Consider the following 71,854-nt stretch of genomic DNA (forward strand, 5'->3'; position numbering starts at 1 on the left):
TCTATTCAGAAATAAATAATGGCCAGCAATAAACGAACGCAGCAGCTAGCACACAGAGCCAGGTCTCCCAAAGGAAAGAGAAATGAGAGAAAATGCATAGAATCAAAAGGTAGATGAGGGACTTACTTTACACAAGAAATTGCCCAAGAATCAGAACAAAAGTTCAGAGAAGCTAGCATGAAAACTGAACACAAAACAAAACAAAAAACTCAGAGCCAAAGGGCTCAAAAAAGAGTTATTGATGAAAATTACAAAGAGAGAGATGAAAACGGAGTGGCATATCTTAAGAAAGAAATGAAAGGAACTATAATGAAAATATTACAGAGGTGAATGCCATAAAATCAGTAACAGTGAGTAAGCATGAATGGAAATTCCATCAGCGAAGCAGAAGAAAATCAGCTTCAGAAAATCATTCAGCTCCAAACAAAAAAGAGCAAAGCCAGAGAAATGAATACGAAAGCTCCTGACCGGGCGCAGTGGCTCATGCCCCCGTAATCCCAGCACTTTGGGAGGCCGAGGCAGAGGGATCACTTGAGGTCAGGAGTTCGAGACCAGCCTGGAGAGACGGCAAAACTCCATCTCTACTAAAAATACAAAAATTATCCGGGCATGGTGGCGCGTGCCTGTAATCCCAGTTATTCAGGAGGTGAGGCAGGAGAATCACTTGAACCCAGGAAGTGGAGGTTGCAGTGGGCCGAGATCGTGCCACTGCCCTCCAGCCTGGGTGACAAAGCAAGACTCTGTCTCAAAAAAGAAAGAGAGAGAGAGAGAGAGAGAGAGAGAGAAAGAAAGAAAGAAAGAAAGAAAGAAAGAAAGAAAGAAAGAAAGAAAGAAAGGCAAGAAAGAATGAAAAGAAAGAGAAAGAGAGGAAAGAAAGAAGGAAAGAAAGAAAGAAAGAAAGAAAGAAAGAAAGAAAGAAAGAAAGAAAGAAAGAAAGAAAGAAAGAAAGAAAAGAAAAGAAAAGAAAAGAAAGAGAAAAGAGAGAAAGAAAGATCCTCACCTGCCCTGCCCTGCCCTGCAACCCAGGCACAGCATGGCTTCCAATGGGCCATGCTCAGGACCCCCTCAAGGTGGGCTGCAGCAGTGGCACGAGGGCCACTCTCAGGACCCCTATCTGTGATGACCTGTCCCACTTAGACAATACCAACATGGGTCCACTTACAGAAACTTTGTACTTACAGTACCTCACCCACTGGCCAGAGTATTTCATAGCTATAGAGGTTCTTGGAGAGCTTATGGGTCACATGACGGGTAAAATAAATGTTTCTGTCATAGCTAGGGAAAAATTTCACAGGCATGTCACAGCTTTCCCTGTTGTCCTGGAATTTCCATGCCTTGGTTTGGCCGCTGAACTAATGGAGGAGAATTCCAAAAGAAAGGGAGATTTTGAAATGGGTCTCTTAATAAGAGCATCCAATCATGTTTCAGTCAACATGTACATACAGTTGGGCAAACTTCACGTACAAGGTCATCGCACCATCATCGAGTACTCGGCCTGCAAATGACGATGTTTGTGATACGAGGAAGGCATTTTCACAGATATCTGTGATACCATTACCTCATCCTGGGAGGCCTGAGGATACTGAATAACTATGGGCAGTGGTCCTTAGGCAGGTGCCCCAGATAGTTTATAAATAACCTCATTTTCTTTAGATGACCTTTGGAGCCCTGTTAGGATAAAAAGAATCCTTAGGTCTTAAACACATCGAGAAAATACATGTTCTAAAGTCATTCTCATTTTTTCCATTTAGCAATATTGTATCTACTAAAGTTGTTCAATGTAATGAAATGCAACCAAAAAGGTAGCTATCTAGGTCAAAAGAAGTTATTCCACTATCATGGTTCATAGTGTTAACTACATGCTAGGGAGAAAGCTGTGTGTGTGTGTGTGTGTGTGTGTGTGTACTTTTTTCATTAAATGGGCTAGGCTCGGTGGCTCACACCTGTAATCTCAGCATTTTGGGAGGCCGAGGAAGGCAGAACACCTGAGGTCAGGAGTTTGAGACCAGCATGGCTGACGTGGTGAAACCCCATCTCTACTAAAAATACAAAAAATTAGCCTGGCTTGGTGGAGCATGCCTGTGGTCTGAGCTACTCAGGAGGCTGAGGCAGGAGAATCGCTTGAACCTTGGAGGCAGAGATTGCAGTGAGCCGAGATCGTGCCACTGCACTCCCTCCTGGCCAACAGAGTGAGACTCAGCCTCAAAAAAAAAGAAAAAAAAAGAATCAAAAATGAAATGTGTAAATCTAAGATATATAATAAAACATGTTGTTGACTCTAAGTAAAATAATGAATACAGAGAGAATGATAGACACAGAAGACAGATTAGGAAAATCTGACACATACATAGAGCTACTGAAGAACAGAACATGACGACTGGAGCAAAGGAGGATTCAAAGGACGCCATTGTGTTCCACTAAATCAAGCTGCATTCATTAGGCGCCTACTGCATAACAGGCACTGGCTCCATGCCAAGAGTACAAGTAAGATGTGGTTCCTGTCCTCAAGGAACTCTGGAGCCCATGAGGACTGCAGGAAAATACACCGATGATTAAAATACAACTGCAGAAATACTAGGAGAGAGGTTAGGACCGTGGACCATGATTCATTGTGTCAGGTGACAGACATTGTGCTCAGCCTCTCCGTCACCCTGTCAGGTCATTGCTATGGGGACATGTGTGACCGAGGGTAGAGCGCTGCTGGTTCAAGGTCGCATGATCAGCACATGATGGAACCAGATTTTGAAACCAGATGCGTCTGCTTCCAAGTTCATCCTCTTTATCTTTGAACATGCTACCTCCAGTCTTACATCAGCTTGAAAACATCCATCACCTCTGTAAGTGAAAGCACCAGTGACTATAAATCCCGGATATTTTTCAGAAGGGTTAATTATGAGGGACTTGGTTGTTACTAGGGGGACATGACTGTGTACCTGTGGGATGCGCACAGGCTTTGAAGGTTTCGTTTTGGGTGATTTCCTACCCAGCCAGAAGGGGCTTTTATAGGAAAAACAGCCAGCACATTCATCAAGCAAAGCCATGCTCCAAGGCAAAGGCTGTTTGCAAGATGAAAAATGGAGCATGCTTCAAGGTACAGGCTGGTGTCCAAGATGTGCTAAGAATTTAGAACCACAGGACAATGGGAGTGACCAGGAGAGGGGACAAGTGGCTCGGAAAAAGGAGGAAAATAAGTTTACTAAAGAAAGAGCATTTTGAACACCATTCTCTGTTGAAAAAAAGGGAAATGCCAGTTGCTTGCCTTTGCTTTAAGCTGGCCTAAGGGGGTTGGCCACCCCTTGCTCAGGCCATCTATTGCAGCCGTAAGGCCTGAATGTAGAATGACATGAGGATGCTTGTGCTGGAGCTGCCAAGTGGCTGTGCAAATATAATATCCAATAGTGCTCCAAGCCCAGCACCGAGCCCCTGGGAGTTTGCCTAGGATATTTCTCTAAGGCTTTGTATTATTTTTTAAAAACAGCAAAAAGAATAGCATTTATCTTTTAGCAACATCAGAGTCTTGCCTGCTTCTAGTGTTCTCTGCCTGTTGCCTCTAATGCTAAACGGCAGGTTCCTAAGTCTCCTGAACAAAGTTTGGGGGTGTCTTCGGAGAGGAAGCAGTGAAGGAGACGAAGGAGCAAAAACAGAGTGAACTGAAGTGAGAGCTGGGGAACCAGGGTCACAGATGAACAAGAAGAGGGCTGGGGTGGGAAGCTGTCAGGAGCTGAGGGCCAAGGCAGGGATTTACTGGTGAGGAGTTGTCATGGAGACATAGCAATGTGGGTCAGGAGCCTATCTGTAAAGGGCTGGGGAGTAGTTTACTGGGCGGATGAAGAAGTGCAGATTTGGGAGTTCAAGACCAGCTTGGCCAAGATGGTGAAACCCCATCTCTACTAAAAATACAAAAAGATAAGCCGGGCATGGTGTGGCACACCTGTAATCCCAGCTACTCGGGAGGCTGAAGCAGGAGGATCACTTGAACCAAGGAAGTGGAGGTTGCAGTGAGCCGAGATCCTGCCATTGCGCTCTAGCTTGGGCAATAAGAGTGAAACTCCATCTCAAAGAGAAACAAAAAAAAAAAAGGAAGTGCAGATTCCTAGAGAGTGCAGGTGCCAGAGCTCTTTCATCAGCCCCCAAATCCTCCCATGAGTATCTCAGAGCCCAGCCTGTCCCCACTTCTTCCCCACCCAGCCTTCTTTCTGCCTCAGAGGGAGCTGGCTTTTCTCCTGGAATACTCTCCTCCCCTCCTGCCACTGAACGCTGGTCTGGTTTTATTTTTCAAGACATCAAGGAGGTTTACATATGAGCTCCCTGAAAATGCCCCACCCTCAGCATCCACTGGATATTACGTAGCTCTCACGTTTTCTATTTTTTTTATTTTTACTCCTAAAATGTCAAGTTGCTCTTCTTTTAGAAGTATCACATGGAGATGAAGGGGATTCGAGTGTGAGTTTGTCCTGTTTAAAGGTAACCAGGAGCGAATGGGAGTAAACAGACCCAGATGGAATCTGTGGCTCATCTCCCTTCCCTTTCCTGGCCCCGCCCACATGTTCTTCCTTCCACCCCCTCAAAGGCAGCCCTGGGAGCCCCTAAGTAGGGGGAGGATTAATCAGCTAGAGCCCTTGCTGGTGCCTGCCTTCCAGAAATCCTGCAGGCTGGTGAGTCTAGCACAGCAGGGGAAGTGGCCTCATCCCGTGGGCAGGATGACAGAGAGAAGAATTCACGTCTCTCCTGCCAGAGCCAGGGCTAGAAGGGCCTGAGGGATCATCTCACGCCACCTGTGCACTGTCTAGGTGGAACCCTGAGGCCAAAAAGGAGAGGGACTTTCCTGGGGTCACTCGGCCAGTTGGTAGCAGAGTAAACTCTGTTCTTCTCTCCTGGACAACACTTCTTCCATTCTCACGCTTTGAGGGCTCGTGGGAGGGTTCCAGGAATCTGAGATCTAAAAAGAGCCCTCTGTTGTCAATATTGTATTTCTTCAATTCTGGGACATATATTTTAAACGTTCTAAAATGAGACACATCCTTCAATGGGCAGACATTTCATTTCCTGTTTCTTTTTTGTTTTCTTCCCTCTAAAAGCTGTTACTAAATTGATGGTGTATCTTCTGATAGATATCATCTTAGAGTAAAGCAAACAGGTTAACATCGAAAAATATTCCTAGTATTAATAACTATTATTTTAGTTGATTTCTGTCTTTCTAGCACCGTGTTAAATACTCAGCGTGCTTTTACTCAGCTAACCCTCCCAATAACCCTATGAGGTGGGTACGAGCATAACTCCATTTCACAGCTGAGGAAACTGAGTCTCGGAGAGGTCCAGTTACTTGCTTGTTGTCACATAGTAAGTGGTGGAGTTGTGATTGTACTTAAACTTGCCGTGTGGCCTCAGAATAAGTCACCTTTCCCACTATGTATGTAGGGCCATTATGCTCAAGAGAAGCTTTTGCTATTTAAGGGTGGTGTTTTCATTCTCTGGACCCAGGCCCTCCTCTGATGCCTCCTTAGCCACTTACACTGGGCAGCGTGCCCACGGACAGGGGCGCTGAATCTCCCCCATGCAAGTAAACGTGTTGGTAGTGCCAACTCACCGCCAGAGACCGGGCCCCCCTAACAGGGAGCTTGCCCACAACTGGGAATCTCTTTAACACCTATTGACAGCTTTCCCCCATCGCTCTGTGCCAAAGTTGAAACAGTAAAAGGCATCAATTTCCCAGGACTGCGCTGGGAGGCCAAGGTGAAAGCAGGGAAGAGGTGGGTTGCGGGGGACCATGTAAGACGTCCGGTTTTACATGAAATTATGGTTCTCACTCTCCCGGTGGCCTCTCTTCTGTGCCACCACGACAGACGGCTCGCTGAGAAACGACAGATTTGTATTTCATGAGGACACTTTAGTCAAAAGATCGATGATGCTTCTTGGAATCTCTCTGCTCATCCATGGGGGCGGGTGAGCCTGGTGAGAAGCCTGCAAAGACCCAGCTAAAATTAGGCAGCTGCCGACAGACACCCGGTTCACAGCCACAGAGCATCGATTACAAAAGTGATGCCAGGCTGACGGGCTTTAATCGGCCTCTGTGTTCTGTCTTTGTGGAGAGGGACCTTTGTGATGAAGTGGCTCCCTCTCCGGGGAAATGAAGCTATTTGGGGGCAGGCTCGGGATTTGCCGGAGTGAGGGCTGGGGAAAGCCTGCTCTGTCAGTCACTGGCTGCATGGCCTTTGGCATATTATGCAGTTTCCAAGTTCCTGTGAGCAACTTGGAGCAATGACAGCTAGAGTTCTTCCAAGATATTTATATACATGATTTATCTATATGCATATATATACAAGTTTAAATGATATAAGCCTTTAGGTATCTGGCATATAGTAAGCAATCAATATGTTTCTGAGTTATTCTTATTCATAAGCCACGGAACCCTGAAGTGAAAAGGAACACAATGCCAGCTCTTCTTTTTGCAGAGAAGAAAACCGAAGCCCAGGGAGGTTAAATGACTTGACCATGCTCAGCAAATTATTGGCTAACTTGGGCCTAGAACTGAACTGTCCTAAAGCCCAGCCAAGTTCTTGTCCTGCCACGGGCTTTTTTTTTTTTTTAGACAGTCTTGCTCTGTTGCTCAAGCTGGAGTGCAGTGGCACAGTCTCAGCTCACTGCAACCTCTGCCTCCCACGTTCAAGCGATTCTCCTGCCTCAGCCTCCCGCGTAGCTGGGATTACAGGCACACGCCACCACACCTGGCTAAGTTTTATTTTATTTTTTAAATTTTTTTAGTAGAGATGGGGTTTCACCATGTTGGCTAGGCTGGTCTCGAACTCCTGGCCTCAGGTGGTCCACCCGCCTCAGCCTCCCAAAGTTCTGGGATTACAGGCGTGAGCCACTGCGCCTGGCCATGCCACATGGCATCGTTAGATGTGGATCCTGGCCCTGCCCCCCAGACCCTCCTGGCCCGCTAGGCTCTGAGACAGGCTGAGCTGTTGGCGGGTAGAGAGACACCTGTTGGAGTTGTTTCTGCTGGGGCCCTTTAACAAACAGTCACTGTGCATAAGGCCTACTTGTCCCCCAGTTGCCAGACCTGCTGGTGAGCAAGGATGGAAAGCTTTCGGGGAGTCATCTCAGAGACCAAAGCCTCTCTGCTCTGGGGAAGCCCAGGTGGGCAGAGCCCTTGCGAGCTGGCTCTGGGGGTAACTTCTGCTTTCCTCCTCTTCTTTCTTTCCCCCACTTCTTCCTTCCTCTAATCCCTATCCGCCCCATTCTACTCCGTCCCTTTCCTCCACCCTCTATGACAGTTGCTTCTTCCTTGTTTTTGTTTCTTTTCCTTCCCCCCCCCATTTTTCCGCAACCATCTCTGCCCCTGTCCCCCTCCTCTCTCTACTCCCCCTTGCTGTCTCTGCTGTCCCCTCCCGCCCACTCCCCTGCCTCCATAACCCCTTCTTCCACCCCTGCCTTTGCCCTCCCTTCTCCTCTCCACCCTCCTCCTTACTGTACTGTCTTCCTTCCTCTCCCCTCGCCCCTGCTTGTCCTATTTATTTATTTATTTATTTATTTGAGACAAAGCCTTGCTCTGTTGCCCAGGCTGGAGTGCAGTGGCACGATCTCGGCTCACTGTAACCTCCACCTCCAGGGTTGAAGCAGTTCTCCTGCCTCAGCCTCCCGAATAGTTGGGATTACAGGCACGCACCACCACGCCCAGCTAATTTTTATATTTTTTAGTAGAGACAGGGTTTTACCCTGTTGGCTAAGCCGGTCTTGAACTCCTGACCTCAAGTGATCCACCTGCCTCAGCCTCCCAAAGTGCTGGGATTACAGGCGTGAGCCACCGCACCCAGCCCCTGCTTGTCCTTTTATGTCTCTCCTCCTTTGCCCTCCTTACCCCCTCACCCTCCATCTTCTTCATTCATTTCTTCCTCTTCTCTCTTCCCTGTTTCTCCTCTTTCTCTTCTCCTCCTCTTCTTTCCACCACTTCCCATTCTCTTCTCCTATTTCCCCCTTCTTTCCTCTCCAGAGATGTTCTGTCACCACTGTGGGGAGGGCTCACATCCCCAACCACCATGGGCGCTTAACACGAGGCCTGCAAAGTGCTAGGGCGTTGGTCTGCCAGCCTGGCAGGGCCATGCAATGCACGTGGTAGTGGAGAGAGCATCTTCAGTAAATGGTGTATCCATGCACCCACTGGGTCCTGCGGGTTAGGAAGAGCCAGACAAGCTCCCTCTCCAGCCCTGGGTTTCTCCAGCAGGGCATAGGGAGTCTGAGAGTGAGTCACAGGCTATGTGACGAAGAAGAGACATCTGAGCATCCAGAAGAGGTGAGAGTTCATGGTCAGACACAGAACATAAAATGGGGAGTGGTCTTGGCAGAGGCAGATGCAGGGCAGGAGTTAAAAACCACACAGTAGGGTTATTGGGACACGTCTCATAGACAGGAAAATTGGGCATATAGAGGTGAAGTGTCCTGCCCAAGTGTCCAGAGTAATTCACTAGAGCCAGAATGAACTTGATCTCCTGGTCAGCAGGTTTCCCACCATAGCTGCCTCTATGGGTGACAAATATCAAGATGCAGATAGGGGTCACGAGAGCAGAGAGCAGGGCCATCTGCTCACCGTAGGTGCTCAGAGTGCATTAGTAAGTGAAGGCATGAATGAGTGGGAGCTTAGGGCTGTGATGTCCCAGAAATAGATGTGCAGGACGGGTCATGGTTCTGCTCTCAGCAGGGATGCTGCATGGGGAGCAGGTAGGCAGCCAACCACCAGCACCTGGGGAGGCCAGGCAGGGACACACAGGCTGCCAGGAAGCAGCATTCCCAGCCACTGTCACTCAGCCTCAGCCAGCAGAGTTCACAGAGACAATAACCCAGGGACAGCCGGCGTCAGCCTGTGAGGATACAGCTGCTCACAAGCACGCTCACGCTCACGCTCACGCTCACGCTGCTCATCACTGCTCTTTTCAGTTGTCTTGACACGTAGTAGCCGAGAAGCACGTTCTAAGGACAGAGCTCATGTTCTCATCTTTCTGCTGCACCTTAATCATCCCCCGTGTGGTCTATGCCGTTCCCTCCTCTTTACCTTCACAGGTGCCAACCTTGTTGCCTGACACGATGGCCATAGCCCTGTCCAGTGGGTTTGTTACATTATTGAAAAATCTCTTCCTACTGATTGGGCAATTCCCCGCTTAGGAGACAGAGCCTGAAAATGCCAAAGAGGTTCTTTCCCGCTCTCCTTTACAGCTTGAGTGAAGTCACATGATGAGGCTCCTGCCATCAGGTCTCCCCACCTCCCAGTCTAGACTTCGGGCCAGAAGTCCAACAGCAAGGGTTCTCTTTGCTGAGCCTATTCTGGCAATGGTGGTGAGGGTGGCAGCAGAGGCTGGAGGCTCCATGGGAAAAGAGACAGCAGGGCTTCAGCTGTAGCCTGCACTGTCAGGTGGTGATAGTGGAGGCGGGGTAAGCTAGGCTCCAGGACTTGGTGGAGGAGGCTGAGACATGTCATCCATCGGTTGATTTGCAGCACTTGTCCTGATGCCGTAGCCCCTAAGCCTGACTTTCTAACTGTCCCAGTGATTCTTGAAATAACCTCTTGTTGACTTAATGACATCTTCTTTTGCTTTCGTCATCTGCAATCATTTTCTGTGGCTTGCAATAACCACGCTGACTGACATGCCACCACTCTGTTCAAACACTCCCTACCCTAAGGACCAAGTTAACATGACGCCTCCTCCTGGGAGTCTTCTCTGATTCCCACAGCTAGAGGTATTGGTCCACTTCACTCAGTTTGCCCGTGGTTCCGTCTGTGGCACTGGAGCTCCTGAGGGCAGCAGCACAATGGAGTCATCTCCTACAGCCCAGGCAGGATCACAGGTAAGAGCATGGACTCGGGGGCCACTTCCTGGGTTCAAGCCCCAGATTTGCTGCTAATTAGCGTGTGACCTTAGGCAAGTTGCTAAACCTCTCTGTGTCTCCGTTTGCTCATCTGTAAATTAGGGGTGACAGCAGCACCTACCTCCCAGGATTGCCAGGAGCATTATTACGTGTGTCCATATAATAATGTCCTGTCCCAAACCCACATTGCGTGACTTAATTCCCTGCAGGATGGCCCTCCAGGTGTGTCTGTCATTCCTGCTGGTGGCCCACAGAACATCCAGTGTTACCCACTCTTCCACTGCACCCAAGCCCTCTGACCATAATCCACGCTGTGCCTCTCACTGTCCCGAGTCCTCTGTCTCCCTGAGGCTGCTCCCATGCCCTCGCTTATTGCTGTCCCCATGTAGCTGCCTTTCCCTTTTCTGTCACCTGCACCATCACTGGCCTCTTAGCTGATCTCTTTGCTGCCAGAGCCTCTGTCACTGTTCACCTGCACCCAAGTTCCTTCCTCACACATGGCAGCCCTGAGCACATTCTCCTGCTGAAATGGAACGGGCTGATGAGTCCCTGCGACCCACAGGTTAAATGCAAACCCTACAACCAGCATTCAAGGCCCCTCCTGCTCTGATTCCTGTGACTCCTGGCCTCCTGTACAGCTTCCTCCTCCCCGCTGCCACACAGCTGTCCTGAATGCCTCCAGCTCCATGACCACGCAGCTCTCCCTCCTCAGCACCTGGGCCTCTGCAGGACCCCTCAGCCCCCAGTGTCCTCCCCATTCTCTGCCTGGTGAGTTGCACTTATCCTTTAGGACTCAGCTCAGAGGTGACCTTGAGAGCTGACCTTGACCCCTGCCCCACACCCCCATCAGGGTAGGAGTGTCCCCTCTCCTCAGCAACAACCTTTACCTGTGATGGTTCGTGGGTCCCCCCCATGTATGAGCCCCTGAGAGCAGTGCTGGACTGTTCTCTGGATCCCCTCAGGGCCTCTCCGCCAGGGGTCTGCAAAGTAAGATCCAGCCCCCAACTATGCATCAGGTGCAGAGTCTCAAAAGCATTGCAAACCCAACATGTACAAGCCCAAGATCATAAACTCTCTGCACCCCCCAAACCCAGCTCTTCTCCAGTCTCCTCACCCCATGAATAACCCCTCCATCTGTCTGTCAGTGGCCCCAGCCAGAAGCCTGGGTGCTGTCCTGGGCACCTCCTCTTTTCCCTCACTGAACCTGGCAGCCAGGCCTGTCCATTGACCCCTAATGCCTGTGAGCCCATCCTCTCCTCTCCATCTTTGCAGTAGGATCATTTGCTACAGACACTCCTAGGACCCCACTCTCCCCTTCAGAGCTGATTGTGAGTGATTCACACTCAGTCCTTTGATCCAGATTCTAAGATGTCTGAGGACAAAGGATCCAGCTTTTCTTCACCACCAAGTTCTCACTCTCCTGAGCAGGGTCTGGCACGCAGCAGGTGCTCACTAAATATTTGCTTACTGACTGCATAAATAACAGCTACTGTTCAGTAAGCCCCTACTATGTGCCAGACACTGTGCTGAACACTTAATTGCATCAACTGGTTTGTTCCTCCCAAATCCTAACATAATCTTCAATACATAGATTAGAAAACTGATCAGATCACTTGAACCACTTGAACTGAGGCTCAGATCACTTGGGAGGTGGAAGTTGCAGTGAGCCAAGATCACACCACTGCACTCCAGCCTGGGTGACAGAGCAAAACTCCATCTCGAAAAAAAAAGAAAGAAACAAACAAACAAAAGAAAACAAAAGAAAAGAAAACTGAGGCTCAGCACGATAAGTCACTTACCCAGAGTCCCATAGACAGTCAGTGGCACAGCCGGGTCTCAGAGCCTAAGAGCCTCTGACATTTAACTGCATCACTTCAATGCTGCCGAAATACAAACCCACGCTAACCCCCACCATAGAGCACAATGGCCTGCATCATGCTTGTCCTTCCCCATCGGGCTGGAGCCCCTGAGGGTAGGCACCCTGATTTGTAAGCCCATATTCCCCCAGTTTTGGGCCTCAGGGCTTCCTACCCATCCTTTGTTAATAAGGGGGGAGAGAAGGGGGATGTGCCTGGAGTCCCAGCTCGTCCGTGCTTGGCTGGTCCAGGATCCCGATGGTGTCTAGGCTATTGCTGCAGGAAGGACCCCGGGAGATGTCAGGAAGACAGGGAGCTCCTCTCTGCCCTCAGCTTTTGTCAATGGGCCAATGTTGTCACAGGGTAAGCTGGACTCGGGGGGGCATCTACAGCAGCAAAGCTACACAGCCAGGAGTCCTCAGACCCTGATGCTCAGTGGCACCAGCATTCTCACGACTAGACACCCCTAAAGACTCAGCAACAGACAGAAGAGCCACACTGACTGCACTGTCTTCAGACCCTCCAAACCCAACCTATTCGCTCTTTAATGAGGAGCCCAGGGAATGCACACACAGGACTCAGCAGGGGACCCAAATCACACTGGTTATGAATTTCTAATCCCCTTCCAAGGCTCCAGTGTCCTCAGCAAACACAGAGCCACAGATCAAAGCCTCCTGCATCCCCCATGGGCTCCTTTCTAAATCAATAGACGAGAAATCAGGGGAGCCAACCAGGGTGGGCCAGAGGGCTGGGCGGGCCTGCAAGAGGCAGATGGTGGGGGGATGGTGTCAGGCATGAGGCTGCTCGCTGTGGCACTCAGGTCAATAAGTGCTCTTTGCTGGGCAAATTTTACCACCATGAGCACCATGTGGCCATGGGTGACTCAGATATGGGGAAGAAGCATCTTTGCCAGCTGTTAAGAGGCCCACTGGGTGGGCACCCATTGCCAGGGCTGGCCAAGCCCCAGGAATGGATCCCGACAGGCCTGGGTTTGAGACTGGTTCTGCCATCCCCAGATGGAGTGGACTCGGGCGAACCTCATCACCTCTGAGTCTCAGTCTCCACACCGGGATTGGTGTGCGTGGGGTGGGAGGGAGCAGGGCAGGGGCTGGGCCTTGCAGGTCTCGGTCTTTGCTTTAAGAGCAGGGGGAGCCTCTGAAGGGCTTTAAATAGCGGGAGGACAGGAGGGGTTTGCATCTCAAACAGATCACCCAGGACCTTTATCTCGACCCCACTGTGGGTTGTAGGGACAAAATAGTAAAATGCTGCTGAAAAGCTTAGACCAGTGATGGCTCCAAGCAGCTTCCAGAAAATGGCAGCAAATGTTTTCTGGGTGGAGGTGGGTGGAGTAAGAAGTGGACCAGAGGCTCCAGACAGATGCCCTGCAGCCCCTCTCATCATAGCAGTGGACCCGCCCTCCATGGCAGCAGTCCTGCCCATCATAGCATCAGCCCCACCCACATAACAGCAGCCCCTCATCATAGCAGCAGCCCTGCACATCACAGCAGTAGCCCCATCCACATAACAACAGCCCCACCTACATAGTAGCAGCCCCTTACATCACAGCAGCAGCCCTGCCCATCATAGCAGTAGTGCCTCTTGAGTGCAGGCACTGAGCTGGGCATATCACATTTATCTCTGTACTGTCTCCCCACAGCCCCCGTTGAGGTGGGTGTTGGGTGTTATTACCACCCCACTTTATAGGAAAAGAAACAGATCAAGAAAAGAGCAGAAACTTACCCACAGTGAACTGTCCATTAATGAAACACTTCATGAGCGCCAAGCCATCATCAGAGACGGGGGACACAGAAATGAATCAGACACAACCCCTAGCCTAAAGCAGCTCCCAGTCTAATGGGGGGAGAAGGGTTCTAATATAAATCATTCTTCGATATCTACCATGAAATGAACAAGAAGGGAAGTGTGCAGAAGGTGCAGACACAATGCAGAGGAGGAAAGGATGAAGTCTCTCTAGGTGGGGATGACCAAGGGAGGCTTCTGGGAGGAGGAGGCAGTGTCAGGAAAGAGGTCACATCTCCTGCCTGCTCTTCCAGGGTTCTTTCTGCCAGTAGTATTGGTTTAAGTCCCTGGTGCTTTTTCCTGAGTGAAGAGATAGGGTTTGTCCATCGGGGCTGAAGAGGGTAGCAATCACCCCATCCTTGTCCGTGTCCTCGGCCAGCTCCACTTTTGTCACCACTCTGCCATTCCCTTCTTCCCCCTTGGTGCTGACCTAGGCATTGCTGCATGTGTGTTGCGGTGTTGTAGGGACATTATTCATTCATTCAGTCAGTTATTCATTCCATGTGTAGGTGTTGGCCAGGCACCATGCTCAGCACAGGGATGGGGCAGTGAGGAAAGTCAGCTCCTGCATTCATGTTGCCTACAGCTAAGCAAAGGAAACAAGCCTTACAGAGTTGCACTACCCTTTGTGCAGTTTCAATACAACATGTAATACTCAGGAGAGTTCTGTGAAGCCGTAAGACACCTCCCTCCGCAGACGTGGGAAGATGAGATAGACGAAAAGCCAGGAAGAGCTCCCCGAGGGATGAGATGATGGGATGAAGACCTGCAGGAGGTGTGGGTTCTGACTAACAGAGGACTGAGAAGGAGCATCTGGGGCCAAGAGGGGGCACGTGCAAAGGTTCTGGGGAAGCAGATCAGGGCAAGGACACAGATAGAAACCAGCCAGATGGGCTGGAGCACAGAGTCAGGGGAAGCATGGTGAGGGTGGGAAGGGCCAGGGCTTGCAGCCACAGCCAGTCTGGCTGCATTTATCCCCAGAGCAATCAGGAATGTGAAGGTTTTCAGTAGAACATGGTGTGGTCAAATCTGCCCTTCAACTAGATCCTGTAAGAAGTGGACATCCCAAATCTGTCACCTGCCTCCATACCAGGGAACAAGGCTAACTGAGCCCTGGTGAATGCACATTTTGGGGTGTCTGTAGGGGTGACAAACAATATCCAAATAAAAAATAGGAACTATGTCAAGTGGTAAGTGGCATGAAGGGGAACGGGACAGGGTAAGAGGGACAGCCAGGTTAGATGCAGGGGTTGGGAAAAGGTCCCACTGGCAGGGCGGCATTTGAGCAGAAACCTGGAGGAGTGAGGAATAAGCCAGGCCATTTAGAGTTGGTTGAATGAACTTAGAAACATTTAGAGAAGAGAAGACTGAAGATAGAGAGCAGGAAACCCAGAGAGAACTTCAAGGAACAGTCATTAGTGGGCCCAGGGCCTGACCAAAGCTGCAAGAAGGATCTGGATTGGAGACCTACAGTTTTGCAGTGTTTGTGACCCACGCGGGCAGCGTCTGCAGGCCTGTGTGCTCACAGCATTGAGTTTTGATGAGAGATTTGAAGATGATTCCTCATCCCCACACACTGCTCAGTGGCACCAGAGTCCCCTAATCAGGGGCACCTCCCTCAAGAATGATCAGGGGTTGCCTGAACCCCCTGCACAAGATCCCCTGAAAAGGTACGTTGCAGAACATCCCTGACCCTGCTCTCACACCCTCTGCCTTTCCCCACAGCCCTCCACCTCCACACCCTCCTCTCTCTCCTTCACTCCTTCCTTTTGGTGCAAATGCCTAGTGTTTGTTTTCAGAACCCCGACTCCTTCCCAAGCCCCTGACGTTTACTCTTTGGAATTAGAATATTTCCTACATCTCCTTCCCAGAGTGAGGTTCCTGGGTAAGAATTCCCTGGGCTTCCTCTTACCCCTCTGGAAATGAAGTGCCAGGGGTAAAACCAGGGTATGTCAGCCCAGCCCTGACTGTGTCAACCAGCAGTTATTAGGCACCCACTGTGCACCAGGCACTTCGGAAAGCTGGGTCCTGTGTAAGCTCTCAGAAGTTCAAGGATGTGGGCTGCCCTTTCCACCTCTAGGAGCCACAGGTCCACGTGTAAGTGAAAGGGTGGAAGTCTGAGGTGGCCATTCAGTGGGCAGGAGACTTGCGGTTCTGGAGGAACGATTTTGTGCCAGGCTGTGTGCCAGATCCCTCACATAGGACACTCACTTTTCCCTCTAAGCAAACTCACAGAGAGGTTTTATTACCCAAGAGAAGGAGCGACTCGCCCAAGATGATACAGTTGTAAAGTGGCTCTAGGCTCAGCCAGTTACCTCCTCCTCACCCTGGGCCATGGTATCTCCATCTCGGCCATGGGTGAGACATTCCTGGGCCAAAGCACCTACCACGGCTGAGAGCTGAGCAGCTCTTCCGTTTCCACAGTCCCTGTGGGTCCCAGCTCTGAGCTCGGCAGCCTCACAGGAGGAGTGGAATCACTACCTAAGAGCCTTCAGGTAACACCAACCCCGGTAACAACACTGGCTTGCCTCACGTGGAGACTCCAAGGGAAAGCCGTGCTGGTGGTGCAGGGCAGGCACGCTCTAAAGTGGGGCTTAGCCCGCTGGGTTCTTGGCTTTGCCCAGGAAAGAATTCAAGAGGAAGCCAGAGGTAGAGGGAAACAGCTTTGTTAAGGAGGCAGTGTCACAGCTCCGTGACTGCTGCTGCAGAGCAGGGCTACCCCGTAGGCAGAGAATAGCAGCTCAGGGCAGTTTTGCAGTCACATTTATACCCACTTTTAATGACGTGCAGATTAAGGGGAGGTTTATGCAGATAAAGATCTAGGGAAGGGGTAGTAACTTTTGGGTCATTGTGTCATTAACATGGAAAGGGGTGGTAACTCCCGGGTGCTACCATGGCAATGGTAAACTGACATGGCACACAGGTGGGCGTGTCTGATTGAAAGCTGCTTCCGCCCTGGCTCTGCTTTAGCTAGTCCTCAAATTGGTTTGGTGTCCGAGCCCTGCCTCTGGAGTTGAGTCCCATCCCCTGCCTCATTCCCCTCTCTCCTCCTCCTTAATCTTAAGGGGGCTGCAGAAGGGTGGAAGTCCATTTTCTGTACCTGTTCCCCACTGAGTTTATGGGCATAGGCCCTGCCTAGCACTGGGGGAGTAAAAATCACTGGATACCTGATCTAAGGCGTCTAGAGGCCGGATGCTTCCATTCTCTGGGTTAGTAGGTGAGATGAGTTGGAAGCCTGGTGCCAGCTTTGCCTTTACCTGAAACTTTTGTAACCTAGAAGACTCAAACTTTATTAAGAGGTTAAACAATCAAGGGCCAAAGATTAGCAGCAAGACATCCATCAAAGGTCCTGGGAGAGGTAAAAACCAGGTGAGACTTCAGAAGGCACTTTTGATAGTTGACCAGATATAGCCGGGGTCTGTGCCCTGATTATATCTATGTCACAAGGTAGCTTGGCTCTTAGATCTTTTGAATGTTAATCCCAGCTTGTCTAAAGTTGTTAATATGTGTGCAGCAGGTTTTATTAATAACTTCACAGACTCCACCTTGTTCATCTAATAAACAATCCAACAATAGTCTGTTATGGAAAACTACATTTGCCAGAGAGTTTAAGACTCTTAAATTCCCTTTAATGCCTGACCTGTGTTGGCGGCTGAGGGTTTGATCAAGTTCCTTAGGGTTGACTCATGGTAAGCAAAGCCACCCCAGGGTGCTGCTAGTCCCATCACTATCCCGATTCCTGCCAGAATTAATTCTGTTACTCACTTACTCCTGGTATCCTTGGTTCTTATGGGATTAGAGACAGTGGACCCTGGAGGGTCAAGAATGGCCAACGTACATTCACCTCTGTTCCAAGTTTTGGATATAGAAGGGAAAACTGCCCCTAAAAAAACAAGTGACTCCCTAGGGAGTTGGAAGCAGTTATGGGGTGTGATTTTTTCCTGTTTATGGCCACAAACAAAAATGAGCCCAGTTGGGGCACAAATAGAGGCCCTACAGGGTGTGATATTTTATACTTTGCTGCCAAGTTGGGTCTACAGAGATATTCTCTCCCCTTGCCACACCCTGGTTCCAATGAGGGTGGTCAGACAATCCTTGGTTTCCAGCGGGGGCAGGGGGGAGTACTCCCACCTTCCCAGGCTAGGCAGCTGTTTTTCTCTTGTATGTTCTGATCTGTGAGAAGGCACTGTATATGCCCTCCTTGCTTACACGTGGAATCCCATTTACCTCACTGTGGCCTTGGGAACTTGGCAACTAGAGTTGGATCAGAGCATCACAGGGAAGCTTCTGCTTTAGTGTCACTAACACAACTGTGGGTGCAAAAGACAGAATCCTAAGTGCACTGAAGATGGAGAGACCCAAATTCCCAGGTCCAGGTAATAGCGGTGGGGAGTTCAGTGGGAAGCCATGAAGTGGGGATAGAGTTCCACTTAACTAGTAGGGGTTGGAGTATTTCAGGAGCACTGTGGTTATTTAGGAGGTCTGGGGGAATAGTGGTGAGATTTCCCAGATAAGCCAGAAGATAGAACTCTCTATCCCGGGGATGTTGATGACAAATCCAGCAATCATGAAGATGATTCCTCGATGCTATAATTGTTGAAATATTTACTATAGAGTTATACTTCCACCCACACTGGATCAGTGTAATTGGGAGAGCAAACAGGATTGACAGCGAAAGCACGCGGTCTGGTCGGGCCTTAGAGTGGCCTCTACACCCAACAAAGACAAAAGAGGTGCTTCCCGAGAGGTCCCATTGCTGCTTTTTGTAACTTTCTCCTAATGTCAGGAGCAGACTGAGTAATAAAATGAGCACTGAGGAGAACTTTCCCTTCTGGGAGGTCCAGGTCTGTATTAGATTACTTCCTGAGTGCCTCAGCTAAACAACCCTGAATTAGAATGGGATTTCCATCTTCCTCCTGAGCGACTGTTCTCACTTTAACTGGCTTAATCACATACTGTTTCATGCTGTCTGTGAAACAAGTTAGCATATGATTTCTGCATTCAAGATCTTGAGATCCTCTCTGGTCATTAAGACTGAGGGTCTAGAACTGCATCTCCTCCCACACGATAAATGGCATGGCCTGGCTTACATGCAGCCACGCCATCTGCATGTTCCCGAACAGTACCTAGGATTTATGTTTTGCCTCGCTAGTACAAGTGGATAATAATATCTGCATGTTGTGCCAAAGGAAATCAAAAGACGTGGTCAACTTAACAAACTCCTCTACCAACTTCCTTGGATCCTCTGAAAATGGACCAAATTTCTCCTTGCATAAAGCCAAATCAGACATGGAAGAGGCACATATGCTCTGACTGTTCCTCCATGCCTGTCAGCTACCTCCCCCTATGGACACAGTTTTGATTTGGGGAGCTGATATGGGGCCTGACTCCTGGTGGCACTGGTTGGGCTTACTTCCTCAGGCAGTGGGGGATGTGGGCCAGGGCTTGTTGGATAAGGAGGAGGGGTGCCCGATGACCTTGGGGTGAAATCCTGCACTGGAGAACTGGTGGGGCCCACCTCAGAACAAGGGGACTGAGAAGACTCCAAAGGAGTGGACACAGGCCTCCTGGGGGGGCCTCTGAGCCTCCTAAGGGGGGAGAGCTAGGAGGGGGTCATCCAGGATATCAGGTGTGGCTTCTGGGTGCCTGGGAGTATCACGAGCTAGACTCTACAGCTGGCCCTTAAGTTAGGACCCTGGTAGAGGGCCACAAAAGCCTGCACGTAGAGAACTTCTTCGTATTTTCTTTCCTTCTTACAAAACGAGTCTAATTGCACCATATCACTATAACATAAAGAATCATGTTTAGGCCGAATCTGGTGGTCTGCCAATTTGTATTGAACTCAAACATCATTGAAATAGTAAATGAGCTTCTTTTTCTTTTTCAACTTGTCTAGTAATTTGAACTTACTCCAAGTATCTAAAAGTCACCCCCACGGTGAGTCTTTTGGGATGCTTGCTGTGGTCCTCATTTCTAATAAGGATCTCTACAGGGGATTTCACTTAGCCTAAGCTTAGCTGACTAAGCTGACCAAATGCCTAGTCACTTTTCCCTTTTAATTTCCCACTTTCTACAAAATATAGAGAGCAAGGTGTTACCAAAGCATATCACGAGCTACAAATGGGCAGTTGGATGTTGAGCCTAAATTTCACAGAAAGTGAGGGTTGGACAGAGATGGACTAAACAAATGCTGACTGTGGAAGGGAGGAAGAGAAGGGTTGAAGAGCGTTGCCCAAAGGGAGACTTCAGAGGCCCTGACCTGTTGGCGTACCTCCCCAGTAGTGGAAACATCGAAAAAAATATTTGGGTGGCCACTTGTCTACTGCCATGGGGGGCTGTCCATCAGGCTGGGGGCCTGGGAACTCCAAGTTATTTTAGCCAAGAGGGGCTTGAGAAAGGCAGTTGTAAGACAGCACACAGGAAGGGGCTAACAACTGGCTACTATGAAAATATAGGTTAGTACAAAAATAATTGCAGTTTTTGCCATTGAAAGTAACGGCAAAACCCGCAATTACTTTTGCACCAACCTAATACTATTTCTAACCTTAGGGCAGAAAAAGGAAAGACCCTAAAGGGAGGGTCTCACCCACAATCCTACAGGGATTGTCAATGCTAAAGACCCCAGAGCATCCGGGGGTGGCCAGAATACCAATGCTGAAAATTTGGATTGTTCGAGTTTCAGCCAACGAGGGTCCCTTCACCAAGGCTGAAAATCGTGGGGCACCCAGGAGGCAGCTAGCAGTGAACCCGAGACCAAGTTGGGGTCACATAACAACATGACTGGTGTCCCAGAGTCAACACAACAGGGGACCTCTCACAACCATGTGGCCTGCCTTAAACAACTGCCCACACACAATTAGCAGAAAATTAAAAGCAAACATAATATTGCACATGTTTTAGGACTGAAAATAAAGTAACTGATGGAACAGTACAATGGAGTGAGGAGAGAAGAGGGCTGGGGAAAGGGGCGACAGGAGTGTGCTTTGAGACTCTGAAACAATGAGGGACTTCTAACCACTCACCTAGCCAAAGGCTGTTACATTATTCCCTAGTTCTCCCGATACGATGGGAGTGGGGGCAGAAGGGACATTCACGCAGCCACCAGAGCAGAAATGTTGCCAACTGATCTTCCATGTGCGACCCGGGTGAAAATCTCTCCAGAATCCCTCAGCATGGGTGGATTCAGCTGCTGCCGGTGGGAGGGGCCTGCACAGCGATGGTAACCCACCAGCCAGCTGGGCAGAGGGACGGGTGTCAAGCAAGGCCTTGGCACTATGGCCGCTTACCCATCTGCTCGGCTCTGCTGCCTACCAGTGAAAATGATGGCTATGAAAAGAGCTTTGGTTAGTGTTAGAGCTCAGGTGCTACAGCTCTGCTTCGCCACCTCTCGGTTCATCATCCTGCTGGCTGCTGCCTCACCGACCGCCTTGCCATCTCTCACGCTATCTTCTCTCTTTGCCCCACACCGGGCACCAAGCTGATGCAGGGCAGGTGAGCCCCAATGTGGGGCTTAGCCTGCAAGTGTTCTTGGCTCTGCCCAGGAAAGAATTCAAAGGCAAGCCAGAGATAGAAGAAAACAGCTTTATTGAAGAGGCAGTGTCACAACTCCAGTGAGTGCTCCTGCAAAGCAGAGCTACCCTGTAGGCGAAGAGCAGCAGCTCAGGGCAGTTTTGTAGTCATATTCATGCCCACTTTTAATTGCATGCAGATTAAGGGATGGTTTATGCAGAAATTTCTAGGAAAGGGGTAGTAACTTTGGGGTCATTGTATCTTTGCCACGGAAACAGGCGGTAACTCCTGGGAGTTGCCATGGCAAAGGTAAATTGACATGGCACACTGATGGGCGTGTCTGATGGAAAGCTGCTTCCATCATGGCCCTGTTTTAGCTAGTCATCAATTTGCTCCAGTGTCCAAGCCCCTCCTCTGGAATGTAGTTCCGCCTCCTACCTCACTGGGACAGCTAGTGGAGAGGACCTGCGATGCTGGAAGCAGGCTGTTTGCTTCCTGAGCTCCAAGCGGGTGGGGGGTGTAGAGTAGGAGCCCGCTTCTGCTTCCAGGGAAGTATGCGTTAGAATCCTGGCCCTGGGGCTTACTAGCTGTGTGACCTGCAGTAAGTTACTTGACTTCTCTGTGCCTTGCCTATGAGCTGTGGACCTGAACAGGGTTCTTAGAAGTTCCCAGCTGCTCCACCTGGGTCCTCTCCCCTCTTGCTGTTGCTCCATTGGGTCCGTTACTCTGACCCTTAGTTCCGCTGCCAACCCCAGTGGCCTCAGCCACCAGCTCCTGGCTGTTCTGACACCCTGCTCGGCAGATAAAGCCTTTGATCTATAGTGTCCCAGCCTAGGGTCCTGGTCCCTGCCTCTCCAGATCTTTGCAGCCAAGCATGGTGGGTTGCAGTGTTCATCCCACCCCAGACCTATAAACCAGGTCATGGTACAGATGAGGTGGACTGAGGTTACGTGCAGACGCTCAACCAGCTGCAACTTCCCTCTGCCCCACTAAAGAATGTGAGGGAGAAAGTGAGAAGTGCTGAGTGTTTGTTCTGCCCTGGAAGAACCCTTCCCCACAGACTTACCCAGAAGCTGGAAGGGGTGGGGAGCAGCAGATGCCCAATGGAGAAAACACTTCTGACTCTATGTCCTCAAAGAATTGATCTTTCTTATTTTTGAAGTCAAGGTTCAGAGGGCTAAGTTTAATCCAGAGAAGGTTTTACATTTGGTTCTTAGACAAGAGCGAGGTCAGCAAGGGCTAATGGGGACTGTGTTCCATCTCTTGAAAGTATTCAGTAGGTGCCCATAGCAAGCCTTTGACAGCGAAGCCCATAGGTGTTCCAGGTCTCCACGCAGAGGGATAGGTGTGAAATCTCTGATGCAATTCCTGCCCTGCTCTGGTTTCTTCTCCATACCCCACAGGATGCTCTGAATCTGCCACAGCCTCCCTAAAGTCAAGCATTCAGAGAAAAGATGGCCCAGAAGCCAAAGCCACATGGGACACAGGCGTCTCTTCAATGGGGGTCTTGGCTCTGTCTACATTTGGAGGAGAATCCAAGGAGACCTCTCTGACCATGGAAACCAAGCTTCCCTACTCAAATCTCTTAAAATAATCCTGGGCCCTGACTGGAAATGTGGAACCTTCAGCCTGGCCTACAAGGCCCTTTCCATCCTGGTCACAGCCTCTGCCCCAGACTCACCTTATTCCACTGCTTGCCTGTCGTCCTGTCTACCCACAGGTGCCTCCTGATCATGCTGACCTCCCACCCCAGGACCTTCATACACACAGTTCCCTACACCTGGAATGCTCTCGCCTCTCTCTTTTCATCTGGAAAACTGCTGTTTATCTTTCAGTAATCAACTTAGGTATCACCTTTTTGGTGAAGCCTTCTCCAACCTCCCTACCACCTCTGCACTAAGATGCAGTTTCACATATATTTGTATGTTTTTTTGTGGTAGAATGCCTCTCTTCCACTGTAGTCTAGTCTTTGGGAGGAAAGAATCACATCTGTTTTTACTCACTGTTGTATCCCCAGTGCTTGGCACAGTGTCAGCACAGAGTGGGTACCCAGTAAAGATGGGTGAATTCATGAATGCACCATGAGTTTCAACAGTGGTCACTGGAAATGGATAAGGCTGCAGTGAGGGAATGTGTCACCCTCGTTAACATGCTTTCTGGTAGTCTCACCAGCTTGGGGAATCCCAGAGTTGCAATGTGTTTTAGAGGGCAGTTTGGGAAATCCAAATTAAGGCAAGCAAAGAACCACACACGAGTGTCAAGATCAAGGAAGCACAAAGGAGTCTCCGAGGGGGCAGGAAGATGGAGATGTCAGAATAAACCCATCTCCTTCTCCCTCCCACTGCCAGCCCACCCCAGTCCACAGAAGCATTCCTCCAATGCACATTCAGCACTGCGCAGAGTCCACCAGTCACCTCCCAACACATTCTTCCACATTTCTTTTGCTAATAGAACCTTTGGTTCAAGTGTTTATATGACTGCCCAGAACAATTACTAATACTACAATTTCCCAGCATCCCCTGCAACAAGACGTGGTCATGTGGCCGTAAACCAAAAAGTATCTGAGACAGGTCCCAATCAATTTAGACTTTCGTTTTGCTAAGGTTAAAGATGCCTGCCCAAAAGGCAAGTCTGTGCCTTTGTCCAACAATGATTTTGAGGGCTTCAATATTTAAAGGGGAAAGGGTGAGTATTGCAGAAAGAGGAAAATTTTTTAAAAGGTGTTGGTAAGCCGGGCACAGTGGCTCACGCCTGTAATCCCAGCACTTTGGGAGGACAAGGCGGGTGGATCACTTAAGGTCAGGAGTTTGAGACAAGCCTGGCCCACATGATGAAACTCCGTCTCTACTAAAAATACAAAAATTAGCCAGGCGCGGTTGCAGGCACCTGTAATCTTAGCTACTTGGGAGGTTGAGGCAGGAGAATCGCTTGAACCCAGGAAGTGAAGGCTGCAATGAGCTGAGACCATGCCACTGTACTCCAGCCTGGGCAACAGAGCAAGACCCCATCTCAAAAAACTAAAATAAAAAATAAATAAAAGTTATTGGTAGATAAGACACAAATGGTTGTGTTCTTTGAGTCTTTGATCAACCTTTAACTGAACACACAACTTACATGGGAGGTGGGTAGAGGAACAGTCACTTATGCCTTTGTCTGCCCAGTGAACCTGCATTTTTCCATCAGAGGGAGCAATCAGACATGCATTTGTCTCCGGTGAGCAGAGGCATGACTTAGAGTTCTGTTTTTTGTCCTGCACCTGTGAAGTTGAGCTGTCAATTTACACTGTCAGGGTGAAATGCAACAGAAGAAAATGGAAGACAGGTTTGCACCTGCACAGTTCCCAGCTTGATCTTTCCCTCTGGCTTAGTGATTTTGGGGTCCCAAAATTTATTTTCCTTTCACATGGCCCAGTTCTGCCAATGATGCTGGAGCAGAAGTTGTGTGTGTGTCTTTGTGTACCCGGATGCACACATGCACAGCCTCTGGATTGTGCCTTTAAAGTAACAGGCCATGCCTTCCACAGCCTGGGCTTTGCCACTCACTGGCTGAGTGACCCTCCATCAGTTACTTCACCTCTCTGAGCCTCAGTGCCCTTGTTCATAAAAGCTGGAGAACAGTAAGAGCCTCTCTCGTGAATTCAACGTTTCAGGCAACCTCTGAGCTGCCCAGAATAGACAGAAACAGCATCTCACCCCCCACATTCTAGATATCAGCTCTTCATTAATTAAGCCTAAGGGTTTATTGGTGCATAATACTGTTGATTTTTGCTACATTTGCATCCGCCAGAAACTTTTAGGCTCATTCTCTCAATCTCAGCTTAAACATCACTTTTTTGAGAGATCTTTCATAATGTAACCTAATTCTTCTGTTATGTTTCAGAGCTCCTTGGACAGCCCCTCTGCGGACAACTTTACATTTTGCCATCACTGCTTCTTCAGTGTCCTGACTTTCTTTCCGCCTTCATGAAGGCAGAACTCTTGTCTCTCCAGATACTTGCCCGCAGAGCTGGACTTACAACAGGCACTCGAGAGAAGCTTGCGAGTGAATGAATGGACAAATGGAACAGGTGGCCGGCCACACCTTCCCCACCGTGGCCGTAAATAATGGGCTTCGTGCATGGATGCTCAGGAACTTGCTCTCACATATGTGTTCTTCCACTCTCCTGCATGCGTTTTTTAAACTCCTACTATGCACCAGCCCCTCTGCTAGAAGCAGTGGGGAGAGGACGGGGTGTGGTCCCTCATACAGTATGCACACAGGCAGGTGAGGACATGCCCTGCAACACCACCAGCCAGTTAACCAGTCACAGCTGCAGCGAGTCCACGAAGGGTCAGATGACCCTTGTGGGAACTGGAGACCACGGACTGGCATTTGGCAAAGGTGTGTGCAGTCCGCCCTGCCTGAGCTGGAACTCCAGCGAGGCTACTTCCTGTCTGTGACCACTGCCCTGTGCCTCACTCCCTGGACTGCAAAATGGGCTCTCATGAGGAGTGAGTGGGGGGAGGGGTGAAGCGCCCGGCACTGGGCCTGGGAAGAGGGAGAGCCGTCCCTGTCCGTTTTCATTGGTGTCACAAGGACACAGCGCCCACATGTCCTCAGCCAGCCAGGAGTCCTCACCGGGCAGATGGGAAGCTGTCACCCCCTCAGGGGACTGGGGTTTCCTTTGTCTCCTTTGGAGACGCCCCTCCCAGAAACACCCCAAAGACTTCCCCACCTCAGGGGTTCCCAGCTGCCTCAGGTTAGGGCAGGCCCAGTCCACAGAGCAGGGGAAGGGGGAGGGAAGGGACATCTACGAGGCCACTGATGGGGAGGACGGTGGTGGCTATGGGGACCCCGCCCATCACACCCTCTGAGAGAAGCCTCTGGGCAGCGGGCCCAGGGGCCAAGTCCTCCTCACCACAGGACACACCCTGGCCCTTGCCACTAGTGGAGTCATCAGATAAATCCAACATTTAGAAAGGGGCCTGCAGAGGATGCTTTCCTGAAATTCAACAACAATAAAAGAGAAAAATGGACCGGCTGGCTCCAGACAACCACTGCCAGACAGGTAATTACGCCGCCCGTGTCCTGAGCTGGGAGGCTGGTGGCAGAACCACCTGCCCAGGTAATTCATCAGTGTAGATTTATGGACTCCTCGAGAGCCGCGTGCACGTGATCTCCGTCCACGTTACTCTCAGCATACCTCTATTTAGATCTTGTCAAGATCACTGCTCTTCATGGCATCCCTGAGTGGGGAGGCACCACACTGGTAGCACAGCTGAGTATTGATTTGCTGGCAACGACCCAGAGAAGAACAGTCCACTCAATCGGTTCTTTCCAACCGCCTAAGGCCTCCCCACGACCTTGCTCTCCCTTAGGACTTGCTGAGCTGCTGGGTCCCTGCCCGGTTGGTGGGGGACCAAGGTTCTGGAAAAGCACTACCTGCATCACTGGTTTTCTCTGGGCATAAACTAGGCTTGAATTCACACACTTCCCCCAACTTCTTTTTATCATAGCTTCAGAGACCATCTTGTCAACACATAACCTAAAAAATTATTCGTAAGATGCCCCTTTAGTGGAATATGCACAATGGTGGCTGGAAGGGAGGCAGAGGAGCTGCGCCTCCATCCCCAGATACCCCTCTCCCTGCAGTTGCAACTCTCTGGACCCCCCTACTAGGAGTCTGTGAGAGCAGAGTTGCCTTTTTAATCTGAGCTTCTGGGTGGATTTGGAAAATCAGGAGGGTCTTGCTAAATTGCCCCTGGCCACAGCTTTTGAGCAACTCATCTTTAAAAGCCTCATCTGCGAGAGTTGGCATTGCCAGCTCCCTTTGAACACAGACCTTGTCTTCACTTTTGTTCCCCCACAGTGCCAAGCACAGCGCCAGTGTTTAGTGGGAACTTGGGGAGATGCTGGTTGAATTGCACAGACCTTGAAACAGAAATTGAACACGCCCTCAAAGTTTGCATCTGAGCATGGAAGAAAACTGTAAATCAAACTCCTTTTCTGTGGTCTCTGGAGAGCACAGCATTTAAAGAAAGCCTTTGGCAAATCCTTTGGTAAAGTGTAAGATTTATTTCTACTCTCAATAGCCCTTAATCCAAAGCTGGGTCCACCTCGCTCTCTCTCTCTCTGTGTGTGTGTGGGGGGGGGGGCTGTGGGGTGTGAGTGAGTGTGCGTATCAATCTCACTATTCACAGTTTTGTATTTCAAAACTCACCTGATTGCTAAAATTTATCGTAACCCCAAAATCAACATTTGCAGCACTTTTACTGTCATTTCCAACAGGTGTAAAACAGTGAAAAATCTGAGTCATCAGATGCACATGCTCCCAGGTAAGGTCAAACAAGGTGACACTCTGCCTCCTTGTCTCAGCTCTCATGGGTAACCAAACACCTTTCCCAGGTCTATTTAGTGCCATGCATGTTGCATTTTTGTGCTTTTTGCTCGTGATGTTGCTGTTTAAAATGGTCCCAAACAGTGCTGATGCACCGCCTAGCATTCCTGAGCACAAGAAGGCTACGATGTGCCTCACTGAGGAAATACTTGGGTTGAAGAAGCATTGTTCAGGCCTGAGTTGAGATGCTGTTGTTGGTGAGTTCAAGGTTAATAAATCGACAATACTAAGACAGGATAGTCTCCTGACCCTTTCACAGGCCGGAACTGGAGTACAGTGGCTCTGGGTCCAGCAAGCCACTTTGCTGCCAGCAGGGACAAACTTCACTCACTCCAACCCGCTGAGCTCAACCTCTCAGGGGAAGGAGTACAGAGGCGAATGGGTGCCGAGGGCGGGGCCCGCACTTTTGTGCTCTAGCCCCACAGCAGCATCTAGGGGTGTGTTCAAGTTACTACTCTTTTAGCTTTGCCATCCGCAGATGGCTTAAATGTTAAACAGCTCAGTGAAGAGTCAGTGTGACAGCCTTTTTGGGCTCCCGCACCCAGGCTGTCCAGCATCCAGGAAGAATCAGGTTACATGAATAGTCTGAAGGGCGATGGAGGTGAAGAATTTTATTAAGAGGTGGAAGTGGCTCTCAGCAGAAGGGGAGCTGGAAAAGGTATGGTGCAGGAAGAAGGTGATCTTTCCCTGAAGCCCGCCATCTCTGGCCGGGCTCCTCTCTGAAGTCGTGCCAAGCCGTGTCTATTCATAGTCTCCAAAGCTCAGTTGCTTCTTCTCTGCTTGATGTTTAGCTGCTTGTCTCTGCCAGCTGAGGTCTGGGGTTTATATAGGCACAGGATAGGGGGCTGGACAGGCCAAAAAGGTAACATTGGGGCAGGAAAACAGGGATAACAGTCCTCATTTAGGACCTCAGTTTCCACGCTTGAGGGTGGGGCCTTTGCCAAGGAACTGCCCTCTTCTACCCAGTATTTCACCACCTCCTGTCCGTATCAATACTGTATAATATTAAGTAAGTGGTGTTTCAACAGAAATAACCATAAAACAAGGTTATGCATTGATCGGTTTACTTTTGTGAGAAACTGCCAGAGTAACTGTATCATTTTATAGACAGAATAACTGTATCATTTTACAGACAGAGTGACTGTATCATTTTATAGACAGAGTATCATTTTATAGACACAGTGACTGTATCATTTTATAGAGTGTATCATTTTATAGACAGAGTAACTGTATCATTTTATAGACAGAGTGACTATCATTTTATAGACAGAGTGACTATCATTTTATAGACAGAGTGACTATCATTTTATAGACAGAGTGACTGTATCATTTTATAGACAGAGTGGCTGTATCATTTTATAGACAGAGTGACTGTATCATTTTATAGACAGAGTGGCTGTATCATTTTATAGACAGAGTGACTGTATCATTTTATAGACAGAGTGACTGTATCATTTTATAGACAGAGTAGCTGTATCATTTTATAGACAGAGTGACTGTATCATTTTATAGACAGAGTGACTGTATCATTTTATAGACAGAGTGACTGTATCATTTTACAGACAGAGTGACTGTATCATTTTATAGACAGAGTAACTGTATCATTTTACAGACAGAGTGACTGTATCATTTTACAAACTTTTCCAGACTCTCTCACTTTAAATGCAATGAATGAAGTAACCCACTTCTTCACATCCTCACTAACATTTCCTATTGTCACTATTTTTTTTATTTTAGCCATTCTGATAGATGTGGAGTAATATCTCACTGTGGTTTTACTTTGTATTTTCTTAACGGCTGATGATGTTGAACACGTTTTCATGTGCTTATTTTTCATCTGGAGTGCACCAGCTCTGATATCCCCTTCAGTGAAATGTCTCTTCATGTTGTGAAAATAAACAAAGATCAACAAATGAGAAAAGCAAAGGCTATTTGTTCTGAGCTTGCTAGAGCAAGGGAGTCAGCCACCATCACTTGCATTTTGGCAGAGACTCAAAGGCAGGCAGGGGAGTGGAGAGGCTTCTAGTGGAAAATGGGAAGGCTTCAGGTTTGTCCTGATTGGAGGCTCCTGGCATGGGAAAGCTGCAGACAGGCAAACTAGGAACAAGGAATCCTATGTAATTGATTAGAAGAGCACATTTGAGTCACTCTGGTAGGTTCTATGATGACGGAGGCAGGGACGAAAATTAGGGAAGCTGTCAGTTTCTAATCAGGTCCTGGCCTTTTGGGGCCAAATGTTGCAGAAGTGATTGTTTAGCTTCCTGGATTGTCACTAGAGATAGCAATTTGGCTTCCTGCAAGTCTGACTAATTGCTGGCTGGCTTCCTGAGTTGTTTGTTGCAGGCTTCCTGGGCAGGTTGCTGCAGGTTGTGGGCCAAAGTTCTATTTTTACATATGGCCTGGCCATTGTCCATTTGTATATTCAGTCTCTCAATGTCCTTCACCCTTTTTAAAACTAGATTTATTTGGATTGATTTTTTTTTACACTCTTGAGTTTTGAGAATTCTATTTACAGGTTAGATAAAAGCCCTTTGTCAGATGAGTGCTTTGCAAATACTTTCTCCCAGTCAGAGGTTTGTCTTAATCCTTTCCACCAATCTTTTGCAGAGTAAAAGTTTTTAAATTGATGATGTCCAGTTTATTAAATTTTCTTTTTATGGATTGTTCTCTTGATGTCAGATCTAAGGACTTTTCACCTGGTCCTAGGTCCAGAGGATTTTCTTCTATTTTTTTTTCCTAAAACTTTTATAGTTTTATGTTTCACATTGAAGTCTGTGATCCGTTTTGAGTTAATGGATCCATTTGAGGTTTAGGTTGAGGTTTGTTTACCTATTTGGCTTATCAATGTCCAATTTCTCCAGCACCATTTGTTTAAAAAACTTTCTTCCTTCTTTTGAGACAGAGCCTCACTCTGTCGCCCAGGCTGGAGTGCAGTGGTGCAAGCATGGCTGACTCGGAGTAGCTGAGACCACAGGTGCATGCCTCCACACCCAGAAAACTATCTTCCTTGTTGAATTACTTTTGTACTTTTGTCATAAATCAGTTGGGTATATATGCATGGGTCTATATCTGTGTCCTCTATTTCGTTTCACTGATATTTGTGTGTATGTTCACTGACACCATGCTTTCTTGATTACCCTAGGTATAGAGTAAGCCTAATGTCAAGTATAGTGATTTTCCCACTTTATTCTTTTTTTAACATTGTCTTAGCATCTTTACTCATCTTTACTATGACGAGTCTTCCAATGTAAGCATTGTATGTCTTTCCATTTATTTAGGTCTTCCTTGATTTATTTCATCAGCATTTTGTAATTTTCAACAAGAAGATCATATACATGCTTTGTTACATTTATAGCTGAGAATTTAATTTTCTTTTGGGCAGCTGTAAATGACATTGTGTTTTTAATTTTGGTTTCCATGTCTTTGTTATGAATACATAGAACCGTGATTGAGTTTTCTGTGTTGATCTTGTCTTGTGACCTTGCTTAACTCCACTTACTACTTATAGAGGCTTTTTGTTTCGTTTTGTTTTATAGATTCCTTGGGGTTCTGAACGTAGATAATCGTGTCTTCCACAAACAAGGACAGTTTTATTTCTTCCTTTTCAGTCCGTATGCCTTTTGTTTCCTTTTCTCGCCTTACTGCGCTATTTTTTATTATCATTACTATCATTATTATTATCACTATTATTATTTTGAGACAGAGTCTTGCTCTGTCACCCAGGTTGGAGTGCAGTGGCGTGATCTTGGCTCACTGCAACCTTCACCTACCAGTTCAAGCAATTCTCCTGCCTCAGCCTCCCAAGTAGCTGGGATTACAGACACTCGCCACCACATCCAGCTAATTTTTGTATTATTAGTAGAGATGGGGTTTCACCATGTTGGCCAGGCTGGTCTCGAACTCCTGACCTCGGGTGATCCACCCACCTCGGCCTCCCAAAGTGCTGGGATTACAGGCATGAGCCACCGCACCTGAAATATTGCACTGTCTAGAATTTCCAGTACCATGTCAGATAAGAGTGGTGAGAGCACACATCCTTGACTTGTGATGGGAACACATGAAGTCTTTCACCATCAATACAGTGTTAGTTATAATGTAAGGAATTTGTTGTTGTTGTGGTGGTGGTGGTGGTGGTCGTTGATTTTGTTTTTTTGGCAGATGTTCTTATTACCTTAAGGAAATTCCGTTCCATTCCTAGTGTGCTGAGAATTTTTGCCATGCTGACCTTGGCAAATGTTTTCACTCCATTGATTGATATGATTATATAATTTTTCTTCTTTAACATGTTAATATGGTAGACTATATTGTTTGATTTCTGAATATTGAACCAGCCTTGCACGCCTATAATATATCCTACATGGTCAAAGTTTATAATTATTTTTTGTACATTGCTGGATTCGACTTGCAAACACTGTATTGAGGATTTTTGTATCTAAGTTCAAGAGAGACATTGGTCTGTGTAGCTTTCTTTTTGTAGGGTGTTTATGTGTTTTGGTATCAGGGTCATATTAGCTCATAAATGAGTTTGAATGTGCCCTCTCCTCTTCTGTTTTCCGCAAGAGATTGTGTGAAATTGGTGTTAATTCTTTAAACATTTGATAGAATTCTCAAATCAAACCATATAGTACTGGAGATTTCTTTTGGAGAGGGCTTTTAAATTATGAATTAATTTTTTAAATGATCAGTTATAGAACTAGTTATACTTTTTCTGCCCATTTGCTTTCAATCTACCTATATCATTTGGGATGTTTTCAACCATTATTCCTTTAAATATTCTTTTATTCTCTTTTTTTCATCTCTCCTCTGTTTCATCTTGGTTGAATTTTAGTAGTTTGTGGTTTTTGAAGAATTGCTTGATTTCTTCTAAATTGTCCAGTTTATGGCTGTGAAATTGTTCCTGTTATTACCTTACTCTAATTTTAGTGACTGCAAAGTGATGTAATCTCTCTGTTTTATTCTTGAAATTGGTTATTTGTGTCCTCTCTGTTTATCTTTGTCAGTTTTTCTAGCAGTTTGTTTTATTTTTTTCAAAGTACTTGCTTTTGATTTCATTAATTTCCTCTACTTTTTATGTTTTTAAATTCATCAATGTCAGCTCTTTATTTTATTCTTCCTTCTCTCAGTATATTTTTTCCTTTTCTTTTTAGTTTTTTGATATTTAAGAAGTTTATCTTTCCTACTGTGAGCATTTAGTGCTATAAATTTCCCTTTTAACACTATTCTTGCTGCATCCAACACATTTTGATATATTGTATGTTCATTTTTATTTAATTCTAATTATTTTTTCTGTAGGACACTCTCTTTGACTCATACATTATTAGGGTGTATATTGTTTAATTCCCAAGTGTTTGGAGCTTTTCCTCTTGTCTTTCTGTTATTGATTTCTAGTTTGATTCAATTAAGGTCAGAAAACACACAGAAATCATAGGATTTGAGTTTGGGTTTATGGCCCAGGATATGGTCTATATTGGTGACTACCTCATGAGTGCCTGAAAAAAATGTATATTCTGCTGTTGTTGGGTATAATGTTCTGTACGTGTCGGTTAGATCCTGCTGGTTGATGGTATTGAATGTATATTCTGCTGTTGTTGGGTATAATGTTCTGTATGTGTCGGTTAGATCCTGCTGGTTGATGGTATTGAATGTATATTCTGCTGTTGTTGGGTATAATGTTCTGTATGTGTCAGTTAGATCCTACTGGTTGATGGTATTGAATGTATATTCTGCTGTTGTTGGGTATAATGTTCTGTGCATGTCGGTTAGATCCTGCTGGTTGATGGTATTGAATGTATATTCTGCTGTTGTTGGGTATAATGTTCTGTATGTGTCAGTTAGATCCTGCTGGTTGATGGTATTGAATGTATATTCTGCTGTTGTTGGGTATAATGTTCTGTGCATGTCGGTTAGATCCTGCTGGTTGATGGTATTGAATGTATATTCTGCTGTTGTTGGGTATAATGTTCTGTATGTGTCAGTTAGATCCTGCTGGTTGATGGTATTGAATGTATATTCTGCTGTTGTTGGGTATAATGTTCTGTATGTGTCGGTTAGATCCTGCTGGTTGATGGTATTGAATGTATATTCTGCTGTTGTTGGGTATAATGTTCTGTATGTGTCGGTTAGATCCTGCTGGTTGATGGTATTGAATGTATATTCTGCTGTTGTTGGGTATAATGTTCTGTATGTGTCGGTTAGATCCTGCTGGTTGATGGTATTGAATGTATATTCTGCTGTTGTTGGGTATAATGTTCTGTATGTGTCGGTTAGATCCTGCTGGTTGATGGTATTGAATGTATATTCTGCTGTTGTTCGGTATAATGTTCTGTATGTGTCGGTTAGATCCTGCTGGTTGATGGTATTGAATGTATATTCTGCTGTTGTTCGGTATAATGTTCTGTGCGTGTCGGTTAGATCCTGCTGGTTGATGGTATTATTGAGCTCTTTTATATTTTTGTTTATTTTCTTTATAGTAGTTATGTCAGTTGCTGAGAGTGGGGTGTTGATCTCTCCATCTTCGATTGTAGATTTGTTTATTTTTTTTCTTTCAGTTCTGTCAACTTTTACTTCATGTGTTTAAGCCTCTACTGTTTGGGGCTCTCACTGGATTATCCTTTGTCATTGTAAAATGTCCTTCTTTGTCTCCAACGATTTTATTTGCTCTGAAGTCCCCTTTGCCTGATATTAATATAGCCACCCCTGCCTGTTATTTCAGAGTTTTTGCCTTATATATCTTTTTCCATTCTTTTGCTGTCAACCTATCTATATCATTTGGGATGTTTTCAACCCTAACCCCACAGGTCCCTGAGAGTTTATTTATTTTATTCATCTCTTTCTTCTTTGTTGTTCAGATTGGTAAATTCTGTTGATCTGTCCTCCAATTCACCATTTCACTGCTTTGTCATCTTCACTCTACTGGTAAGCCCATCCGACAGATCTTTACTTTGTTACTATATTATCTTTCAATTCTGTAATTTCCATCGTTCTTTTTAAATACACTCTATTCCTTGCTATGATTTTCTGTTTCCTCACTTGCTTCATGAGAGCTCATAATTTCTTGTTGAATCATCCATATAATGGCTGCTACAAAAGCCCATCACCAAATTCCTACATCTGATTTATCTCAGTGTCGGCAACCACTGACTTTCTTCTCATTCATGCTGTGAATTTCCTGGATCTGGGCATAACAAATAACGTTTATTATGTCCTGAACATTTTGAACATTATATTATGAAACTCAGGATACCACTTGATCTTCTTTTCTAGCAAGCAGTCCCTTATTGAGGTGCAGTGTAAGGGCTGGGCGGGGACATCTGATCAGCCTCCTGCCGTGCTTCAGCACCACCTTGGCAAAAGTGGAGTGCCAGCCGGGCGCGGTGGCTCACGCCTGTAATCCCAGCACTTTGGGAGGCTGAGGCAAGCAGATCACTTGAGGAGTTTGAGACCAGCCTGGCCAACATGGTGAAACCCTGTCTCTACTAAAAAATTTATACAAAAATTAGCTGGGCATAGTGGCGCATGCCTTGGCGTGTGCCTGTAGTTCCAGCTACCTGCGAGGCTGAGGCAGGAGAATCACTTGAACCCGGGAAGCAGAGGTTGCAGTGAGCCTAGATTCTGCCACTACACTCCAGCCTGGGTGACAGAGCGAGACTCCATTTAAAAAAAAAAATAAGTGGAATGCCTACTAACACTGCTTGTTCCAGATGGGTAGCAGGGGAGCTCAGCTCCCCTACTGGCACACCTGATGCCTTGTCAGTGAAAGAGGGGCACCAATTTGCACTGACTTGTCTCCAAGTGTGGATGTAAGCTCAAGTCCTTGCTGGCCTCTGCTGACACCAGAGGAGAGGATATGGGAAAGCAAGGGCCAGTCTCTCCTCCAATTATCTCACTACACCTTGTTGATGCCAGGTGTAGGCTCGAATCCCTGCTGAGCCTCACAGACAATGGGGTAAGGAGAGTGGGATGGCAAATAATCCTGCCTCCCAGCACCACCCCATTCTGCCTCATTGATGTCAACTCAAGGCTGCAGCATGAGTGTTCCCAAGAACCAGGCAAAAGCTTCCTTGTCTTTTATGACCCAGCCGTGGAAGTCACATAATGTCCCTTCTACTGGGTCCTATTGACACGAGGGAAGTGGAGAGAGGGAATCAGCGTGCCAACCAGTTTTGCTTCCCACCACCTTGTTCCATGTCATTGATGCCAGGTGAGGGTGGAGGCTCAGCTCTTCACTGAGCCTCACTGATACCAGGGTGAGTGGGGGAGACCACAGTGCTTATAAGCTGTGCCTCACACTCCCTCACTCAAACCCATTGCTGCCCAGTGTATGGAGGCCCAGCTCCCAGCTGTCCCCTGCTGAGACCACGGTGGGAGGGGGCATGTGCAGGGCTGATTAGCCTTGCCTCACACTACCTGGCTCAATCATATTGATGCTGGATGGGTGGAGGTGAGGCTCAGCTCACCACCGGGCACTGCAGACACCACCAGCGGGGACATCTGAGCACCACTGCCTCCTTCCAGGTTAGAGGGTAGTGGAAAATCATCTCCCTGCTTTCCCTGTTGATATCATGGGAGTGTGTGTGGTTTTCCCTTTGGGGTGGCTAGAATAGGGCAGGTATTGCAAAAAAAAAATTTTCTGAAAAAAATATCCATGTCTACAAATTCTTTGACACTCATCCATCAGAGAGATAGGGCCTCTGTCACCTTGCCTCAAATCTGGAGTGATCTCAGTGACTAGTCATTTAACAGGCTATAGCACAAGTGACACTATGTAACTTCCAGGGATAGGTCATAAAAGACAGTGAGGCTTTTCGTGGTCCTGGGAATACTCATGCTGGAGCCTTGAGCTGCCATATAAATACTCTGACTACCGTGAGACCACCACGGTGAGGAAATCCAAACTCTTCTCACTCAGAGAAACCACATGAAGAAGCTTTGAGACTACAGTGTGGAAAGGAGAGCTACCTGGTCAGCCCACAGAGGCTCCCATCCCACAACCATTCTGGCTGTAGCCACAGTCCAATTGCAACCTCATGAGGGATGTTGAGCCACAACCACCCAGCCATGACCTAGTCAAAGTCATGCAGAAAGGGTGAAGAATAATAAAATAATGGTCATTGCTTTAACTCCGTACTTTTTGGAATGATTGGTTTCTCAGCAACCTATAACAGGACCAGAATTTAGTACAAGGAGTGGGGTGCTGTTGTAACAAAAAGACAAACATTAGACATTGTCTTCTGGATCAGGCAACAGGCAGAAATCTGAAGGGCCCAGAGCAGGTCATCAGTGATGACTTAAAGCAAAGTAAGGAAAGTGATTTTTGAAGCAGGATAAGAGAAGATTTTGTTATTAATGATGAAAGGATTGGCAACAGTGTGGCCTTATATAACATGGAACATAGAAAAATATTCTAATGAACAAGTTGATCTAGCTCAGGAGATTTCCAGGAAGAATTATGAAATTGCCACATGGCTTCTTTCACTGCCTATGACAAAATGCAAGAGGAGAGAGATAAGCTAAAGATTGAATGATGATGTAAATGAGCTAGAACTTGTTGAGTTTGAAAATGAAAGTCTCTCACTCATATTCAAATGGCAAATGATTCTCCAATAAGATCCTCAAGCGAAGGACAAAAGCCAAGAGGACTGAATTCTTTCCTAAGACCTCAGAATGTCTAAGGTGGTGCCTCAAAGAACTTATATAAAACACAAAGAAGACTTTCTAAGGATATGGAGGGTGGACCTTGCAGATTTTTTCTGTCAATGGGGCTTCTAAGAGTCTCAGAATATTTGTCTGTGACAGTCTCAGAATGGAGAAGGGCTTATCTCAAAGAGATTTCTGAGTATAGCTTTCACCTAATGGAGTCAATTCCAGATTAATTCATAAGAAACCCTCAAAGTTTTTAAAGTAATTGTGGCTTATCATTGGAACCCTGAACTATTATGAGCAGAAAGTAAGTTTTAAAAAAATACTTAGCTGCAAATATGGGCTGGCGTTATCGGCCAGGTCCAGGTTCATTCTGGCTGTGTGCAGTAAGTCAATCACTGTGACATCGGTCTTGTGAAAGACAAAAGATTTATTCACAAGGCTGCAGAGCGAGGAGCTGGAAGAACAGCTCTCAAATCCACCTCCCTGAAGATAAGCCTTAGAGATATTTATGGGTTAGGGAAGTAGGGTAGTCTAAGGCTTGGGAAAAGGTGATTGGCATTGGTGAAAAATGAAGCAACAGGTTCGTTCTGTGCATGCGTACTCGGGTTTCATGGCATTTCATAGGACATATGTACAGAAAATAGCAGCATTAGCATGATCTGAGGGTGGAGTGTTGGGCCCTCCAACGTTAAAAAGCCACCTCTTGGGCACATTGCAGGCCCAGTTGAAGGGTTGGTGGTTTCAGCCAGTTTGAACTGGTTGGAACCTGGAAAACAACTGAGGCGACCATGACCATGGTGACAAATGAATGTTATCTATAAAGTAGCAAGTGCAGGGGAAGACCCAGCGTTCAGCGGCAAGGCCTTCAGCTACCACAACTCTCAGCTTCATGAGAAAAGGTGGCGGGAGGGGCAAGCTAGCAACCAAAAGCAAGTGGGGCAGGCAGACCTGATCGAATTAACCCCTCAGTTTCACCAGTTCCTATGGAAGGAAGACACAGCAGGCAAAGCCATCAGAAACAAATTCCAGGAAATAGGACCTTATCAGGGAACTGCCCGCATGCACTCAGCTTGATTTCTGAATGGGTGTAGACAAGTGGCTCCCATTTTCCCTCTTTTATATGAGAATGTCTATAGGAGCTGTCATATGCCAATCCCTCACTTGCATGTTGGATATAAGAGGGCGCAGGTAGCTTGACTCTTCAGCTCACATGACTTCACATTGATTGTCCCAGAGGAACTGCATCTGAGGATTCCCAGTCTGACCTCGACCTGATTTATTATACATGATGTGATCCTACATCTTAAGCCTGAAGCCATAATCGATGAGACTTGCAAGACTGTCTATATTTTGTATGTGAGAATAAAAAATAATTTGTGGCCAGAGGATGGACAATGGTGATTTAAAAGCAGGCCCACACATTCTCTGATACTTCTCTCATGAAGAGGTGGGGGTCTCTGTCCCCTCTCTTGAACTTGGGATGATCTTAGTGACTGGATGATCAATAGACTATCAGAAGTAACACTGTATGACTTCCAGGACTAAGCTACAAAAAAATAAGAAAGGTTCTTCTCGTCCTCAGGAACAGTCAAGCTGGAGCTCGAGGATTCTGTGAAAGATTCTGAGGGCTCTGAGGCCACTGTTCTGTAAGGAAGCCCATAGTAGCCCACATGGAGGAGCCACACGGAGAAGCCCTGTGACTGCCTGACCAGCTCCAACCACCATCTGACTGCATCCTCACAAGGGCCCTCGAACCAGATTCACCCAGCTAAGCCTCCTCTGAATTGCTGACACACAGAAACCATGAGAAAAAAATGAAACCATTATTGTTGTTTTAAGCCCACTAATTTTGGACTGGCTTGGTAGGCAGCTGTAGATAACTAGAGCCTTTGTCCACAGCCTTGTCCCATCTGTGTCTCAGAAGACAGAAAATGGTAACCTTCATTCTTCCATTCACTCAACAAATATTGAAGCATTGTGCTTGGTGTTTGGGATACACCAGTGAACAAAGCACACAAAATTCCCTGTGCACTTCAAACTTACAACGAACAATGAGTCAGTGACACAGTAGGTAAGAAGATGGCAAGTGGAAGAAAAATCAAACCAGGAAAGGGGAAAGGCAGTGGCCATAGGGATCTTGGAATAAGGCCTCTGAAGTAAGGCATTGGTGAGGAAAACTTCTTTGAAAAGAAATTTTGAGCAAAGACTAAAGATTAGGGAGCAAGCCCCAAGGATGTCTAGGGAGGGGGGCCCCAGGCAGAGGAGCAGCAAGTGCGAAGGCTCTTGGGCAGGACAGGCCTGGGATATTCAAGGAGAAGCATGAGACCAGTGTGGCTGGAGTGAAGAAAGCAGGGGGAGAGCAGCAGGAATGAGGTTGGCAAGTGGCGTGGGAGAGGGAGACTCAGCTGGTTGATTGTAAGGATGCTGGATTCTTCCCTGATTGGGATGGGATGATTGACATGTTCTAAGCAGATGAGGGACAAGACCTGACAAGTTCACTAGGATCACACAGGGCTACTCTGGCTACACTGTGAGAAGCTGGCTCTAAGGGGAAATGGAGGCAGCAGGAAGAGCAGTTAGGAGGCTGCTACAATCATTCAGGAGAGAGAGGATGGGGACTGGGAGGGCAGCCAGGGAGGCAGCTGAGGAGGTGATGAGAAGTGGTCAGTTGTGGAAATGTTTTGAAAAAGAGATAACAGGCTTGCTGATAGATGTGACATGGTGTGAGAGAAAGAGAGGATTCAAGCACACCCCCAGGTTTCTGGTCTGGGAGGATGAGGGAGTTGCCTGAACTGAGATGAGGGAGATGGTAGGAGCAGTAAGTTGGGAAGTGAGAGGACTAGAGAATGGGATTTCCGTTGGGATGTGTGAAGCTTGAGATGCCTGTTGGACACCCAGGTGAAAATGTTCAGTAGGCAGTTGGAGGTACAAGCCTGCACTTTAGGAAAAGGTGCAGGCTGAGATGTAAATTTAGGATCCCTCAGCATATGAACAGCTTGTGAAGGCCATGAGTCTGGTGAGGCCCCCAGGGAAGTGAGGGAGGATAAGTGGAGGATCATGGATGGAGCCTGTGTATAGCACAAGGTTTACAAGTTGTGGAGCCAAGGAGGAACCAGCAAAGAAAACCAAGGAGGGACAGCTAGGGAGGTAGGAAGAAAACTAAGAGTGGGGGTGGGGGTTCTGGGAGCAGAGGGGAGAGGGAGTTTCAAGGAGAGGGGAGGGATGGGTTGAGTAAGATGACAACTGAAACTGATCACTGAATGTGACGGTATAGAGGTCGCTCTTTACTTTCACAAGAGCAGTTTTGGATAGAGAGAAGAGGATGAAATCCTGATGTGAGTGTTTTAATAGAAAATGGAAGGCAAGAGGTAGGAGATGATGATTATAGACAGTGCTTTCAAGGGATTTGACTGTAAAGATAAGCAAAGCAAAGCAATGTGTTTGTAGCAGAGGGTTTTATTTATTATCGTATTGTATGTTTTATTATTTGTGGTTGTAGAAATAAATGGCGTCATGTTTACACATTGATGATAGTCATCCAGTGGAGAGGAGAACTTTGATAGTACAAGAGGGAAGGGAGGGCTGCTAGGGTGATGTTCTCGAGCAGACAAGAAAGGATGGGATCTTACACACAAATGGCCTCAGATAAAGATGAATGAGTCTCAGACCTATGATAGATTTTCCCAAGGGTACCCTAACAAGGTGCACATCCTTCAGATACTTATATGTGTACAAACCAGAATGAATAGAAATCTTGGGCATCGTGCTGTTCCTATTTTTCAGCAGCGTTTTCTCTATTCAAAAATGTCATGGAGATCCTCTCATGTGAGTGCATAGAGAACACATTCAATCTTTTTAATGTCTGTTTGGTATTCAGTAGTATGGATGCTTCATTATTTATTTAACGAATCTCCTGTTGGACATTTAGAGAGTCTCCGATATGTTCTTTTTGCTTTTTGCTATTACAAACAATGCTGCAGAGAACGTCCTTGCATAAATGCATATCCTTAAGCTTTTCAGAATCACCAACGTTTAGGATAAAATTGCTGGGTTAAAAGATAGGTGCATTTTGAATTGTGATTGATGCTGCTCAAGTGTCCTCCAAAAAGACCACTTCAAAACCTCCCCACTAGCAATGTAGGAATGTGACACTTTCAACAGCAGGTTTGTTTAAGTGAAATTCAACTTGAAAGTGGTGTCAGCAGTATAAGTGATACACCACTGCCCCTCCTCTCCAGGCTGCAGGAATGTGCTGACCTGGTCTGGTCAGAGAAGCCAGAAAGGCAGAGAATTAAAACAGAAAGAAGAAAGAGGCGGACAAAGGGCAACAGCACAGATTTTGGAGACCAGTTGGGTGCTCTGGGGCTAGCCTGGCTCAGCTAGTACTTCCCTGTGGGGCTCCTGCCATGTACTCAGCTTCTCACTGCCTGCCCAGGTCAGCCAACCAGCCTGTGTGTGGATCCAGTGAGGCAGCAAGCATGAAAACGAGATGTCGAGTATCAGGACAGAGACTGTGGCAGCTGACATCAACCTTCTACTTTGTTTCCAGCAGAACCCTTGTTTCATTGGGAACCCTTGTTACATTTCCGGCCTGGCTGCAGTAGTCATGTGACACAGCTCTGGCCAATGAATGGGAAAACACATTTCTCCACCCCTACTTTAGGCAGTCATGTGACACACCCCCAACCAATGAGAGGGGAGTGGAGGTTGCCGCGGGGCATTCTGGGAAAGCTGCCCGGAAGAGAAGGGAGCCTGCTGGACTTGGTTGTGGACCCGTGGCTGCCAGTCCTGGCGGGGGACTCGAGGCCCAGTGGGGAGGGGCAGCCACCACGCTGTGACTGCAATGCATCCACACATGCTGAGGCCACCAAGAAGAAATAGGGGAGGAGGCTGGCCCTCGTCCAAGATGGCATCTTGGAGCTGCTGGACCTTCAGGAGCCGCCACTACCAGATGCCCCTTTAGGTGAAAAAAATAAAGCCCTAATTTAATTAGGCCTCTGTTGGTCAGGTTTCCATCATTCTGGGCTGAGTGCCATTCCTGGGTCTTCCACTGATGCACCATGAGACCTTTCTGCAATCAGGCAACCTCTCTGGGTTTCTCTTTGTTCATACGTTAAATGAGGGTATCGAACCAAAAGTCTTTTACATACTTTTTTTTTTTAATTTTAGGAGAGTGTAGATTTATGGGAAATTTACAAGAAGGGTACAGAGAAGTCCCTTGTATTCCTTATCCAGCTCTCCTTAATGTTTACCTCTCAGTTAACTAAGGCTCATTTGTTAAAACTAAGATATCTATTAACTAAACCCCTGACTTTATTATATTTTTACTAGTTTTTCCACTTACATCTCTTCTGTTCCTACTCCCAACAGGATACCGCATTACATTTAGTCGTCATATGTCCTTACCTCCCCCTTAACTGTGACTGTCTTGCCTTGCTTTTCATGACCTTGGCAGTCTTGAAGATTACTGATAAGGTATTTTGCAGAAATCTCCTTAATTTGGGGTTGCCTGATGTTTTCTTTATGAGTAGACTGGGGTTCTGGATTTGAGGGAAGAATCCAACAGAGATGAAGGGCCCTTCTCATTACATCGTATCAGGTGAGCATGCTATCCACGACTTATCATTGGCCATGTGAAACTCCATCACTTGGTTAAGGTTTGCAGAATTTCTCCACTATAGGGTGCCCCACCGCTTCCCTTCCCAGGCCCACACACAAAAGGTTAGAGAATTAACCTCCACCCCCTAGAGGGGGCAGTATAAATTATTTGAAAGCCTTCTATAAGGTAATTTGTCCTTTTTTTCCCATTTATTTATTTATTCAATTATTTATTTATGTCAGTATGGATTCATGGATATTTATTTTATACTTTATATTTTAATCCAGTACTGCATTATTTATTTAGTTCCTGAAATTGTTCCATCTTTGGGAGCTCTCTCGGGGTCCTCTGACCCTTTGCTGTGCCCCCCATCATTTTGTTTTTTGAGCACTTCTTTACTTTCTGGCACTGTTACAAGATGCCCCAGGCTCATCTTTTATCTCCTCTTTCCCAGACGTAGAATCAGCCATTTCCCTAAGAATCTATGATTCCTTTTATTGGAGAATAGTATTAGAAACCAAGATCTGGGTGCTAGACCAAGGAATTTTGAAGGTACTTCCAGCTCTAAACCTTTAGGATTCTAGACTTAGGATAAGAATAACTAAGTGATTAGTTTTTGTGGGGAATAAAATGAGATCTGCTATGAATACTAATCAGGTGTTTTTCCCTCGTCTCTTTGGTTTCTGATAATGTGTTTGTTTTTCTTGCCCCCTCCCTCCCCACCCCTACTCAGCAGGAGACATCTGTGGGCTTTTGCCACCCACTGCCTTGTACTCTTGCTTGTAAAGTGTATCCAGAATTTTCTTTGTGAAACTCCCAACCTTTATTCTCAGCCCATATGACTTAAGTGGGGTTAACCCCACCAGCTCCAGTATTGGGCCCTGATTGAATTAAACCAATGAGTACATTCCATGCCTTTGGCCTTTGTAGTTGGTGCAGGGATGGGCCTATGGCCTTTGGAACCAATGGGAGTTGGGCCCAGGACTTTTAATTAGTAAATGGGTGTTAAAGAAAAATTCTTCTGACACTTGTTAAAAATGACAAGGAAGACTTTTTATTCAAGGCTGTTGCACTAGGGGAGAGAGACTAAACTCATCTCCAAATACAGCAAAGGCAGCTGGGGATTTATAGCCAATGGACAGAGTGAGGGAATGGGTGCAGAATTACTAAGAGGAACTTGATTAGATATCAAGGGTAGGGGGGTCGTTGCTAAACACAAGCCAAACTGGAGGCCTAGTGGAGAAGAGGGCTTAGAGGAGATTGACTAAAATCTTGTCAAGGTTAGAGTCTTTGTCAGGGGGCAGGGAGGCTCTCTGTTCTCTGTGGGACTCAAGTTGGGCTAGAAACCATCTGAAAACCAGGAAGAAGGTGCCCAAGACTGGCTTTGCATAGAAGAGTGGTGCCAAAATACAGAGAAGGAAGAAGCATCTCCTGATGGCATCATTTGAGTACCTGAGTCAGGCTACACCTGAAAGCCACCCCATTCCTGAGCTATTCAGTAGTACAAATCAATAAGCCACGTGGCAAGAAAAATGCCTGATGGCTGCCCTGTTCCTCTTTTCCTCCAGGAATGTAAATCAGGTTCATCTCCCACTGCCCCATGTCCCCTTTTTTTTCCTCCTACAAGGAAGAGCAAGCAATCAAGTCATTTCCATAGACAAGGGCACATTAGCCTCAGACTCACATGACCCAAGCAGCCCTGTTACAGACCACACAGTAACCTGGGGAGCTGCTGAGCCAGCACTGTGACAGATGACTTGCCTTCGTCTGTCAGGAGGCTGGTTTTAGCAGGGGGGTGAGGAAAGCATCACACAGAATCATAGAGTTAAGGTCTGAGCTGAGAGGAGTCTTAAAGATCCTGTAGTTAAATCTTCTCATTCTCAGATATGCAGACCAACTGCAGAGAGGGTGAGTGACTTGCCCCAGGTCACACAGTAATTTAGCAACAGGGGCTTGTCCACAGCCCACATCTCCTGACTCTGATTCTAGTTGCTTTTTCTATTCTGCATGTTCTTCCGCAAAGATGAGCTGTTTCCTCCCCACCCCTTTCTCCTTGTGTCCTCCATGATTCTTGCAAGAGTTGACCATCAACAGAGATCTCACATCCTGCTGTGAAATGCCCATGGCACACCAAACACTCCCAGGCACCCACCCATTCCAACCTCCACCAATGCATCTTTCCTCACCTGCACGCTGACCTCCACCCATCCCTCTGCCACTGCCCCATTGCAGCCCTCATGGGGTGCCACATTGATAGTGGCAGGAGGCAGTCAAATGCCTAGGCAGATAGGGGCAGGTCCCTGGTGAAACTTCACCCCAAGCCAAAGACAATTTAAAGCCTGAAAGCCAACCTGCAAGTCAAATCCACAGACTGGATTGAGAACCTGTCTTCTCATTTGGCATGCTTTCCTCTTATTGATCCCCACCCTTCATCTATTTTACATATACCTATCCTTTCCTAATTGTTTTTTTACACTGTCATGCCCACCTTTGAGTAGTGCCTTTGTTTTAACCTTTTTTGTGTACTCACAAAGCAATCAGCATGTACCCCCCTATTCTGAGTCCATAAAAGCCCCAGACTCAGCCACACTGGGAAAGAAGCCACCCAACTTTGGGTGGGGAACCACTCCCACAGCCTGTCTCTCCTGAGAGCTGTCCTGTCACTCAATAAAATTATTCCCCACCCCTCACCCTTCAACTGTCAGTGTATCCTCATTCTTCTTAGACATGGGACAAGAATCTGGGACCGACTGAATGCGGGTAGGAGCTGTAACACAGGCAGGCTGGGGCACACCCAGCCTAGCCATGGGCAGAACTGATGCACAAACCAGGTGTGGCCAGGGCAGGCCAGATGGGTGGAGCATCTCCTGCAGTAGGTAGTGTGTCCAAGCAAGGCCCAAGTGGGGGCGTCACCAGCCAGAGGTTCCCAGCTGGCAAAGTGACCAAGAAAAATCCTGCATCAACATCACACCCCACCCAAGTTCAATAACCCAACTCAAGTCAACAGCACTGACAGATTTGAGCACCTGCTATCAGGCATCATGCTGACAGCTTCCCATCGCCCTGACCCTGTGACCCTCACAACTACCCTGTCAGGAAGAGTTTATTGGTTTGTTAGCCAAGCCCTTCCTTCTAGGTCTACACATGCCCACACCCCTCTGCTGCTGCTTCTGCAAGAGCCCTGGGGCTATTATTTCCTCTTCTTACCTCTTCAGGTAGAGGAACTGAGGATCTAAAAGGTTAAGTCACCACCTCAAGGTCACCCACACGACCCTAAGGAACCCTAAGGGCCCCTATGGAAAAAGCAAAGGGATGCCATAGATCCCCTCACTCCCACTGCCCTTGTCTGCAGAGATGTGTAACCTCCAGGTGCAACCCCAGCTGCAATCCCCTCCCCCTCCATAAATCCTTCCTGGCCGTTGTTCACACACACACCTGTAATCAGCTCTGAGCTCTGCTGAGTAAATGTCACCCAGAGCCCCAGGGTGGTCCCAGGAGCAACCAAAGACTCCGAATGAAATGCAGTCCTGCTCCCAGATTGTGACTGACTCGCCTGACAGTAATTAGTTCATGATGTCTGAATCGCGTCTTATTCTTTTGAGGCTCTGCAGTAATTACTAGGTGGTATGTTATTAAAAATGATTTATGGAGGCTAAAAGCTTTGGATGAAGATCTCAGTGGTGAGAATACTGGGCCCAAACTGAAGAATGTGCATGAACTCACAGTTTGGATCTAAGTCCCAGATCTGTTAAGGCCTCCAGCTCTCTGCCCCGACCACTGCACTCACTGCCCCTGACCACTGCACTCACTGCCCTTGACCACTGCACTCACTGCCCCTCCCCTCCCAGTGTCCATTTGTTCAGCCTGCAGGGCTCATCCCCATAACCACCCTGGGCAGGAGGGGCTGATGAAAGCACTATCCCCACCTACAGATGAGGAAAGAGCCCAGAGAGGGGAGGTGACTTGTCCAAAGTCACAGAGCAGGGAAGTGGTGAAGCCAGGATGGGAAGCCCTGTAGGCCTGACTCCTCCAGGACTCCCTCCCCTGCCCCCCTCCTATTCTCCCCAGGGAAAGTTGAGGGATGAGACTGGGGGTCTCTCGTCCCCATAAGCAGTGCCCTAGGCAGTGGGGGAACCTCCATCCCTCAGCATCTCCTGCCTCGTGGCCAAGCTCATCCTAGGTTTACACCACACCCTGCCTTCTACCGCTCTGAGCCCCAGAGCTGTTACCTCCTTAACCCATTTATGTGCCTGCTTTAATCATTATCTTCAAGGAGAGGCTCAATCAGGAGATGAACACAAAAGACCTATTGCTGATAATGGAAGGCTCCTGCCTCCCTGGATGTAAATGGAGGGGCTGCTGCAGCCCTGCGATAACATGCCTTAGCCTACATCAGAGCCAAACAGCGCCCCACACATGGTGCATCTCCCTGTCCCGCAGGTCCTGGGACCTGGGCAGTGCCTCACAGGTACATCTCACTATCGCGCAGGTCCTGGGGCCTGGGCAGGGTCTCACACGTATATCTCCCTGTCCTGCAGCTGCTGGGGCCCGGGCAGTGCCTCACAGGCACATCTCCCTAATCCTGCAGGTGCTGGGACCTGGGCAGCATCTCACAGTGGGAGGTGCATAAGCTCGGGAGACAGCCCACTTTGCTCTGCATCCCACTCTGCCACTTACTAGATGTCAGGCTTAAGTCAGGTTACCCAACCTCTCTGAATCCCAGTTTCCTCACCTATAAATAAGAAATAATACTTTTAGAACTCATGTTTCCCCTCAAAATACCGGAGAACTAAGTTCCATTATTTGGAAGCCAGACAAGGACACTGTGAAAGGAAAATAGAATCTCGGAACCCCAAACTCACTATGCCAAAGGAAAAAGCTAAACTTGGAAGCTGAGTCATGCAAAAACTGCTGTTTCCTGTGTTCCTAAACAGCTACAAGACAGAAGTCCACTTGTCTCCCCAGGTGGCCTTCCTCTCCCTGATGATGTTAACAGCTTATTTTCATGGGTGTGGGCCAAGAGGGGACTAGGAATCATGCCACCACCCACCCCAAGACGAACACATATTTGATTTATTTCTCCGTTCTATGTTTATCTTATAGAAAGTGCAGATTTTCTGAGCAAGAGACAAATACACAATGGACTGTTCCTCTACCCTGTCCTTTTCACATGCAATGTGTGGGTTCGCTGACTGCTCAGCAGGGCCCCGCAAGAACGTGACCACACTGTCCCTCTTTTTCCTTCTTTCCTCCTTTCTCCTCCTGCTTGCTTTTTCCCCTTAAATATTGAAGCCCTCAAAATCCCCTTTGGAAAAAGTTCAGACCACAGATCCTACTGTGCCTTGAGTCTTATTTTCCCCAGCACACCCTCAACCTTGGCAAAATACACATGTAAATTGAGATGCGCCTCAGTTGTTTTTTTTTGGTTTACAACATGGCCCTTTTGCTGCTCAGTTGCCAGCACCCAGCATAAGATGAGCATAAGTGTTCTGTTCACCTGCCTTCTTGCTGCTGTGCCCTCGCCTTGCTGCCCAAGATAACAAGCAGGGTTCGGATCTCTCCCGGTGGACCCTGCTTGTCCAGGTTCCCTGTGAGCTGTTGACAAAAGCTCATCCACTCCCTGTGGTGCTCCAGGAACATGAAACACTCGGTTCAGCCAGGGGAGCCTGGCAGGGCCCTTTCCATATCTGCAGCGGCCAGTCTGACTCAGGTGACCCCAAGAGGGGCCGAAGCTGATTGGAAAAGTCATCTAATTGGGGTGGAGACCGGAGAGGGTCAGGGCAGTAAGGTGGGTGAGCTCAGCAAACCTGGAAGCTGGGTTGGTTCATGCATAATTCAATGTGGGGAACATCCCTGGAGGATTCCTGCTTTTTCCCACAGTTTTCTGGTACCAGAAAATGTCCTCCTCACAGAGCACCAGCTGCCTCTGCAGGCGAAGAGGATGAGTCGCGGAAGTTGCAGGGAGCAGAGGGTCGCAGTGGCCAGTGGGAACCAGGTTGGACCAACCTGCCCAGCCCCTTCCTTAGTTACCCCTGGGACTGGGGATCACCTAAGGATGGGAGAGTGTTGGATGATTCCTCTCCTGTGAGGTGTGGGTGGGTCTGGATTACCCTCAAGTCTCCCCCAGTTCCAGGATGCCACGATTCTCCTCCATCCCTGAGCCAGGCCCTTTCCCTTCAAAAGCCTGTGGGGGCAGAAGGCGAGGGGTTCCGTGCCTCAGGTGCAGTGCCACACAGCAGACACAGGGCAGGGCAGGTGCCCCAGCCAAGGCCTCCTGACACCCAGTCCAGGGCTTGGGGGTCCTCCGTGCCTGTGGGAAGCCAGAGTCCATGCCATGAGGCCATGAGATTCCTCACCTCTGTCCTCACATGGAGAAAATAAACTTGAAATAGGAGGTGCCTAGAAGCCATCACACAGCTGCGGAAACCGGGTCTCGGAGAAGCCAGGTCATTTCCCCAAGATCCTTCAGGTAGGAGGTGGAAGAGCTGGGATTGCAAGCCAGGTCTCAGTGATTGCAGAGGCTGAGCTCGTAAATGACAGAGCTGGGACCCTGGCCATGGCCTGCTCTCCTTTGGGTTCAGGAAACCCTGTCAGGGCCCAGTCTGCTCTGTTTCCTCATGTCCAGACTGTGAGAGTGGCTGTTATTTCCAAAGCCTCTGCATTTTCTTGGAACGCAACCCCAGGCCTCCACAGTTGAGCAAGCCCTGCGCCTTTAGTTTAGGACAGCCCTTGAGATTGTGGCTGACCTGGGACCGTGACACACCTGTGGCCTGCATAGTGCCTGCTAGAATGTAGTATTGGGATTCTGGTGGTGCCTGTTAAATCTTACTAGCAGGCTTCTCATGCTGCTTCAAAGCCAGCCACTCCTCAGAGCTCCCCCAGAGAGGCAGGAACAACCAGGCCAAGCCTCCCAGAGCTCTGCCCGGGATGCCTTATCAAAGCACGTAAAACGCCCAATTCCACCAACAGCAGCAGCCGAGCCTGGAAAGCTGAGCAGAGAGCAGAGGCGCAAAGGGCAGGACAGTGCAGAAGCCCAGCCCAGCCCACTCCCCAGCCATGGGGGTGCCAGAGCTACGCGCAGGGCCTGGCAGCAGTGTGAGGACACTCTTGTCTCCAGCGGGACTGCATTGTATCAGCATTTAGAGAACTGAGTTTGCTGGTTCTAAGGCCCAAGTTATGCTTGGGCTGCAGCGGGCCGGCCCTCCGTTTGCATCCAGGGAGGCAGGAGCCTTCCACTGTCAGCAGCAGATCTTTTGTGTTTATCTCCAGATTGAGTCTCTCTTTGAAGATAATAATTAAAGCAGGCACATTAAGGAAATAACAGGCCTGGAGCTCAGAGTGGGAGACGGTGGGGTGTGCTGTAGACCTAGGAGGGGCTTGGCCAGCAGGCAGGAGGTGCTGAGGGGTGGAGGCTCCCCACTGCCCATGGTTATGCTCCGTGCATAACCATTTCCTAGAGATTGCAGCGGATGCTGTGGGTGCCCCAACCTTGTCTCCTAAGCTCTGGCCCTTCATAAGTCTACAGCCCTGGCTCAGAGCTGGGCACAGACTGGCCCTCGGCAAACACTTGGCAAGTGAGTGTCTAGAAAAAAAGAGCCCCCTCCTCAGACCCCTTGTGCGAGGAATGGGTGGGCAGGGGCTTCCTCTCAGTTCTCTCGTTTCTGGTGAGCTACTCTACCCTGACACATTTTGTTTGGGTGGGGGGAATTGGGATCCCTGCGCCCCCTTTTGCCCCATGTCTCCTCTGGAGCTCATTCCTCAGCAGATGGGGCCCAGGAGGGAGGAGGCAGAGGGTGGGGCCCCTCCCTACCTCCCTTCCCAGGCAAAGCCATCACTCCCCAGGGGGAAAGAGAATGACTCAGACAGAACCGAGGTAGGGACGGAGCAGGAAATGTCACGTCACACAGCAGAAGACACAATCCAGCTCGTAACATTTCCCTGGTGAACCCAGGCACTACAGGAAGAACCAAGCTCAGCCGTGTGGCGCCCCTTACCTCGCCCTCTGGTCCGCAGGGACGCTTCCAGCCCCCATTGCCCGTGTGGCACCTATTTCAAGTGCATTGTTTTTTTCCGCTTGATGAAGTGCAATTCATTTAAGGCTCTGTTGGTTATTTCGTGTCTCCAAAGCATATTTTTCATGGGAAGGTCAATTCCAAGAAAACACTCAAGAGTCTGTGGAAATTAAATCTATTCTCAAGTGAAAAGTGGCCAGTTGCTAAAGGAGGGGACTTTGACTAAGACCCGTTGGACTAAATATTGTGAAAACTGACTGGCCACTCTGGGAGGGCTGGGGTGGAATTTACACAGAGGCCTTATGCGTCTTACTATTTTATTTTTTCCCAGTGGCTGAAGTTAAGCTTCATTTCCAAGTCCAGAGAGAATGATCAAAGGAGCCTCATCAGTGGGCAACTCAGCCTCATGCAGGGCACTGAGAAGCCCCTTTCAGTCCACCCCCACCAGAAAGGGGCCTCTGTTCCTCAAACCTCGTAAATAGTCGGGAAACAGCCTCTGGCTCCTGCAGCCCCCATGGTTTGGGCTTTGGGCTCTTCACGTGTGCAGGGCAGTGGAGGACAGGAGAACCAGAAATGCCTCAAGACCATGATTCCAAATCAGCAGAGACCATTTACAGAGATCCGGAGACGGCTGGGGGGTGGAGAGGAGGACCAAGGGCAAGGAGGGATGTTCCTTTAATTCTAGAACATCTGAAAAATTGGGGTAATTTCCAAAGGTTCTGAGTGCTGGAGAGGGGCAAGGGTTCAATGTCTTATAGCACAGATTCAGTTACCTGCAGTTAACCACAGTCCCAAAATATTAAATGGAAAATTCCAGCAATAAACAGTGTTTAAGTTTTAAATTGCATACCGCTCTCAGTGGCATGATGTCATCTTGTGCCATGCAGCTCTGTCCCGCACGGGAGGTGAACCCTCCCTCAGGCATATCCACGCTGTATAGGATACCCACCCTATACCTGTAGTCACTTGGTAGTCAGCTAGGTTATCAGATCAACTGTCACTGTATCGATACTGCAGCGCTTGTGCTCAAGCCACCCTTATTTTACTTAATAATGCCCACAAGTCATAAGAGTAGTGATGCTGACCGTTCAAATAAGACAAAAAGAAGCTGTAAAGTGCTTCCTTTAAGGGAAAAGGTGAAAGTTCTTGACTTAAGGGGAAAAACAACAACAACAGTATCTATAGGGTTCAGTATTACCTGGGGCTTCAGGCATCCACTGGGGATCTTAGAACCCATCCTCCACAGATAAGGGGGCTACTGTATTTGAAGACAACTCTCCTATCTCATCTCTATAGGGTTTTGCCTTCTCCAGTTTCCACAGCCCCACTGTTTTCAGCATTATTCATCACACATCCTTCACGAAGCTGATTGTCTCACAAAGCTGGATGCAGTTCTCCAAGGAAGAACTTACAGGGGAGAATGGTGCCCAACACATAATTGCAGAAATAATTGCAGTGAAATTAAACACAACATTGCACCATTCAATACATCAAATGCTCCAACCTGCAGTGAAGTTGCAGCCTCTGTACTCAGCCAGAATGCCCAGCACCCACCTTATGAAGGGGCAGGTGCTCACAGTGAAGGGAAGCTATGCCCAGAAATGAGCATCTGGGCTCACCCCATGAGGCGGGAACACCAGCTCTGAATCACAGGAGTCCCTGCAGGGCTGTGCTGGGCCCCTCTGGCTGGTGCTAACACACGATGGCAGGGCCTGCCTCTCGGCACTCAAGGCTGGGAATAGGTCATGGGTTTTCATGCCTCCCCCCATCAAGGAGGGAAAAGGGCCAGCAGTAGACATTTTCCAGATGCTTATGGTTTTCAGGGAAAACAAATGCTGTCCAGCAGGGCCTGCTGACATGAGAGGTACCATGGCCAGTGGGGAAATCATGGCCCTTGGGGTCCAACAGACCAGGGAGTGAATCCCAGCTCTTATGAACTCAGTGACCTTGGCCGATTACTTAGCAGCTCTGAGCCTCAGTTTCCTTACCTGACACATAGGACTAATAATAACCACCCCTGTCTTCTTTTTAAATAGAATGAGCTCATCCACATGATTGCCCATCTGCCTATCTGGCATATGTGTATTCCCTTAGATCGGTGCTGAGGAAGATGCACAGGGTAGGCTGGGATTTTGGATGGTTGTAAATATGAATTTATACTTTTCTCCCCCCTCTTACCTCTCAACCTTGGACTAGGTCTCTGGCTGGCCTGGCCCTTTATATTACATGCAACCCTTTCTCCCAGCAATAGGCTGCTGCACCACGGTTCCCCTTAACGCCCCAAGTTAGAGAATAGGGAGGGGGCTCTGCACCTTCTCTGCATCCATCCTGCTGGCTTAGCGACCACAATCCACTCTGAGAGCAAGAACAGCCCAGTTTCCTTGTGTCTACAGAAAGGAGTGGCAGACCCAGCTGTGGAATCAGGGAGACCATCTGGGCAACTTTGCCAATAATCTAGGCAGGGAATGATGGTGGAAGTGTCAGGAAACCTCCCCCATGCAGAGTGGAGCTGTGGGTTAGAAAGAGTGAATTATTTTCAAAAGTCTCCAGGACAGCGCCTGGCAGAACTCTCTTCTGTCCCGGGGGAGGCTGGCTGGCCCCTCACACCTAGAAGGCACCTCTTCCATGCTCACTCTGTGCCAACCCCAGTGGCTCTGCCTCTGCCTCCAGGCCCTTCTCACTCTTGTCTGTCCCCGCTTTGGGGACTGGACTCTCTCCAGTGCCCTGGGGTCCTCTCCTTGACTTGGCTATGAATTTGCTGATGTGGAAGACCATGTCATAATCATCTCTGCATAGAAACCAGGTAGTTGCAGAGTCTCAGGGAATGTGTGTGGACTGTGGGATTTGAGGCTGGACTTTGAGAAGGACCGCTGTGCTCCTCCATGTTCCACCAGCCTGGCTTTTCGCCAAGGACCAAAGCCAGGAGATGGGCCAGGAAGACCGTGCAGAGTGGGAGGGACCAGCATGTCCTGGGACCCGGCTGTGTGTGGAGAATTATGCCGTCGTCGGCTCATTTGATCCTCACAGCAAGCCTGTGGGGTGGTAAGACTCAGCCCCATTTTGTTGATGAGAAAACGGAGATGTAGAGCAGTGATTCCACTCTACGACGGCTGGGACTCCCTGAGCCATATGTAAGTCAAGGTTCCCCTTGCTCCTCAGCCTTGCAGGGTCTACACCCTGGCTCTTGTGTGGTGGTGGAGAGCCCCTCCCCACACAGTCCCCATGAAGACACTCCAGAGACCTGGAGGAGGGTTTGGGAGGGAATGGAAGACAGAACACCAAGAAGCAGGCGGCGGGGGCTGTTGGGGAAACCTGGACCGGGGTAGGCCAGCCTGGGCCTGTCTCTCTCCTACCCACAAGCCGGGTGGTCTTGGGCAAGTCACTTAACTCCTCCGAGCCTCAGTTTCCTCATCTACAACCCCGGGCCATCAACCCCTGTCTGCCTGGGTTTCTGCGAGGGTAGCTGAGCTCGATGCTTGTGGAAGTGCCCAGCACGGAGCTCGGCCTGCTGGAGAGGGGCTGGAACTGAGCCTCCTGCACTAGGTGGAGAAGGCCTGGAACCAGAACCCGGGGTTCTGATGCCCAACTCAGCCATCCTGCCCTCCCCCCTGTTTCAGAGGCTGCACTCAGCTTCCTCCCAACCCCCTTGGACCCAACAGAGAGGCACACAGGGCTCCTCCTTTGGCCACACGCCCTTTGCAGACATTCAAAGATGCCAGAATTAATCAGGGCACAGCTCACAGGGCTGACGATGACCACGGCTCCAGCAACAGCCCCTTTTCCGTCTCCCTCCCTCCTCTGATGATCCCACACCCTGCAGTAGCTGAGCCAATCTGTGGGAGCCCCCGATGCTGGGTGGGGCCCCTCTGAGGACCGTGGCACGTTCCCTATAATGACGTTCATTAGTCTGACATGAGTACCGTTCTCAGGTTAATACGTTTAACTTAATGAGGCATTTATTTCCTGTTGGAAAACTCCTGAAGAAGCATGTTTGCTCCCAATGAGCTCAGCTGATGAATAGATTAACACCAGGCTTGAGAAGCTGACGGAGAAAACGAATCCAAACAGCCTATGTTTCTTCTTCAGGTATGGGCTGAGCTTGAATTAATTTGCGTAAAACTGCTCATTTCTCAGGGGAAGAAACAGGGTCCTCACTTGGCTCTGCCACGCCTCCTCCACCTGCCTACTTGTTCCCCTCCCCTGCCACCCCCAGCCCCAGCTCCAAGGATATGAAAAGACCAAGTGCCAACAGATGACTGGGGGGAGAAAAGAGAGCCTGAAACTGATTGCAGGAGAGGCCAGAGCGTGAATGCGAAGCTCCTGCAGGGCGGTGGGGCCCTCAAGGACGTGTTGATGTAGCCAGGAGTCTCGCTGGTCCATCTCTGTCATCTAACAGCTCTGTAGGGTTCCCTGCTGGAGCCCCAGTGCCCACTCATAGGTATTTGTTGAACAAGTGAAAAAGATACTCAACAAATGTTGACTCTCACTGTTATTCAGGGAATCACATGATGTCAAGAGGGATTGACACATCTGGTGGGTGAGCCAGTGTTCAGTGACTCTTGGCCCAAGCACCAAGCATGACCCAAAGATGAAATTTTCTTTGACTATGATCAGTGGATCCTCCCACATCACTCTCCCCTTGGGACCCTTAGAACCACTGCCAGCCGTGAGTGATATCAACCAGCACACGCAACTCTTCCTCCCAGCAATAGGCTGCTGGACCATGACAATTCTGTGCCTGTTCCCCCAACCCCCCAAAATAGAGAATAGGGAGGGGCTCTGCGCCCTCTCTGTGTCAATCCTGCTGGCTCGATGAACACAATCCACTCTGAGAGCAAGAACAACCCACTTTCCCTGTGTCCATAGGCAGGAGTAGGGTGCAACTTACAGGCAGACCCAGCTGTGGAGTCAGGGAGACCAACTTTGCCAATAATCTAGGCAGGAAATGATGGTGGGAGCATCAGGAAACCTCCCTCTTTGCAGGGTGGAGCTGTGGCTTCGAAATACTGAATTTTTTTTGAAAGTCTCCAGGACAGCGCCAGGCAGACACGACAGTCGGCCCTCAGGAGGTGGCCACTTATTCACAGTACATGGTGCTGAGGCTTCTGAAATGGAATCTGTCAGCTGTCTGGGCTCATGTCTGTTGGCCCAGTAGCTGCATCTAATCTCTCCAAGGAGAGGAAAAGGACAAACTCAAGTTGCAAAGAAAATTTGCTGATGATGCATCGCAGGGGCAGTCCTTTGAGCAAGAGGTAAGTGTCTCGTGCAAACGCAAGTCCCTTGCACAGGAGGCGCTATCTTTGCAGCAGTGGAGAAAGACAGACGACAGGATTAGATCGTGATAAAATACTAACCTTTCACACGTTCAACATGTGCTTACGTGACTCTTCTCCAGAATATTTTGAAGGGAGAGTGACCTTTAAAGGCGATGTCCTCTTTCTCATTTTAAAAGAAGTAAGCGTAGGAGGAGTCAAAGTACATATGTGGAGACTCGAATTCTCCCACATCAAACCCTTTTCTCGTGCAATATATTCTCTTGATGGGACTTTAACTGGATGCAATTACATCGATAGCACGCTATGTTCACATGGGCGAGAGATCACACACATTTCTATTGGAGTGAAACTGACAGTCACTTTGGCTCAAAGTGTGGCTTTTAAGTGTGTGTGTGTTGTGGGGTAGGAGTGAAGGGAGGGTTCTGAAAAGAAAAGACAGAGCCAGGGCAAATTATCTTCCAGCTTTTCAAAGGCAGCAGCTCCATGCTTGCCGACTCTGTTCTCCGTCAATGCATCTGACAGAGAATTCACAGGCAAGGTCAGACATCACCCCAGTGAGGAAAGGAGGAGCCACACCCAAGCAGGGGCTCTTTCACAGCTGGCTGGGGGATCTCCCTACTTCAGGCCTCAGTTTCCCCAGTGTGTAAAATAAAGCCATTGAGCCCGTTGCTGTTTAAGGGTACTTCTGATTTGAACATTACAGTAAGTCAAAGTGCAGCCCAGATGAAGGATGATAAAGGAGCAGGGGGTGGAGAGGAGGAGGGAGCCACCATCAGATAAGCTCATCGCTGTGTCAGGTCTTGCCTTCACTACTTCAGGCCAGGACCAGCCTCTGCGTTCTTTGCCTGGAGGCTTTCTCTGGTCACCAAATTCCACTCTGATGCCCTGGTGGCAGGACTTAACTGCCTTGGAGTTAATGCCCCTCCCCTGAGAAGAGTACTCAACCCATGACTAAGGGCAGTTGCTCTGTTCATACCCCAGAACCCCAGAATGGCAGTTCTGGTGGGGTGACTGTGGCACTCATGCCTGGCACTGGCTCCTGGGTTTTCCCATCTGATTAATCTCCAGTCACCCACAGTGGGGACCACATTCATAACACAGCCTTTATTAGATGGCTTCGTTTCCCCGTCTGGCCTCCCCATGCCCCCCAGGTGTTCCCTCTACCTCCCAACTGAATTGCAGGACTCAAACCCTGCAAATTCTGTCACCAGGGGGCACCAAAGTGAAGACAGTAACTGTATTTGTCACCAAAATGAAGACACTAAGAAATACAGAAGGGCACTGGAGGGTTGCTGGGGTGGCACCTGGCCTGGTGTTCCTCCCCTGGGTGTGTTCAGTAATTGGAAGTCCTTTGAGCTGGGTACTTATGATGTGTGTACAGACAGTTCCTCACTTACAATGGTTTGACTTATGACTTTCCGATTTTACTATGCTGCAAAAACAATATGTGTTCAGTAGAAAACAGTATGACACTGCAACCGGGCAGCTTAACTTCAAACTATATTTTAGAACTTTTTTTCCCTTTCCCTTGAGTTTCAAGATATAACCTTAAAGCAAACTGCAGAGGCCTTTTTCCTTAGCCTTAAAAGAGACTCCAAGTCCCTTCCTTTCTCAGCATATATACTCCCTTCTTAGTTATCTAACTATATGCTAGTATCTAATTACATGCCTTCTTCGAAGTTCTAATCTTGAGGCAGATAGACCAAGACCAGAGACCCAGCTTCAAAATTCCAGAGATTACTTCAAGGCAGCTAGTCAACAACCCAGCCATTGTTGAGATGATGCTAGGCTGTGCTCCAAGTAGACTGGAACCCGTAATAGCCACTGAAATAAGACACACAGACATTATACTCAGCACAATTCTTACATGCCTTCCATATCGTTTTCCATTTTTATGCCCTTGATTTCCCCCAAGACACCAAAATGGGTACCTTGGATGGGAATCCAGCCACTTCCCCATTACTAGTTTTGGTTGAGAAAGTCACTTTCTTTCTGCCATACCTTGCTCTTGTTAATTAGACTCTGCAAGCAGTGATTGAAGCTGCATTCAGTTACAGTACTCTCTAGATGCCAGCCAGTGGCAGTGAGCTGCAGCACACAGTCAACCATGCGATCACCAGGGTAAACAAAGGATACTCTACAGTGGACTGAGTTGCCAGATGATCTTGCCCAATTGCAGGCTAATGGAAGTGTTCTGAGCACTTTTAAGGTCGGCTAGGCTAAGCTGTGATGTTCAGTAGGTTAGGTGTATTAAATACATTTTCAACTTACGATATTTTCAACTATTGATGGGTTTATAGAGACATAAAGTTGAGGAACATCTCTCCCTTTCTCTGTGCATGTTTCACATTACACCTTAATAAAAACTGTGTTCTAAAGAGAAGATAGAGGCCAGGTGCAGTGGCTCATGCCTGTAATCCCAGCAATTTGGGAGGCCGAGGCAGGTGGATCACCTGAGGTCAGGAGTTTGAGACCAGCCTGGCCAACATGGCAAAACCCCGTCTCTACTAAAAATATAAAAATTAGCCTGGCATGGTGGTGCATGCCTGTAATCCCAGCTACTTGGGAGGCTGAGGCAGGAGAATCACTTGAACCCAGGAGGCAGAGGTTGCAGTGAGCCAAGATCGTGCCATTGCACTCCAGCACCTGGGCAACAAGAACGAAACTCCATCTCAACAACAACAACAATAAAAAGGAAGGCCCCAGAAGGAAGGCCATTTTTAGCTGAGATGCACAGAATATGCCGGGGTGGGAGTGGTGGGAGTGGCAGGAATCACACTGGACATTCAATGCACAGAGCACATTAACAAAGACATTATTTTTGTCAACTGATACGTGAATTAATTATGAATTGGAAAATGCATTAATCATTGAGTAAACCAATAAACTGAGGAATCATGAGTAAATGCATGAATGAGGTGAGGAATGAATGAGCAGGCTTGGGAGGGAGCGAATGAATGAACCAATGAAATAAAGGATGACAGAAGGAATGGTTGATGACTGGGGAGCTAAGTGCATGATAGACAAAGGAAGGAAGAATGAATGAATGAAAGGACAAACAATGGAAGTAGGAATGAATGAACCAAGGAGTGAAACAAGAAATACAGTAACACACGAATGAGCATGTGAAGAAATAAATGAAACAATAAACAAAAGAAAAATTTGAAAAGGCTAATAATGAATGGATGTAAAAAGATAAGAAACAGCAAATAAATAGTTGTGCAAATACATAAACGGATAAAGGTTGAATGTGTTCCAGCTGGACATGAGGGGAAAGTAATTTACAGAGCAGAAAACTCCAACTCCAAGGAAAGCGTCTCTGCTTAGATGTCTGGGGTGAAGGTCTTGGCAAATCTGTGCATTCCTCTAAGAGAAGGTTCCTAAAGTGACTTCAGTTCAGATTTAATAAGAACGTCATCAACCAAATATCAAAGCTAGTATAGAGTAGGCCACTCTCTAGGATAAACCCTAGGTACAGTGGAAAGAGAGAAACAGAATTGCCTGTATTGCTTTCACATTCAAGTCACAGGTTATTACCTATTATGTAGCAAACATAATTTACATAAAGATTTTAATAATCAGTATTTAAATAACACATTTTTACCATCTTCCTAAAAATTAACCTCCAACCAGAGTAATTAATGTCAGCTTGGGAAGTTTTGCTGTGTGGCCTGGGAATCAGGGATAAGGGTTAAGCTGTCACCGTGATCATCTTATGAGACCCTGAGGCCAGGTGATGCTGTGGACAGCGCTTGGGTACAGGGACTCAAAAAACCCGGGCCCAAACCATCAGACCAGTCACTCCTGCATCTGGGCCTCAGTTACTCCCCTGTAAAATAAGGATGGTTGCCCAAATTCCAAAACTCACTGAGGAATTAGGGGACTCTCACATGAGGCCTGGATCTGGGTCAGAGTTTGTCACACACACCACACTCCCGATCCTGAGGAAATGGATCCAGTCTCACTCCTCAGCACATCTCAGCAGCAGCACAGGGCCTGGCACATAGTAAATGCTCAGTAAGCACTGGCCCAGGGAATGAATGAATGATCTCAGTGTACAGTGTGTGTTTTAGGAGCTGCCCCAAGTCCCTTTCAGAACAACTGTAGTTTGATAAACAGGTGCCCCTCACCACATGTCCTCGAGTCACCAGTCACGCTCCTCCAGCCACCCCTTGTTCCCTTGACTGCCCCGGTGTCTGCCCATCTCGACCCCTCCTGCTGTGTGCTGCCTCTAACACCAGGTGGGCCTGGGAAGCATGGAAACAAGCGGGGGGGCTTGGGAAGAAAGTGAGGATCGACGGCTCTGAATGGGGCCACGGGGTCTGCGCTGAGTGAAAGCCCAGGAAGAGACAATGCGTCTCGGGGTCTCCACACCAACCCTGACACCGCCGCCATTGACAAGAGGTCAGCCTGTGAATCTCACCCCGCAGGGCTGATGGGTGGAGACTCACCTGGAGGGGCTGGGTAGGATCCAGGTCCGTTGACAAGGACTCGATGCTGCCCTGCTGTCCCTCGTGTGGACCGAACGCTGTAATTCGGGTCTGCATCTGTGATTCTGGGATTTCTTCGTGCTCCTAGAAGTCTGTTTTCCTAAATAATCCAGCCCATTCAACTGTCTTCTTGTTCTAAGGCAGTGGAAACCATGCCTACCTGGGTCCCACCTCCAGAGAATGAACAGTCCCTCATCCCTCACCTGGGCCTGACCCTTCTGATGCTTCACTTCTCTGCCCTGTGCCCACTTCTTCCAGCTTGGGTGACAGTCAGCCCTCCCCAGTCAGGCCTGATGGGATTGGCCCTGGCAGGGGTGCGAGAGAGGGAGGAGGCCAGTCTAAGAGGAAGGCAGGAGCCCGCCACGAGGGGCCTGGATTTCCATCTCGAGGAGCATGGACTTCATCCCGTGAGCAGAGAGGACCGGCAGAGAGAGCACGACAGACAGCTCTGTGTGGCCAGACTTAGCAGATTCCACATCCAGGGTTCAGGACCCTGGAGGTGGCCCTGGTGGGCCCAGGGAGTCATGTGACCATGAGGTACCTTGGGGTCTGTCACCTCTAGCACCCCCAGTGGTTCCAGGGCCAACATGTCTCCCCACCTTAGCTGATGGCGTTGGGCGCAGAGATGCAGTGACTGCCCCAGCCAGTCATGTGCACAGGTTCTGTCCAGCACAGCCATTCTGACTTGGATTCCCCAAAACCCTCAGCTCTCCTATAGCAAGTCCAGCCTCAGGGGCCACCCCAGCATGTTCCCCAGGAACTAGATCAAGGGAACTCTATGCACCTTCATAACAGCCAAGGACACCCCAGGCCACCTGTGAGTGAGGGAGCCACAGGTGACCCAACTCCTCTGTTTGCCATATTCTTCAAATTATCCTTGATCATCACAAATTGCCCCTAAAGATAGAAGATGAAGTATTTTTTTTAAAAAAAAGAGAGAAAGACAGCAATAGGTAGAGGTGGCTCTTATAAAATCAGATCAAATGTCCTTCTACACAATTAAACACAGGCATTTAAAATGCTCTTTCCCACAAAGCAGTGGCCCCTGTTAGAGGAGATTATTTAGTAAGGAAGAGACTAGAGGTTTCTGAGGATTTAAGGAACAAAAGAATTGAGGGCTTCAGAGTCAGACAGACTTGAATTTGAGTCTCAGCCCAGCCATGTCATTGGGCAGATTTCAGTCACCTCCCAAACCTCCCTTCCCTCATTTCTAAACTGGAGATAACAGCTCCCACAGGTATACAGGGGGAATGTGGGTTAAACAGCGCTGTCCCTGGGATGCTGCAAACATCCAAAACACGGTTGATGCTGTTGCAGACTAAATGAAGAACAAAGACACAGCAGAGTTGTCTTGGGACAGACACTTCTTGCCTTTTTGTCCCTTTGGAAGTTTCCTGATGGACTGCTTGAGCCACCTAGATAATCTCTTACTCTGATCAAATAAAGTTTGACTGCAGAAAGCCTCACCATCAAAGAAGGAAGAAAAAGACTCACGCTGTGATGAGCATAAAATCCACTCCTTACACAAGGCCCTGGGATCAGTGGGGTGAAGGGCAGCTGCTCACCCATGTCAGTGGTTTCTGCACCAACTGGACGAGCAGTGTCTCACTGTGTTCCCACAACAGCCACAAAGGGGCATCATCCTCCCACTGTACAGATGAGGAAACTGAGGCCCAGAGCAGTGATGTCACTTCAGTGACAGACTTACTGAGTACCTACTGCGTGGGACCTAGCATTAAATAAGTCAAAGTCCCAGCTCTCCTGGAGCTGGTGCTGTGCCAGGCGGACGTGGATCATAAGAGATGAATATGCAAAACGTGTCTGACAATGATAAGTGCTAGGGAGTCAAATAAAGCTGGAAGTCTGGGCCTCGTCTGTCCCGATGGAAAGCTTGCTTGTGTCCTGACAGGGTGAGGCTTCTCAGAGCTGCCTTCATCTGGGGAGGCTCCCAGCATGAAGAACATTGTGTAGGAATAATGGATGCATGGAGTATCCTTCATTCGTTCATTCATTCATTACCCAGGCCTAACCCTGGGTATAAATCAGTGAAACCAGACAAGCCCCCTCCCACAGCTCACGCTCCAGCAGGGACCTGAAGCCTACAAGTCAGCGCAGATCAGCAAGATGAAGCCAGCTCTTGGCTTCCCTAAGCCTCAGGCTCCTTGCCTGTGCAACAGAGATGAGAGCAGCGAACCCCCGCATGGGTCATGATAATAGCAGGAGCCACCGCTCATTGACTGGGCTGCCTGTGCTAGGAACGCTGCCAAGGGCTGGCACACCTCATCGCTGCCCAGCCTCGTGACTGCCCTGTACACCGCAAGGAACAGATGAGGAAACTGAGGCCCAGAGAGGTGACCTCAGCTGGTCAAGGTCACAGGGTCAGCAGGTGGCTTCAGAGTCAGAAGACTCCAGCTGTGTCCAGGCTCAGCCATTCCTCAGCTGCGTGATCTGGGCAAGCCTCTCACCTCGGGGCCTCAGTTTCCTCATCAGCAAAGTGAAGATGACAGTGGTCCCTTCCCCCATGGGGCTGTGGGAGGGTTAAGTGAGATGGCAGGTGGGGCGCACTTAGGGCTGTGCCTGGTGCAGAGTCACATAGTAATAGTGCTAGCAACCTGCCCTCACGCGGTGCCTACTGAGTTTGATTCTCATGATAGCTCTTAAATGGAAAGTGCTATTATAACCCTTTAACAAAATGTGCTATTCTCTCCAGTTTACTGATGAGGAAACAGACCCAGAGGGTTAAAGTCATTCACTAAAGTAACAATAGCAGGATTTTTTCAACTTATTTGTGATTTCTATTGATTCTGGGTTTGTTTTTTGTTTTTGTTCTTTTTCTTTCTTTTACTTTTTCTTTTTTTTTTTTTTTTTTTTTGCCTTTTGGTTTGCTTTCTTTTTCTCTCATTTTCTCCTGTTTATTATGTTTATCAAATATTCTCTATTACCTTTTTGGTTTTGAAAGTTTACATTTTGTTTTGCTCCTTTTAATAGTTATCTTAAAAATGAAATGGCATATTTGAATTAAAACAGTCTAATGCTAATAAATCTCTCTCACCTCTCCCTAACAACACCAGGACCTTAACTCTGATCTCCTCCTTCCAGGCTGGCTTTGAACTCCTGGGCTCAAGCAATCCTCCTTCCTCAGCCTCCCAAGTAGCTGGGACTATGTGTGTGTGCCACTACACCCAGCTTTCACTCCCATTTTAATGTTGGTTTTATACAGTGTTATGATTCCATCTTCCTTTTGTGCCTCTCCAACTTAGATCTTACTCTTATTGTTGCTGGTTTTGCTTGTTTCATCTAGCCACTGAATAATTCCATTTTCCCTAAGCACATTAACCTTTCTGCACACTGTTGCTGTTTTCCTCTTCGTCCTTCCTTTCAGGTTCAATGTCCTTCTTCTTGGAGTGATCTTTTACTAGTTCCCTTAACAAGATCTCCTGAGCAGTAAACTCTCAGTTTGTATCTGAAAATATATTTTTTCTCTTTCATCAGCTTTTAGTTGATGGTATAGCTGGAACTAGGATTCTACTTTGCTAGCTGTACTTCTTGGTATTGAAAACATTCCATCGTTTTCTGGTATCTATTGTTGCCACTGTGTAGTCTGCTGTCATCTTGTTGTGTGTCTTTCCTTAGTTGTGATCCATCCTTTTTCTGGTTGCCTTTTTTTCCCCTACTTCACATAAACCTTTTAAAAAAATGCATAGCCAAATCTCCATCATGCTCCAATCCAGCAGCTAGTCCTTCAACAAGGATAACCACTTCTAACACCATAGATTAGATTTGCTTGCTTTAGAAGTTTTTATAAATATAGTATATTTTATCATTTACATTTGTATTTTATAAATAAATGTAGTATATTCCCATTTGTGTCTGAGTTATTTTTCTTCTCAACATTATGTTTGTAGTTGCAGTTTATTAATTCCCACTGATATAGGTGTAGATACAGGCATTGGTAGATCCAGGTCTAGATATACATATAGTTTTGTTTAGCCTTCTTAGGATTCATAGGACTTATTGAATCCAAAATTCCTCTTCTACAAATTCTGAAAAATCCCTGTTCCTTATTGATTTGAGTGTTTTCTTTTTCATCCCTTCTTTTCTTGTATTCCTGAGCCCCTATTTCATGTAGCGTGGATCATCTTATACTAACCTAATTTCTCTTAATTTTGCTTTCATATTTTTCTCCAATGTACTCTTCTGACCTGTACTCTGGAAGGTTTCCTTTTGTCTACATTCATGTTCACAGTTTTCTCCTTAGCTTTGTCAACTGAAGAATCACTAGGTTTATAAATTGGAAAGGAGAGCTTCATTTCTTATAAAAGGTTGGAGCCTACAGGCTGGCCATCCCACAGACTGAGAAGCAGAGCCTCTGGCAGAAGCCAAAACTAAAACTTTGAGGGAGGGAAGGATAAACAGGGATGTTTGCTGAATGGGTTGGCCAAGTATACATATTTAGTAAGCTATAGGAAGAGTCATGAATATTTATGAAAGGAGAAATGTGTGCACACACAACTGAACTTTATGTCTCTTTGTGGTTCACATGTTCAAAAAATGGCAGTGCTAGCATAATCCAAGGGCAGAGCTTTTGGCCCTCTGGTGTCAAACGATGAAGCAGAAGACACAAAACCCTCACTGTGCATCCTCTGTAGCCTGGCCAGAACAACTGCATGGTCAGTGGCCTCTTATCAGGAAGGAATCCTGGTCAGTTGCTGTGTCAAAAGCGCAAAAGGGAGGGGAAGCATAAGGTGATTGGCTGAAATCAGCAGTGACATGGGTCTTTTGAAACTGCTGACTGCTGCTTAACCCTCAGGGAAGACAGACTAACGGCAATTAGCAAGGAAAGGGTATAACCAGGTGTGTCCAGTCTCCTGTCCTGTTGTGGCCAGGAGCTCAGTTTTTGAGGTTTCTCTGGGGTTCCCTTGGTGAACAGGAGGTCTTTTTAGTCTGTTGGGGTGCTTAGGATTTTATTTTTGTTTCTCAGCTTTGCCTAATATGCTACTTTAATCATGTACTCATTCACTGAGTTTTCATTCCAAAGACCATAATTTGGTCCTCAATATTCCTGCTCTTTTAAAATAATATCTGGTTTTATTTTTAGGATTTTGATTATTTATTTTATGTCTTTATTTTAAATGTACTCATCTTAGAGTTTTCTTTGGTGTATGGGAGGGGGTGTAAATTCTGGAGACTCCTGGGAAGACCTAGAGGATGAAAATGGGGGCAAAAATATTCCAACAGATATAGTTGGTTACAGGTGAGCACAGGTTGGACAAGTGGAGTTTTTTTATATCAGCAGCCAGGAGAAAATGGGCATGTCTGTCCTCAGAGGACCCTGGTCTTCAGGACCCGGGAAGCAACTCCTCACCCAACACTCAGTATCACATTCCCTCATAAATGGATGCTGGAGATCTGGATAGAGTCCCAAAGAGGACACAGAGATGATCAAAGGGGCAGAGCCAACTGGTTCACAGGTTGGAGGAAAAAAGTATTAGCATTAACAGTAATGACCAATAAAGATTGTAGATAACACTTATGAAGGACTTGCTATGTGTCAGTCACTATTTTAAGTGTTTGATATATATCCATTTATTTCATCCTCAAACACCCTCACAAGGAGAATACTACCACTATCTTCATTTTACAGGTGAGGAAATTGAAGCCAGAACAGATGAGTTCATCAGAGAAAAGGAGTTGGGGAATGGCGTGGAGGTGGCGTGATGTGGGAATCCGATGGTCAGAATTCACACCTCTCTCCAGTTGGGCCCTCATCAGCTGTGGGTGTGGCCTTCAACCAGCGACTCCATATCCCTAAGCCTCAGTTTCCTCCTCTGTGAAGTGGGAGGATAGATACACTCCCTGAAGACCCTTGAGAATGATACAGCCTGCAGAAATGGGGTGTTCATTCTTTCCCTGAAGCTGGGGTCAGCACTAAGCCCCCACCAGCGAGCTCCAGGCACCTTCTCGGGGAGAGAAGCCCAGAGGAGGCCCTTAGTGAGAAAGGGGTGGCCGAGTCGGCTTCTGGAAATTGCCCTGGATTTTGTGGGGCATGGAAACCCCAGGGGTCTGAAATCCTAGTGTTCTGGGGTCATGCCCAATTTCTGGCAGGGAGCAGCAGATACTCAGTGCCAACCAGAACCTCTGTCAGCAGAGGAGCTGAGCTCCTGCAGAGGAGACCCAACTCCCCAGTGCAAGGATCTCTTTGATTACTTTTTAATGAAAAACACGTTTTCTTCCAAGCTGAAATTATATTGTCAGCAGTTAATTATCACTTGTTAAACAAGTGTGCGCCCGAATTGTTGGTTTAATTTCCATAAAGGTTTGCAAAAACCTCCTTTCCGTTATTTATGAGGGCTCTCTGAGAAAAAGACATTCAGTATTAGAAAGGGAGCTTTTTTAATGCAGATTTCATTTTTTAATGAACAGGTTTTTTTTTTTTTTTGGCATGGAATTAGAGCTCCTTGTAAATAACAGGAAAACATTCAGTCTAGTTTAAGCAAACAAAAATGAGATGGGAGGGTACTGGCTCTAGGGGTCCTAAGGAACTTAAGGGACCTGGGTCTGACGCAGCGTGAAACAGGGACCCAGGCAACCCTGACTGTCCACCTGCTCATGAGTTTCATCTTGGATTCTCTGCACTTCAAGGAAGCATGTTTCATGCTTCCTTCTGCAGCCAGATTTTCTCAGCTTCTCCGCTCACCTTGCAGACATGGCCCTCTCTGCTCTCTTGAAATCACACTTCCTCGTGTTAAAAGCCAGCCAAGGTGATGGACCAGTCCTGGGTTTATGTCTTGGTTTGGGCACTGACTCACTAGTATCCTGAGCAAGTCCTGAGCCTCACTTATCTCTTTCTGTCACCAGGGCCAACTCCTGCCTCGTGTGTTAAAGGTCATCTTGGGAGTAGATGCTTAGCACAGCTCAAACCACACGGTGGGCTCTGCAAGGAAGTGTAGCTGTGGCTGTTGTTGCTGCAGGTTGGTTATTATGATGATGGCAGCAGTAGTAACAGTAATAATACTGCCCACCGATCAGATGAGGAGCTCCTTACTAGAGAGACAGGTGAATAAAGGATGTCACTGTCTATTAGACCCTCAGTGGATGGCCGAGAGACCCAGAGCAAGTGCTGTGTAATTTTAATCCAGAGCCACGAGCCTTGACTTCTTTATAAGAAAGAAATCATTGTAGAGATAAGCTGAGATAATGGTGACTGGCATAAAATAATTGTTCAAGAAATACTAGCTTGCTTTCCTGAATGCTGCCGCAACTATGATAGGCTTTGGTAACTGTCCAGTGAATAGGGAAATGATGGAAAATACATACGTGATATTTTGGGTAAATGGAAATGTTATTTAATATAAAGTACTCAGCTCAGCAGCTGGAACATACACTGTTGTCAATAAGCATTACTATTATGACTATTAACTTTCTAAGGTTCAGTGAGAAGGATGGGTTTGGGGAGGCGACGGGAGACTGGGGAATATGGGGCTGGAGAGGAGCAAGGACAGCTGGGGGGCAGTGGCGGGTCCCGTGTCTGGCCACTCCTCCCTGTCTCCAGCTGTAACTGACATTAATGGAACTCTAGTTTCTAATCCTTTTTGCAATTTGAAAAGTGGTTTATTTGGTCCCTGCAAATGGAGGTACACTATTAGCTCTGCTGTGCTTTTCCCCTATCTTAACGTGGAGGATCTTTATAACAATTATGTTGCAAAAAATGTTGTCTCCTAGTTAAGCAAATCATCATCGTAATAATAATGGTACCAAAAAAAAGGGCATCATGTGAGGGTGAGGGGGAATCAGGCAGAGGAAAGGAGGCCTAAGAGCATGCTGGTGACTACAAGAAGACGGGAACGAGTCATGTGGCCAAATTATTTTTAGGCAAGAGTAGTTCCATTCACTTCATAAGGGACCATCCTCGCTGTCCCCTGTGATATGAGGGATTTTTCCTATTATTATTTTCCCACCTGCCATAAGGCCCCAGGCCCCCGAAACTCCTGTCCATGAAAATGGGGCCAATGCCAACGAAAGCTCAAAGACTGTTTCTCATGAATCAGGCATGTTCAGAGGAACCTCCCACTTGGAGCCCTGAGCAGAGATGCAGGTCTTGGACATGTAAGGCCCAGGACCAAATTTGTCCCAAATGCCCTGGGGCTTGGGGGAGATGAGGTCAAAACGATTCCCTCTTTTAGCAGAACTTCTGTGAGGGATGCTCCTGCCGGCTCCAGTTGTGATGTGCAAATGAAACAGCAGTTCCCCATCAAATCAGCAAGATTCCCGGCACTGGCAACGGTGTGGGGAGGAGGCCTGGCTCCGCAGCCTCACCTCGCCCTCCCTGGAACACTCTGGGGCAGCCGCACACCTCTGTGAGGACAAGGCCAGGTGGGAATTCCAAGCCCACTCCCTTACCTGGGTGCAGCTGGGCATCACAGTGAGCCGAGCCAGGCCAGGTCTGTGCGCTCAGGTGAAACACAGGGGTATCCCTAGAACCTGCTTCCTTGGGCTGCCTTGAGAAATAATGAGACAGCCCTTTGTTTAGGACAATATCTTCCCTGTAGGACATGAAGGGCTGAAGTCATTGTTTTCTCAGCAAATACTCATTGGGCGACTACTGGGCGTTTGCTGTCCCAGGCAGCAGGGGAAAGCCCAGAACCAAATAAGGCTTCTGTGTGGGGAGCTCAGATCCAGAAGGAGACAGATGCAGAGTATCAGATGGGACCGCAGGATGCATAAGAGCGCTAGAGGAAAAGGAAGCAGGGGAGGGAGCAGGGAGTGCTGGAGGTCACACTTGTAAATTGGGTCAGGGAGGGCTCTCAGAGCAGGTGACAGTGAGGCAAGGATGAGGGGGGTGGAGGTGGCAGGGAACAGGACAGACATGGGAGAAGTTCCACCTGATGCAAGGGCAGGGCCAGAGCCTGTAGCTGGGAGCTGCAAGGGTCCCGGGTCCAGGAATGAGCTGGAGGGGCTGGAGGGGAGTAGAAGAGGAGATGAAGTGGGCCAAGGTGGGGAGGGGGCTAGAGACTCTCGGGGCCCGGGGACACTGTCATCTTGGATGTGCCCAATGAGGCAGGAGCCTAGGACTTTAGAAGCAGACCAGAGAGCTCAGCCCTGCGTGTCACAGGATCACACTGGCTGCTGCATGGAGAGTGGGTGGAGCCAGGGGCCCGCCAGGAGGCACCAGTCCAGACATGATGACCGTGGGATCAGGGTGGGAGCCTGGAGAGGGTGAGAAGATTTGGAATCTGGGTTTATGTTAAGGTTGAACCAATGGAACTTAAGGATTATTCACTCTGTAAATATGGGGCATTATTAGTTTTTAAAACATCGCACCATTTTATTGAATATCTCCTTATAGGAGAAATATTCAAGAATAGAATCCATAGCAACACTATTCAGGAGAGTTAAAAAAATAAATTATCCAGATTTTAAAAATGGGAGTTTACTTAAATAAATTACAGAACATCAATCACATGGGCAATTTCCAAGAGTATATAATGAGATGGAAACCGGTCAGATTGGAGTGTCAGGTAAGAAATCCCCAAATCTGCATCTGCTCCATGAAGAGGTCACAGCTAGGGTCACAGATGTCCCCCTCTGCTCCTGGGTCCTCAGGAGAATGACGGCTCCCCATGGCCTTCCTGTTAGGTGCTCTGAGACTGGCACTGGTGAATGAAATGTGCATAGAGGTAGTGAGTGTCCCTTCTAGGTGGGAGCATTTGAGATCCAGTGCCCGTGCTCATGTCCTTTCTGCCCTGCTGAAGTGACCGTGTAGCACGCACAGAGATGTTGACACCCTCAGACAGTGGAGCCTCCATCAAGCGCTGAGCCAAACCCTCCCTGCTGGCCACAGTGGACATGCAATAAGGGTGAGAAATCACCTTTGCTGTTTTAGGGTGAGGTGGAGTTGCCAAACCTCATCCTAGCTTGTCCTGACCGTATTGTAAGCTCCAAAATTTCATCTGCTGCCATGACAATTTTGAGCCTCACAGAACCCCAAAGGCCTAATTGTGAGTTCCCGGGCTCCCACCAGGTATTCCCCCACCCAACAGGCAAGTCCCCTCCACCCAGCTAGTTCCCCTATCAGCCAGGCCAGCTGCGTTCCACCTGGTCCCCACCTAATGGGCTCCCGCTCTCTGCCAACGTGAAGTTATTTAAGCCAATTACATTCTTCTGCAGGTACCTCACCCTCTTGTTACTACAAAGCCTTTCTCCCATGGCCCCTGCTGGTCCTCTCTGCTCTTGATTGCAGGTTTCATGTGGCCATACGTGAAATGAAGCATCCTCCTCCCTCAGGCTGTGTGTGTGACTAATAAACTTATCAACTGCATCTGTCCAGTGTCAGATGTTGTGTATTTAGCCATTTCATACTGTCTAAGTCAAAGGATTCCTCCCCCACCAATAGGATAAACAGGAAGCATGCAGAACACAGTCCCAGCGATGGGAAATCATTTATGAAAAAGAATGAAGAACAGCATCAATACTTTAACAGCTACTGTCTTTGGGAAGTGGGATGCCAGTGATTTATACATGATGTTTTATATATCCTGTGCTTTCCAAGCGTTTTACAGTAAGTGTGAGTTATTATTTTAAAAGAAAACTCAATGTTTGTTATTAACAAGAACACCTGGGCCCTGGCCAAAGCCATCCTCATCCCAGGGTGCATTTTTCTCTCCCTCATCAGACTCCTGGTCCACTTAGCTTCGGTCCCACCCAATTAGCCCTTTATCATAGATCGTTTTGTTCTCTAATCGTCCGCTCTGCATAATTTAGCACGGCCATATACTGTCTTGTTCTCAAACATTTAATTTAGTGTCCCTTGGCCTCAGTTTCTTCATCTCTAAGTGCAGTGGTGGCAGAAAAGGAGATTATTGGAGGCCCTTTTGTGTGACATTCTCGTGGAATCTAAAGTAAAGCTAACACTGGTTTAGCACTTACTGTGTGCCAGGGACTCTGCTAAGCACTTTTCATGCATTCGTTCATTTAATTATTTCAACAACCCTAGGAAGGAGACTCTATTATTGCCCACTCCCACCCCCATTTTAAAGATAAAGATACTTAAGTTCAGAGAGGTTTAAAACTTGCCCAAGGTCACACAGCTCAGAAGTGGTGGAACTGGACTTCAAACCTGGGCAATCTGCTCCTGGGTCTGTGCTCCTCCTGCTTTGGTGAACGTCAAGTCTTTCCTATGCCCAGACCCCGCATCAGGTGCTTGATGCACAAAAATAAGGCAAGGTGTTTGCCTGCAGGCAGAATAATAGTAACAAGGCCAGTTCACGCGCCTTAAGGGCTCATTGTGTGCCAGACCTTTAACTCACATTAGGTCGTGGGGTCCCTGCAGCATCCTATGCAGAGAGGCTGCCACAGTTACTTAACATGGTACAGAGGAGGAGCCGAGGCCCTTCATTCTGCCCAGACTCTCACCTCCAAGAGGGTCCCGGAAGT

At 47.8% G+C, this 71,854-nt stretch overlaps 1 long non-coding RNA gene across 1 annotated transcript; it reads left to right on the forward strand.

Annotated features, from left to right (window-relative positions):
• The first annotated feature begins 25,039 nt into the window (after positions 1-25,039).
• On the forward strand, positions 25,040-26,980 carry LOC129472284 (uncharacterized). The gene is made up of 3 exons (XR_008653870.2): positions 25,040-25,406; positions 25,983-26,073; positions 26,875-26,980. It is a non-coding gene; the product is annotated as an uncharacterized lncRNA (long non-coding RNA).
• Positions 26,981-71,854: the final 44,874 nt, after the last annotated feature.

Source organism: Symphalangus syndactylus, chromosome 22, assembly GCF_028878055.3.
Source record: "Symphalangus syndactylus isolate Jambi chromosome 22, NHGRI_mSymSyn1-v2.1_pri, whole genome shotgun sequence".
Lineage (NCBI taxonomy): Eukaryota > Metazoa > Chordata > Mammalia > Primates > Hylobatidae > Symphalangus > Symphalangus syndactylus.